At 52.5% G+C, this 62,340-nt stretch overlaps 28 protein-coding genes across 29 annotated transcripts in view; 12 read left to right on the top strand and 16 right to left on the bottom strand.

Moving 5' to 3' along the window:
* The window catches only part of PV05_02412 (uncharacterized protein), a gene marked incomplete at its 5' end in the record, with an annotated part of 3,523 nt that extends 499 nt beyond the window's left edge, over positions 1 to 3,024 (top strand). Inside the window, one exon of the mRNA XM_013462985.1 lies at positions 1 to 3,024. This exon is cut by the window's left edge and continues 170 nt beyond it. Coding sequence (XP_013318439.1) covers positions 1 to 2,929 — 2,929 coding nt within the window. The 3' untranslated portion in view covers positions 2,930 to 3,024.
* Positions 3,025 to 3,060: 36 nt separating this feature from the next.
* PV05_02411 (uncharacterized protein) lies at positions 3,061 to 5,064 on the bottom strand. The gene is made up of 2 exons (XM_013462984.1): positions 4,816 to 5,064; positions 3,061 to 4,729 (listed from the first exon to the last, which is right to left on the bottom strand). The coding sequence occupies exons 1-2, from the start codon at positions 5,004 to 5,006 to the stop codon at positions 3,193 to 3,195; spliced, it is 1,728 nt and encodes a 575-aa protein (XP_013318438.1). The 5' UTR covers positions 5,007 to 5,064; the 3' UTR covers positions 3,061 to 3,192.
* Positions 5,065 to 5,363: 299 nt separating this feature from the next.
* PV05_02410 (uncharacterized protein) lies at positions 5,364 to 6,136 on the bottom strand (the record flags this gene model as incomplete). Its single annotated transcript, XM_013462983.1, has 1 exon — positions 5,364 to 6,136. The coding sequence occupies one exon, from the start codon at positions 6,134 to 6,136 to the stop codon at positions 5,570 to 5,572; it is 567 nt and encodes a 188-aa protein (XP_013318437.1). The 3' UTR covers positions 5,364 to 5,569.
* Positions 6,137 to 6,655: 519 nt separating this feature from the next.
* On the top strand, positions 6,656 to 7,528 carry PV05_02409 (uncharacterized protein; the record flags this gene model as incomplete). Its single annotated transcript, XM_013462982.1, has 3 exons — positions 6,656 to 7,036; positions 7,102 to 7,167; positions 7,223 to 7,528. The coding sequence occupies 3 exons, from the start codon at positions 6,656 to 6,658 to the stop codon at positions 7,526 to 7,528; spliced, it is 753 nt and encodes a 250-aa protein (XP_013318436.1).
* A 134-nt stretch (positions 7,529 to 7,662) lies between these two features.
* Positions 7,663 to 9,390, bottom strand: PV05_02408 (uncharacterized protein; the record flags this gene model as incomplete). The annotated part of the gene is made up of 4 exons (XM_013462981.1): positions 8,807 to 9,390; positions 8,494 to 8,753; positions 8,387 to 8,439; positions 7,663 to 8,338 (listed from the first exon to the last, which is right to left on the bottom strand). Exons 1-4 carry the CDS (start codon positions 9,231 to 9,233, stop codon positions 7,663 to 7,665), a joined length of 1,416 nt encoding a protein of 471 aa, XP_013318435.1. The 5' UTR covers positions 9,234 to 9,390.
* Positions 9,391 to 10,325: 935 nt separating this feature from the next.
* PV05_02407 (uncharacterized protein) lies at positions 10,326 to 11,461 on the top strand. Its single transcript, XM_013462980.1, has 2 exons — positions 10,326 to 10,507; positions 10,578 to 11,461. Exons 1-2 carry the CDS (start codon positions 10,411 to 10,413, stop codon positions 11,447 to 11,449), a joined length of 969 nt encoding a protein of 322 aa, XP_013318434.1. The 5' UTR covers positions 10,326 to 10,410; the 3' UTR covers positions 11,450 to 11,461.
* A 71-nt stretch (positions 11,462 to 11,532) lies between these two features.
* Positions 11,533 to 13,703, bottom strand: PV05_02406 (uncharacterized protein). Its single transcript, XM_013462979.1, has one exon. The coding sequence runs from the start codon at positions 13,318 to 13,320 to the stop codon at positions 11,884 to 11,886; it is 1,437 nt and encodes a 478-aa protein (XP_013318433.1). The 5' UTR covers positions 13,321 to 13,703; the 3' UTR covers positions 11,533 to 11,883.
* A 1,551-nt stretch (positions 13,704 to 15,254) lies between these two features.
* On the bottom strand, positions 15,255 to 18,335 carry PV05_02405 (uncharacterized protein; the record flags this gene model as incomplete). The annotated part of the gene is made up of 1 exon (XM_013462978.1): positions 15,255 to 18,335. The coding sequence occupies one exon, from the start codon at positions 18,333 to 18,335 to the stop codon at positions 15,255 to 15,257; it is 3,081 nt and encodes a 1,026-aa protein (XP_013318432.1).
* Positions 18,336 to 19,001: 666 nt separating this feature from the next.
* PV05_02404 (uncharacterized protein) lies at positions 19,002 to 21,020 on the top strand (the record flags this gene model as incomplete). Its single annotated transcript, XM_013462977.1, has 1 exon — positions 19,002 to 21,020. The coding sequence occupies one exon, from the start codon at positions 19,002 to 19,004 to the stop codon at positions 21,018 to 21,020; it is 2,019 nt and encodes a 672-aa protein (XP_013318431.1).
* An 853-nt stretch (positions 21,021 to 21,873) lies between these two features.
* PV05_02403 (uncharacterized protein) lies at positions 21,874 to 23,374 on the top strand. Its single transcript, XM_013462976.1, has 5 exons — positions 21,874 to 22,104; positions 22,150 to 22,410; positions 22,472 to 22,707; positions 22,783 to 23,033; positions 23,111 to 23,374. The coding sequence occupies exons 1-5, from the start codon at positions 22,011 to 22,013 to the stop codon at positions 23,166 to 23,168; spliced, it is 900 nt and encodes a 299-aa protein (XP_013318430.1). The 5' UTR covers positions 21,874 to 22,010; the 3' UTR covers positions 23,169 to 23,374.
* A 632-nt stretch (positions 23,375 to 24,006) lies between these two features.
* PV05_02402 (uncharacterized protein) lies at positions 24,007 to 25,608 on the bottom strand. The gene has a single exon (XM_013462975.1). It carries the CDS (start codon positions 25,470 to 25,472, stop codon positions 24,363 to 24,365), a length of 1,110 nt encoding a protein of 369 aa, XP_013318429.1. The 5' UTR covers positions 25,473 to 25,608; the 3' UTR covers positions 24,007 to 24,362.
* Positions 25,609 to 25,814: 206 nt separating this feature from the next.
* PV05_02401 (uncharacterized protein) lies at positions 25,815 to 27,767 on the top strand. Its single transcript, XM_013462974.1, has one exon. It carries the CDS (start codon positions 25,960 to 25,962, stop codon positions 27,526 to 27,528), a length of 1,569 nt encoding a protein of 522 aa, XP_013318428.1. The 5' UTR covers positions 25,815 to 25,959; the 3' UTR covers positions 27,529 to 27,767.
* Positions 27,768 to 27,917: 150 nt separating this feature from the next.
* PV05_02400 (uncharacterized protein) lies at positions 27,918 to 29,675 on the bottom strand. The gene has a single exon (XM_013462973.1). The coding sequence runs from the start codon at positions 29,507 to 29,509 to the stop codon at positions 28,091 to 28,093; it is 1,419 nt and encodes a 472-aa protein (XP_013318427.1). The 5' UTR covers positions 29,510 to 29,675; the 3' UTR covers positions 27,918 to 28,090.
* Positions 29,676 to 30,386: 711 nt separating this feature from the next.
* Positions 30,387 to 32,978, top strand: PV05_02399 (uncharacterized protein). Its single transcript, XM_013462972.1, has one exon. The coding sequence runs from the start codon at positions 31,204 to 31,206 to the stop codon at positions 32,773 to 32,775; it is 1,572 nt and encodes a 523-aa protein (XP_013318426.1). The 5' UTR covers positions 30,387 to 31,203; the 3' UTR covers positions 32,776 to 32,978.
* Positions 32,923 to 34,960, bottom strand: PV05_02398 (uncharacterized protein). Its single transcript, XM_013462971.1, has 2 exons — positions 34,550 to 34,960; positions 32,923 to 34,456 (listed from the first exon to the last, which is right to left on the bottom strand). The coding sequence occupies exon 2, from the start codon at positions 34,414 to 34,416 to the stop codon at positions 33,055 to 33,057; it is 1,362 nt and encodes a 453-aa protein (XP_013318425.1). The 5' UTR covers positions 34,417 to 34,456; positions 34,550 to 34,960; the 3' UTR covers positions 32,923 to 33,054.
* Positions 34,961 to 35,134: 174 nt separating this feature from the next.
* Positions 35,135 to 39,385, top strand: PV05_02397 (uncharacterized protein). Its single transcript, XM_013462970.1, has one exon. The coding sequence runs from the start codon at positions 35,524 to 35,526 to the stop codon at positions 39,286 to 39,288; it is 3,765 nt and encodes a 1,254-aa protein (XP_013318424.1). The 5' UTR covers positions 35,135 to 35,523; the 3' UTR covers positions 39,289 to 39,385.
* Positions 39,386 to 39,530: 145 nt separating this feature from the next.
* PV05_02396 (uncharacterized protein) lies at positions 39,531 to 40,835 on the bottom strand. The gene is made up of 2 exons (XM_013462969.1): positions 40,585 to 40,835; positions 39,531 to 40,516 (listed from the first exon to the last, which is right to left on the bottom strand). The coding sequence occupies exons 1-2, from the start codon at positions 40,671 to 40,673 to the stop codon at positions 39,772 to 39,774; spliced, it is 834 nt and encodes a 277-aa protein (XP_013318423.1). The 5' UTR covers positions 40,674 to 40,835; the 3' UTR covers positions 39,531 to 39,771.
* Positions 40,836 to 41,278: 443 nt separating this feature from the next.
* On the bottom strand, positions 41,279 to 43,140 carry PV05_02395 (uncharacterized protein). The gene is made up of 2 exons (XM_013462968.1): positions 42,878 to 43,140; positions 41,279 to 42,833 (listed from the first exon to the last, which is right to left on the bottom strand). Exon 2 carries the CDS (start codon positions 42,789 to 42,791, stop codon positions 41,394 to 41,396), a length of 1,398 nt encoding a protein of 465 aa, XP_013318422.1. The 5' UTR covers positions 42,792 to 42,833; positions 42,878 to 43,140; the 3' UTR covers positions 41,279 to 41,393.
* A 275-nt stretch (positions 43,141 to 43,415) lies between these two features.
* Positions 43,416 to 45,266, top strand: PV05_02394 (uncharacterized protein; the record flags this gene model as incomplete). Its single annotated transcript, XM_013462967.1, has 1 exon — positions 43,416 to 45,266. The coding sequence occupies one exon, from the start codon at positions 43,416 to 43,418 to the stop codon at positions 45,264 to 45,266; it is 1,851 nt and encodes a 616-aa protein (XP_013318421.1).
* A 579-nt stretch (positions 45,267 to 45,845) lies between these two features.
* Positions 45,846 to 46,139, top strand: PV05_02393 (uncharacterized protein; the record flags this gene model as incomplete). The annotated part of the gene is made up of 1 exon (XM_013462966.1): positions 45,846 to 46,139. The coding sequence occupies one exon, from the start codon at positions 45,846 to 45,848 to the stop codon at positions 46,137 to 46,139; it is 294 nt and encodes a 97-aa protein (XP_013318420.1).
* A 518-nt stretch (positions 46,140 to 46,657) lies between these two features.
* Positions 46,658 to 48,248, bottom strand: PV05_02392 (uncharacterized protein). The gene has a single exon (XM_013462965.1). The coding sequence runs from the start codon at positions 48,026 to 48,028 to the stop codon at positions 46,727 to 46,729; it is 1,302 nt and encodes a 433-aa protein (XP_013318419.1). The 5' UTR covers positions 48,029 to 48,248; the 3' UTR covers positions 46,658 to 46,726.
* An 802-nt stretch (positions 48,249 to 49,050) lies between these two features.
* On the bottom strand, positions 49,051 to 49,788 carry PV05_02391 (uncharacterized protein; the record flags this gene model as incomplete). Its single annotated transcript, XM_013462964.1, has 1 exon — positions 49,051 to 49,788. The coding sequence occupies one exon, from the start codon at positions 49,786 to 49,788 to the stop codon at positions 49,051 to 49,053; it is 738 nt and encodes a 245-aa protein (XP_013318418.1).
* Positions 49,789 to 50,164: 376 nt separating this feature from the next.
* Positions 50,165 to 50,815, bottom strand: PV05_02390 (uncharacterized protein; the record flags this gene model as incomplete). The annotated part of the gene is made up of 1 exon (XM_013462963.1): positions 50,165 to 50,815. The coding sequence occupies one exon, from the start codon at positions 50,813 to 50,815 to the stop codon at positions 50,165 to 50,167; it is 651 nt and encodes a 216-aa protein (XP_013318417.1).
* Positions 50,816 to 51,516: 701 nt separating this feature from the next.
* PV05_02389 (uncharacterized protein) lies at positions 51,517 to 53,184 on the top strand (the record flags this gene model as incomplete). Its single annotated transcript, XM_013462962.1, has 1 exon — positions 51,517 to 53,184. One exon carries the CDS (start codon positions 51,517 to 51,519, stop codon positions 53,182 to 53,184), a length of 1,668 nt encoding a protein of 555 aa, XP_013318416.1.
* A 498-nt stretch (positions 53,185 to 53,682) lies between these two features.
* PV05_02388 (uncharacterized protein) lies at positions 53,683 to 54,343 on the bottom strand. The gene has a single exon (XM_013462961.1). The coding sequence runs from the start codon at positions 54,220 to 54,222 to the stop codon at positions 53,701 to 53,703; it is 522 nt and encodes a 173-aa protein (XP_013318415.1). The 5' UTR covers positions 54,223 to 54,343; the 3' UTR covers positions 53,683 to 53,700.
* Positions 54,344 to 54,879: 536 nt separating this feature from the next.
* PV05_02387 (uncharacterized protein) lies at positions 54,880 to 55,660 on the bottom strand. Its single transcript, XM_013462960.1, has one exon. The coding sequence runs from the start codon at positions 55,558 to 55,560 to the stop codon at positions 55,072 to 55,074; it is 489 nt and encodes a 162-aa protein (XP_013318414.1). The 5' UTR covers positions 55,561 to 55,660; the 3' UTR covers positions 54,880 to 55,071.
* A 2,645-nt stretch (positions 55,661 to 58,305) lies between these two features.
* On the top strand, positions 58,306 to 59,262 carry PV05_02386 (uncharacterized protein; the record flags this gene model as incomplete). The annotated part of the gene is made up of 1 exon (XM_013462959.1): positions 58,306 to 59,262. One exon carries the CDS (start codon positions 58,306 to 58,308, stop codon positions 59,260 to 59,262), a length of 957 nt encoding a protein of 318 aa, XP_013318413.1.
* A 34-nt stretch (positions 59,263 to 59,296) lies between these two features.
* PV05_02385 lies at positions 59,297 to 61,969 on the bottom strand. Of its 2 annotated transcripts, XM_013462958.1 has the most exons (3): positions 61,779 to 61,969; positions 61,101 to 61,724; positions 59,297 to 61,040 (listed from the first exon to the last, which is right to left on the bottom strand). In XM_013462958.1, exons 1-3 carry the CDS (start codon positions 61,945 to 61,947, stop codon positions 59,662 to 59,664), a joined length of 2,172 nt encoding a protein of 723 aa, XP_013318412.1. In that variant the 5' UTR covers positions 61,948 to 61,969; the 3' UTR covers positions 59,297 to 59,661. The 2 variants fall into 2 exon arrangements, with proteins under 2 accessions (XP_013318412.1, XP_013318411.1); XM_013462957.1 differs by having other exon boundaries at positions 61,101 to 61,969.
* Between the last annotated feature and the right edge of the window lie 371 nt (positions 61,970 to 62,340).

The raw sequence follows: 62,340 nt of genomic DNA, 5'->3' as shown, positions 1-62,340 counted from the left end.
CATAGTGGCACCCCCCATGTACGAGGCCGTCATTCAGGAAATGCGCTCTGAAATGCAACTGACTTCAACACCACGAATTCATCAGAAGGACTATCAATCGGCGGTCAATGTCCCCAAATTCCTCCGCGGCTGCGACATGGAGAAAGAATCCAAGAAAGTCGCATGGATCATCCATTCATCTGGCTCTACGGGCTTCCCTAAACCAATCTTCATCACAAACTTCGGTTGTCTCGCGAATTTCCAGAAAGGTCTAGGCTTCAGATCTTTCACTGTCTCTCCACTCTTCCACTCCCACGCACTCATGGAGTTCGGACGCGCCATCTACGCGAAACGGCCCATGTTCTTCGGCAACCACCAATTACCCGTGACCAGACAAAGTCTGCTGGCCGCGTTACGAGTCGCCAAACCCGAAATGGTCTGCGCAGTCCCCTACGTCCTCAAACTCCTCGCCGAGAAGGACGAAGGCATCGCGGAACTCGCAAAAGCCAAAGTCGTCATGTACGGCGGCAGTGCATGTCCCGACCCTCTCGGTGACGAGTTGGTCTCCAAGGGTGTCAATCTAGCGGGGAACTACGGCGCCACCGAGACGGGCTTCATCATGAACTCGTTCAGACCGGCAGGCGATACTGAGTGGAACTATCTCCGTCTGCACAAGCCAGTGGCGAACCACGTCCTCATGGACGAGATCACGCCGGGCATCTTCGAATGTGTAGCATTAGACGGGCTACCCTCGAAAGTCGCGACCAACACCGACGACCCGCCCGGCGCGTTCAGGACGAAGGACCTGTTCATGCGCCATCCCGACCCCGGCAAGTCAAATTACTGGAAATACGTCAGCAGGCTGGATGACCGGCTGACGCTAGTCAATGGGGAGAAAGTGCTACCACTGCCGATCGAAGGACACATTCGCAAAAGCGAGCTCATCAAGGAAGTCGCCGTGTTTGGATTCCAAAGATCCGTGCCGGGGGTGATCGTGTTCCGAAGCGAGCAGGCGGCAACACTCGACGACGAGGATTTTCTCGACGCGATATGGCCACGCATCGAAGAGGCGAACAGGCAAGCGGAGACGTTCTCGCGAATCCCAAGGGATCTCGTCATCGTCCGGGCCTTCGATGAAGTCTACCCGCGTACGGACAAGGCCACGATCATCAGAGCGCAACTGTACGAGCAGTACAAAGATGTTATCCAGCAATCATACGACAAATTTGAGACGGGAGCGACGACCGGCGGCGGACAAATGCTTCAACTTGACGTCCCCGCGCTGGAAGAGTTCTTGTTGTCGAAATTCCGCCACGATCTCGACGTGCCTCTGGAATCCGCCGAGTCTGATATCTTCTCCGCAGGCGTCGACAGTCTGCAGACCACACGTGTCTGGAACATGATCAAGAAGGAACTCGACCTGGGCGGCAACCAGGCCAAGCTGTCGCAGAACGTCGTCTTCGAGCGTGGAACGGTCCGGTCGCTGGCACGGCATCTGTACAATCTTCGACTTGGCATTGACGACGGCGATGGTGACTCGGACCGAGCGGACATCCAGATCATGCAGGACCTGATCGAGAAGTACTCGATGTTCACGCCTCATGGCTCCACGGACAAACCCAAAGTATCCACCAAGACGGTCTTGCTGACGGGCGTGACCGGCGGCTTGGGCTCGATCCTGCTAGCCAACCTCCTCAAGCGCGACGATGTGAGCATGATATACTGCCTCGTCCGCGCTGCCAATCCTGCATCAGCGAGATTCCGTGTCCTGAAAGCGCTGAAAGCTCCTCGAGGTCTCGCCCAAGATCTACCGGAGAACTTCAAGGCCAAGATCGTCGCATTGCCGAGCGACCTCAGCCTACCGTCGCTCGGCCTGGACCGGGTCGTCCTTGACGAAATGCTCAGCCATCTTACGCATATCATCCACAGCGCGTGGGCGGTCAACTTCAATCTTCCCCTGCTGTCGTTCGAGCCGCAGCACATCCGAGGCGTGTACAACCTTTTGGAGCACATCGCTCTACGGACCACGCACAACAGACCGGCCCAGTTCTACTTCTGTTCGAGCGTGTCAGCGGCGAGCGGGACGCCGAAAGCGAGTCAATCGAGTCAATCGGCGACCAGCACCAGCACCAGCACTAGCACCATAGTAGCCGAGACGCAGATCGCGGATCTCTCGCACGCGCAGCACACGGGTTATGGACGCAGTAAGCTGGTGGCGGAAAGAATCACGCACGCCGCGATGCAGACCACCGGATCTATGGCGCGAGTCTTGAGGATCGGCCAACTGGCAGGAGACACGAGGCAGGCGGTTTGGAACGACACGGAGGCGATCGCGTTGATGATTCGTTCGGCCTTGCCGTCGAGTGCGGGCTGTCTGCCGCGTCTGGACGAGAGGCCGAGTTGGTTGCCGGTCGATCGCGCCGCCGAGGTCATTGAACAGTTGGCCTTTTTCTGCGACAGTGAGGATGAGCGTGATGTCGACTTGGCCTACCACATCGTCAACCCGTGCACATTCCATTTCGCGAGAGATCTGCTGCCCATGCTGCGGGCTCATCCGGCCATGCCGAGTTTCGAGGTCGTCGAGGTGAGAACGTGGCTTGACCGGCTCGGTGCGAGTGAGGGTGATGTCGCGAGGAATCCAAGTCGGAAGTTGCTCGAGTTCTGGGAGGGCAAGTATGGGGAGAGGCGAGTTGCACTAGGCACACGCACACAGGATGATGGGGAGAAAAGTCAGGATGGTCATGTATTAAGCGCTGGCAATGGCGAGGGCGAAGAGGAGGAAGCAAGGAGCAACAGCCAGGCGAGCCACGGTTTGACGTTCGACACGACAGAGACGGTCAGGCACAGTGGGGTATTGGGCATGGTCAGGGATCCGGTCGGTGATGGGTTGATGTACCGGATTGTGGATGTCTGGATGAGGAAGTGGAAAGGGGGAGCTGGAGGTGCTTGACAATCAGAAGCAGGCGTAATGCTGGTGTTAATAGCAAGCCAGATAGAAGATGTAGCGCGAGCTGCAGATTAGAGAGAACGTCTTGGACAGTGAACTACGAAAGTCCGTCCCTGCAAGAGGTTGAAAAGACTGTTGAAAGATAGTTTGCAAAATCGCCCAATAGCTACTGGCCTTCTTTCACGGCTTCCCCTTCCTTCTCTCACAATGACTCCAATGAAGCATCAAGAAGCCTCTCAGCCTTCAGTCTGGTCACAGTTTGAGGTCTACAGCCGAGATTCTCTAGTCCCGTCACTGGTCGTGGTTCCGGTGGAGCTCTGGCCATTTTCGAGCTGAGAAGATGACGAGAACCTGAACCCCGGAAAGTCATTGTTGATCTCCCTTTCACACTCTTGAACATAAGGACCCACGCCGCCCAGCCACAACAATGGCTCGATAGGCTTGCCCTCCACATTGGCTCCAACAAACCACGAATTGGTATCCTTGGCACCTTGCGGGAGGACGGTCGCATTGAACACGGCGTTGACCTTTTCTCGCCAGGTGTCGGCTGTTTCCTTTTTCGTATCCATCCGGGCATGCCCGTGGTCACGCATGTACAAGATGGTCCTGCCGATCCAGTCCGCCGTTTGATCGACGACAACCGGGATATTGGCGAAAGGAGACTGTGGCCCGGTCATCATGAAGAGGTTGGGAAAGTTTTCAACCATGATGCCATAGGCGGTGGCCATTCTCTCGTGCAGCTGCTTTCCGAGATCCTGGCCTTGGCTTCCGCGAAGGTCGATTTGGGCCAGGGTGCCTGTGATGGCATCGAACCCAAGGGCGTAGATGATCATGTCGAACTCATATTCAGTGGTACCGGTCCGCAAGCCTGTGGGCGTGATCTCCTTGATGGGATTGTTCTTGATGTCCACCAGTTTGACATTGTCCCTGTTGAAGGCTTCGTAGTAGTAGTGACCCAATGGCGGTCGCTTAGCAAGGACAGGATAATACGGACACAACAACTCCGCTGTTTCCTGGTCTTTGACAATGGAACGGATCTTGCTTCGGATGAATTCTGCAGCCAGATCGTTACATTCCTTGTTGGTGAGCATATCTGCGAAGGTTTGGAAAATGAAGCGAAAGCCGCCAGTCTCCCAGCCATACTCGAGAACTCTCTGGGCTTCAGAGTCACTTTTGAGGTCCGTAAAGCGGTATCGAGGGTCTTGGAAGTCCATTCCGAAGACCGACGTTCTGACGCGCTGGAACATGTTGAGACAGTCTCGCTGCAATTCGGCTTGTTGATGGTCTGTGAGAGGATGGTTGCGCGCGGGAAGCACACAACTCGGCGTCCGCTGAAACACCGTAAGGGACTTGGCAGTGTGAGCAATGAGCGGAACCATTTGGACGGAAGTTGCACCGGTCCCAATGACTGCGACCCGCTTGCCAGCGAAATCGACTTTATGCTTGGGCCAGAGCCCCGTCACATACCATTCGCCCTTGAAAGAGTTCAGCCCTGGGAAGGGTGGCTTGAGAGGGGTTGCAAGAGGGCCGGTGGCCGTGATCAAGAATGTACATGTGTATGTGGATCCTTTGGAAGTTGTCACTTTCCAGATATTGTTGGTCTCGTCACGATGGGCCGCCGTAACACGAGTATTGAACTCCATGTCCTTGCGAAGATCGAGATGATCAACGACGCGGTTGAAATATTGTTCCACTTCCGGTTGGGTCGGAAAGCGCTCTTTCCACTTCCAACCCATGTCGATCTCTTCGAGGAATGTCAGGACATAAACCCAGCTCTCGCTGTCAGTTCGTGCACCGGGATATCTGGGGACAGTAAGTACTTGTAAAAATGTCGGGTTGTCGTGTTTCTGTAGGATATGGTTCGGGTGTTCGTATAAGTCAGTACGCACCGATTCCAGTACCACGTTCCCCCAACGTTGGAGCCTGCTTCAAACAATTTGGCGGTGATGCCGCGTTTCTGGAACTCGTACATCATGCGAACTCCACCAAATCCTGCTCCGATGACAATTGCATCAAAGTCAACTGCAGGTCTGCCATGGGCCGCTTCGGGACCGGTGGCTGTGTTGTCTGTCATTGCCATTGCTTGTCGTCAGGGATTCAGCTTGAGAAGCAGGATATCAAAGAGCGCAAGAAGTGACAATAAAAATGCAGATGGAGCGAGACATGCTTTCTCTGTCGCCTGGTTATGTGTAAGAGAACCCCCTAAGAATCGAGTGCAGTCTCGTATTTGGACAAGGGTAATGCGGAGTAAGATCAGACTACCCGGTCAGATTTGTGTCGCGCCTGATGCGCGAGGCCATTGCTGAGTTTCTCTGATCAGTGAGCATTTTTCCATCGAATGGTCTTCAGGAAAAGTTACTGGGTTGCGAGGGCCATGATGCTGGTTTGCTTACGGCTGATAAATGTCCAAAAGATGGTAGACTTCTTGTCATTGGGTCCTGACTGTTTGCTGAAGGAGACCTCGTGCGTAGCTTAGCTCCCAGGTACTAAGCTGATGGCAGCTTGTATCTCGAGTCTTTCCTTAGCGTAGCGGAATCCTTCTCGGTAGGTCTCACGAGATATTTGCGAGATAAATCGGAGCGTAAAGTCGTATCGGAGGTCTGGTCGCGTATTGAAGCCATCAGTCAAGATAGTCTGACCTGCTTACAACTTTGGTTTTACTCTGAGCCACAGACCCTCCGCTGTAGCATGCACGTCTCCAGTGCCATTTTCCACCATACCGGAAAGCCATACTTTTCTCGAAGCATGAACCTTGGTGATCTGAGCACGAATCATGATCGTTCCTGGAGTAGGCACTGGCTTCTTGTACGAAACGTTGAGATTCACCGTGAAGAGTGGTTGCAACTCTGGCATCTGCTGAGCAATAATATTGCCCATGGTGCTGTCGAGAATTGTTGCTATGACACCGCCGTGAAGCAAGTTGGGATGAGCATTCATGCCTCCTCCGAAGGTATAAAATCTCCGGATCTCCCCAGGCTGTCCAGTCGTCGCATTTGGTGGTCTGTACAGTGACAACAATTCCGCAATCGTCCTATCCGTGTTCCAAGTCTCTCCCATGAGGCTGTGACCATCGCCAGGCTGAATGATTGTTCGGGACATGTTCACAATGTAGAAAGTTGGGTCGGAGAGCAGTGCAGCGCACCATGGTATCCTTTGGAAGTGGTCGATGGTCGACTGCGGGACGTTGGAGCCTTTCTGAATTTTGGCCATCTTCATGAACAAGTACTAGTAGAGATGACTCTACCAGACACTCTCAATGTCATACGGAGAACTTGGAAGGGTAGAAAGGACATATGTAGGTACTGAACAGATACTGAACAACGCCAAAGAAAGAACCTCGGCTCACCGTCTTGGCAGGATTGAAATCCTCGAGGCGTTCGATCTCCTTCAGCTTCGTTCATTGAGTTAGACGCATGAATGATGGGATACGGTACTGACGCTGTGTCTACGAGAGGCCAATACCCATACCATACTTGATCATCGGCGAGTGCGTCAAGAGTAGGTAGGGAGTATCATCAGAGCCGATCCCAGAGTCATATCCCCCCTCTACTTCGCAATCTTCCGCCTCACCAAGCGCAGTACTCCGCGTGCCTATCCGTCCAGAGAATGGGGACTTCCATCAGGTAGTGGTTTTATGTCAAGTATCCTTCATCCTCATCTAAATCACATCATTCACAATATATCATCGACCTGGTCCTCGCGCTTTCATACGGCTGTAGCTAGACCATCATGATTGCCAAAAACACATCTCGTCGCCGGGTTGCGATCATCCGGAACTACAAGCTAGACGGCCAATGGGGTCAAGACATGCTCGACTCGTTCAGCAAACTCATCCTCGCCGCCGAGCCCTATGCAGTTGTCCAGCACTTCCAGCCCATCGACGGAGGCCCTCTCCCAGAAGCGTCCAACTACGACCTCGTCATACTGACGGGTGGAACTTACGATCTTACGCAGCCTGAGGTCGATATTTGGGTCGCGGCACTTCTGGACTGGATCAGAAATACGGTTGCGAGCAGCCCGCAGACAAAGCTACTCGGTATCTGCTGGGGTCATCAGGCCATTGCACATGCGCTCGGAGGCAAGATAGCTTATCGAGAAGGCGGGACGTTGGTAAGTTTGACAGCGCGTATTCTATCAAGGAACTGCGAATCCAGGGCCGTTGACGTTCCCAACAGATTGACGTTGTCGACATTCCGCTCAATCAGGATGGCCAAGCGTTCTTCAAAGACTTTAAAGCTCTAGTAAGTGCTGCCTTTGTGCATACTCTCGGTAATTGCGATTGACTTGGGCTCAAAGCGGCTCCATAAATTCCATAAACGAATTGTCATCGAACCGCCTCCAGGCTTTCACTATCTCGCGGACAACTATGAGATATCCATGTCTGATTCCAACCAAGTCATGACGTTCCAAGGTCACCCCGAGATGACGGCGAAGATCGCACAAGGCATCGTTAATGCCAGAGATCCCTCCTATCTAGGAGATCCAAGTCCGGAGGGAATCGCCCGACTCCATAACGATTTAGAGAAGATTGAGGATGGAAAGAAAGCCTTCTCGAAGGTGATGTCCTGGGCTTTCGCTGGAAACACTCTTGTGACTTCATGAGTCATCATTGATCATAGATTTTGGCCTAGACTGTCTCAATATATCGCTTAAACTCCCTGCGAGTACACTTGTCAGTTGGAAAACTTGAAGAGCAAATGCAGTGGCGATATTGAACTTGAAAGTGGGAAATTTTCTTACCAATCAGTCACAGCTTCCTTGTACAGCCGAATCTCATGTTCTCGTGATGCAGAGAATAGGTCGATAAATTCTCCAGAGAAGATTTGCCGTGCAACACTCTCAGGCGCTTTGAACCGGGCGACCGCCACATCCAGGCTGTTCGGCAGGAGTTCTGGTTTGTCCTTTCGCATCAAGGTTGGCGGCACAGGGATCTCGAGCTTCTTCTGGACTCCACGCCATCCAGCTCCGAGCAGAGCAGCAAGAGCATAATGAGGATGCATATCTGCGCCGGGAATCCGCACCTCGAATCTCGTAGCCCCGGGTTTGGACACAGGAGGTGCAATCAGCCTGATTGACGAATTTCGGTCTTCCAAACCCCATCCTAACGTTGTTGGTGCCCAGTAATTCTCGACCAGACGCTTGTAGGAATTGATTGTCGGTGCGAAGAGTGGCATCAGATCAGGGATCGCGGTCAGCAGGCCAGCAAGGAACCACCGTCCGATGTCCGAGAGCTCCTCGAGATCTTTCCACTTGGCGTTTGGATCTGGCGACTTGCGTGCGAACACATTCCTCCCTTTCAGATCAGTAAGCGATATGTGGATGTGCCCTGAGCTGCCGGCTAGTCCGTAAACAGGCTTTGCCATGAAGCACGGAGTGATGTTGTGCTCGACTCCCAACGACTTCACAAGTAGCCTAAACCGTGTTAGGTGCCTCGCGTCTCGTAAGTGGAAGGGTGCCTACTTAAAGAGAGCCACTCTATCTGCCATCTCATCGATCTCGCTCGCCTTCAGGGCCTGTTTGATTTGTTTAGCTAGAGTAATTGGACGCTTTATGGATGTAACACTTACAGCTTCGAAGACCCCTGGACCAAACTCGGTATGCCATCCCTCGATGTTCGTTCTGAATTCGACGCTCCTGTCAAATATTTGGTGGAAATAGACCTTGTTGGCCATTGGTCGTGTTGTGCTGTACGAGAAGATACCGGAAGTCAGGTGCCGGAGACTGCTTGGAGCGTTCTTCGCCAAATACGCTGCAATGTTTCGAGGGTCCCCGTCGTTGCTGTAGCCATTCTCGGTCGGCGTTTGGAAGTTCATAAACTCTAGTTCAACTACAAGCATTTAGCCAGTAGGATTGACTGAGGACACAAGGGCCGTGACTCACCCCCTGCCACGGACTTGAAACCATCCTGAGCAATCTTCCGGCAAAAAGAGCGGAGTATAGTCCGCCCATCTGCAGGCACGGGCGCCTTGTGCACCTCGAATCGAAGCAAGAAGAAAGGGATGTTGTCTTCCCATGGTATTCGTCTGAATGATGCAATGTCGGGTATGGCCACGAAGTCACCGTAGCCTTCTTGTACCGAGGTCGCATTCGGCTCCGTATTGAAGAGCACGTCGTGCATATCCCATCCAAAGAGCACCGAGCTGAATCCAAACCCGTCTTCGATACTGGATAGGAACTTCTCCTTATCCATGATCTTGCCTCGCAGGATGCCATCGCAGTCGACACCAGCGACCTTGACTTTGTGATCATGAGTCAACAGTCGGGCAATGTTGTCCTTTGTCGGGATGTCCATCGCTAGTTCTCCCATTCCGCCGGACAGCGATAATGGAGGCAGACAATTCCAGTGTGGGATGACCGGTCATAGATGTATTGAAGAGTCGGCGTCCAAGTCAAGATGGGATACGTGTAAACTGTCGGTAAGCTGATCTAAGTGAGGCGTCCTAAGCAAATCACCACACATCAAGAAATTGCAAGGTGCTGGCGGCTCGACCAGAAGACATCCTCACCAATGATTTGTTGTGCCTGGCTCTGTTAAATGCTGACTTGAAATGTCGAGCAGAGGATGGTCATCCGGAGATATGCGAAGAGTGCCTATGAGCAAGTGGCATGCAGAGATAAGCAGACATCAAACTCGCCTACCTGTTCGAGACATATTGAGCTACCCCACCAATTCAAGCAGGTTGATCAATCAGTAGATCACGGTCCGCCCAGTCCGTGGCAATCCCACAGAAATCGTTCACTGACTTAACGAGCATATCGCCATGGACGAGTGGACGAGGTAGAAAGCACATCAAGAGTCTCCGGTGGTGGTTACTCTGGAAGGTGGGAGTGTTAGGCCATAAAAGGATGTGGGAAGGTCCTCCGTCTTCTTCGTGTCTGGGTGCCTGTGTTCCTCCATTTAGCCTGCTCCAACCGTCATTCTGGCTGGGTGGCTGGTAAGTACTTTCATCCTCCTACAGAAGTGTACAACCAGGCCAGAATCCGGTCCGAGAACATCGCGATGGGTGGGATAGCTTGGGTCCTCGTGAACTTCTGCCGGCACTCGACAAATCAACAATTCAAGAATTGTCATGGTAGACGACCACTTGCTGGCTTCTGCAACCTTTAGCGACATCAGTGACTAAGCTGCCGCATCCACCGATCCCAGATAGGGATACGACAAACCCAATGACGGCCTAGAAGTGTCCAATGGCTGCAATGCAGGTGGTCGACGGATGAATATCGCGTCCTCTGACTGGGCGTGGCCCCAATGCTTGCTGACTGTTCGTGGTAGAAGTATTTGGCATTCCGAGAATGCTCGTGTAGTGGCGTCTGCTTAGAAACGTCGACATCTTTCGACGTTACAATGAGTACTTAAGCAGCATGAAGTCGCTCTGGAAGCCGGGTCTGATCTCTGCGTCAACCAAGTCAGCATTCCAAGCTCACCGTCCCTTTCAACCACTCTAAGCTAGTGACCGAACTCACCACATATCAAGACAATCATTATGCCTCTGTCGACTAACGAGAAGACAAATGAGACCGCGGCTGCGTTGGTCAAGACGCTCCAAGGCGCTTTCCACACACCAGCAGGCTTCAGACCAGGTTAGTAGCCTCCACCTTTGTCACCCGACCAGTATGAGGCAGATTGACAACTAACTTTGCCTACTTCAAGCCCATGCCAGAGGTATCCTCACCAATGGCAACTTTACACCCACTCCCGAAGCATCCTCCCTGAGCAAGGCGACACACTTCAACCAGAGTTCTACCCCGGTCACTGTGCGATTTTCGAATTCGACCGGTCTCCCCCAGATCCCCGACAATGCCAATGACGCCAATCCACGAGGCATGGCCGTGCGCTTCAATCTTCCCGAAGTCAACGGCCGCCGCCATCACACCGACATCATCGCTCACTCGACGCCCTTCTTTCCCGTCCGCACAGGCGAGATGTTTCTAGAACTTCTCGGAGCCATCGGAGCTTCGTCCGCCCCTGACGCCTCCAACCCCTCGCCCATCGAGGTCTATCTCGGCAAGACGCCCTCGGCCAAGGCGTTCGTCGAAGCACCCAAGCCTACGCCGGCCAGCTTCGCCACCGAGAAGTATTTCGGCGTCAATGCCTTCAAGTTGGTCTCGGCCGAGGGCAAGCAGACATTCGTCCGTTATCGAATTACTCCGGACGCCGGCGAGTTGCACTTGTCCGAAGAGGAAGCCAAATCGAAGGACCCGGCGTTCCTGCACAACGAGATCCAGACCCGGATCATCGATGGTGGTGCATCGTTCTCGATTTGGGCTCAGATCGCCAACGAAGGAGATACCACCGATGACGCGACTGTGAGATGGCCCGAGGACCGCAAGGTGGTCAAGCTCGGCACGATCAAGCTCGATGCTGTGGTGGGCGATAACGACGAGAAACAGCGGACCATGATTTTTGATCCAGTGCCTCGAGTCGAAGGAGTTGAGCCGAGCGATGACCCGCTCATTGATATGAGAGCGACTATTTATTTGATTTCAGGAAGGGAGAGGAGAGCCGCTGGGCCTCACCATTAGAACCGCACGTCAAGGTTTTGTGGTCGTTGTGCAGGGAGAGGGTACTTTTGCAGTTAACGAAATGGCAGTCTCAGCAATGTCAAGCTCAATTTAATACCATATCACATAAGCATACCTACTACGGAGTAGTGGTCTATTGTCTTTGTTCAGCACCATATCCTGACATCCGTAAAGGACTTGCTGACCCGAATAGGAAGAAACAATGTACTGAGTATCCACGTTCGATCCGTGACAACTCATCGCATTCAGCGAGAACATCCCAAACATTCGCTCCACATGTGCAGCATTGTCTCGCCCATTTCGACCGCAAACCCTACCATGATCTCAATGGTACGGAATACTCACTGCTCTGATCTCTGCTGCTTCAACCGTGGATAATATTCCTCTACAGCCTGGCCTTCATAACGGGAAGTGCAGTGCAGCCCACCAGCCTTTCACAACCAATTCTGCCCTCTCGTCCTCCTCGCCTCCTTCTCACCTTTGTACACACCTTTCTTACTCGTCGGGATCCCCATGCCCACCAGACTAGTCATCATCAACAATCCAGCCTCGACGGAGTCAATCACATTCACGGTCCTCCGCCCATCCTCATCGCGCACACCGTCCTTGGCCGCGCGAACCAACTCAGTCATCCCCGCGCATCCAAGAACGATGGTATCAGCGCCCTTTGCCACCAGCGCCCTCGCCGCATGCGCCATACGCTTGGCGACCTCCTCGCGCGGCCTGGCCTCGAGCTCCAAGACGCCCAGATGCGTGGCCTCGCTGCCGACGTAGAAATGTTCCAATCCATATGCGGCGACAGCATCGTCCTGCATGATCTTGGACCGAGCCGCTGTGGCGATGATGCCGAACCGCCCACCGATCATGCGCGCCGTATACAGACTCGCCTCCATGATTCCGATGATGGGCACATCGTAGGACTCCCGCAGGGCGTCGATGAGCGGGTGTTTCGAGAAGCACGCGACGATCATGCCGTCGTAGTTCTGGACCGTCTCGCCATTGCTCGCGGCGTACTTGGCCAGATCGCGCAGCACGGCCTCGGTCGACATGATGGCGTCCGTGGTGCTCTCGATGGCCGTGGGTGCAGGGTACGGAGCCGTGTAGCCCGTCACCTCGACGCCGGGGGGCACCATGGGCCGGAGGGAGTTGAGACACGCGTCTGTCATGGAGCGCGTCGAGTTTGGATTGATCAGCAGGATCTGCTGCGGGCGTTGACGCGGCGGAGAGGTCATGGGCGTGGAGAAGGGCGACTTGGAGCTCGTGGGCCGTGTGCTGGGACCGCTCATGTTGGCGTTGGCGCCGCGCGAGACTGGGCGGGATGACTGGAGCTGGTGCCCGCTGTGCTGGGCGAATAGTGGCTGCACGGTTTGCTGGGGCGGCGACAAGGGCAAGGGCGGTTGTTGGTTGCCGCCGAGGGCAATGGGATAGTTCTGCCCGATCGTGCTGCTGCGTGAGCGGGAGTTTTCTGTGAAGGGATTTCCAGAGGGCGCGCCGGGTTCGTTGGTCGGGGATTGAGGCGGATAGCTTTGGCTGGGGAAGCGAGCGCTGTTGCTGAAGCCTTGTTGCGACGGTGGTGATTGTGATCGCGAGGGGCCGTAGTTACTACCACCAGGTCCTGTTCCGGATGGATTGCGGGGTGGGTAAGAGCCTGGCATGTCGTCCGAGGTTGCGTCGAAATTGGCGAGTACGGTTGCGTTTGCCTGTTGGGATTGCGGTTGGGATTGCGGTTGGGATTGCGGTTGGGATTGCGGTTGGGATTGCGGTTGGGATTGCGGTTGAGGAGAGGAAGATCGTGGAGATGGGCCGCCTGGTCGAAGAGATATGGGATGATACTGTTGCTGTTGCTGTTGCTGTTGCTGGAAGTCGGCCATATCTTTTGGGGCGAGGAGAAAGTGCTACACTGCTAAGCGAGGTTGTTCCTGATTTTCTTTTCCTGGGCTCGAAGCCGGATCGGATGGATTGGCGCTTGGCGGTTGGCGATTGGAAGACAAACCGACAATCCGGGTGTGCCACAAAAAAAGTGGTGATGATATCGACCAAGGAAGAAGCCTGTTTTATTCTCCGACGCCTGCTGAAACCCTGGTGGCTGTTCAAGCGAACGACAGGGATGTCTCGATGTGAATCCGTTTGTTTGGGAGAAGGATTCGAAAAGGATCTTTTTCGTATACGAGAAGGTGTATGGAGTAGATGAAGTCGAGGTAGATAGAAGTTAGATTTAGGTGGTAAGCATCCTTTTGGGAGGACTCATTCCGCCCCATGATGGCTCTCAACGAACGATTCTCGGTGGCTGGTTCCCGGACTTCAGCTATATTTATCACATCCTCGGAGACGTGCACCAAATGTAGTTGCCGCGCTAAAGTTGAATGACGAGGACGTCAAAAGACCATTCATTTTCTTTTCCGTTGCTCCGGACAACGTTCCCCGGAGATATCGGAGCTCGTTCCTCCGTCCCTAACTCTTCCCTAACCTTTATCACTAAGTCGCCTAAAGTATATTATCTTTAGTTAAGACTTTAGTTAAGACTTTAGTTAAGGCTGCCTAGAGCAAGAAAAAAATCTATCGTCAAGTTGTGATCCTTCGTCATTCAATTTTAGCGCGGCAAATACATTTTGTGCACTTCTCCGTTAGGGAATTTAAACTAAAATTAAATCGTTAAACTATCAGCCCTTTCTCAAGGCTCCGACAAAAACACAGTGCGTTTTCTACTTCTGGAATGCAAGAGAGCCATACGAAGTCCGACTCTACAACTTCTCAACAGTGTATAAAACTCGGGATCATGTTGAACTCCATCTCAAACAATTTAAGGAAAATGATGACGTCTCATGCCCGGACCCTCAATGTCAAGCTTCCGCCGTCGTCCTTCATGGGCATATGCACTTCAAGAACCATGAAGCTTGTATGCACAATTACGATATCTTTCGGAAATACGGCTAATCACCAAGCTCTAACAACTCCGATGTGACTGCGTATTCCTAGAGGAACTGTGAGTCGTTGGTCTTCCTGACGGTCTGTACCACCCTCGTTATCCCGAGGGGGTGGATTATGGATGTTTCATTCTTTCCAGAAGGATTTGTAAGTGAGACTCCGAGGAAAGTCTGACGGGGAAGTTTCTATGAGCGGTGACTACAGTGTTGACTAGGTAGACGCCAAAAGTGTGTGGGCAACGAGACAGGAGTGATGATTTTGTTCCTGAAGAAGACTTGTAATCCACTAGAAATGCTATCGTTAGACGACGCTTTCAACTCTCACCTGAGCGTATTCATCTTTGTAACACCCTGCACTCAGCTTTTCCTCGTTAGGCTCTGGAGGATGAGGCTGACGGCCGCCGTTCACACGAGGCCAGTTTCGAGAAGCCCTCCAATCCTGGGAACGGCGCGTACAGCTGGCAACTATCCCGAGACCTAAAGGTCTCCAGGAGCCCGCACTGTGCTTCCGCTGACTAATTAGAGGAATCTCGTACACCTAGGTCGGGAAGCCCAAATCGGCTCAGGGAGCCCGAAAGTGCGAAAACCGGGTTAATATGGGGCGCCTATTAGGTAGGATAGAACGAAAAACCTGCCCTCCATCACGATGGAACCCGTTTGAGATGCTTGAGATATTGCTGTGCGATCCTGAGCTCTCCCTGTCCTGGGAAGCCTTGAGGACTACCTCACACTCTCGCGCCATGCCCTGAGGCAAACATAACATCATGAATACAATCAGTGCCGTATTCATGCCGTCCTTTTTCTAGCAGCTTGGATTTTGTCAATGTACACAACGCTATGAGGAGAGACAGGGTCATGTACCCATTCAGTGGCAGACATTTTTAACATCCCAGGTGGATAAATGGCGCCCACTTCCAAACAGCTGCGCGATTGTCTTGCCTATTCCGGAAATTCATCATGGCATGGTGAAGCGCATGTGACACGCACAATTCTTCTGACTTGCTGTCCTTGAGCAATTCTTCGTAGAACTTGCCTGCAATGGCAACAGCGGCGGCATCATCTGCACCCCACAGTGTCCCTATAACGTGTCGGAATCCGCTGAGCTGAAAAGCGCTGGCGAGATGGATACTCTCGTCAACGAGATCTTCGACTTTCAGCTCAGCGGTCGAACAGGCCGAGAGATCCGCAATTTCGGTGTCATCACGACTGACTGTGTCCAAATCGCCTAGAGTGAGGCGCTCTTGCTTCTCTCTCCCAAGAAGGAGAGCACTTTTCGCGGGCTCTACCGTGTCTGCAACGCCATGACAAGCAAAGTGGGCTATTGTGCAAGTCTCGAACTCGAAGAGGACTTCTTCTTTAGTAAGCCGCTCCAAAACCTTCGTTGACGCCCATGAGCCGACCTGTTTCTTAATAGCCGCGACCTCCTCCGCCACGTTGAGGGAAACGTTGTGGCTTGGTGTGCTAGGCATTGAAACAACAAGGATTTTTGGCTGTACTTCTCTACCCAATCTTCGAGGCTTGTTTCTGGTGAATTGAAGCATTTTCACAGTCGTGGCATATGACGAGACGACGTGACTCAGTGTGTTCTCCGTGGATCCTTTCGAATGATCACCAGCTGCATGAATCGGTACCTGTGCCATTATCCCACCTCCAACCCACCAGACGCGTGGTAACTTTTCGCCGGGGCTTACTGGACTCACAAGCCCCAATTTTGAGAGGACTGGCTTCACTGCGACTTTCCACAAGGCTGACAGTTCAGTTGACACATTTGGAATAAAGGACGTTTGCTTTTGGCCTCCAAGAAAAAGAGATCCATCCCGTCGCGCCAAGTTTCCTCTTGAAGCACAAGTATCAATACATCGTCGAAGGTTTTCTTTCTTCAGGTCAGGGAGACACAAGACCCGAATTTCATCTGTAGTTATCAAGAACGCCTCACTGCTGACATCACTGACATTAAAGGAGACAAGAGGCCCGTCTCGTGACAAATCCATCATCTCCTTCTCAGAGAGAGGTAACAGGAAATTTTCATATGCCGGACAGGCGCGTATATCGTTTTGTATATCAGACAGGCTCTTGAACAGCCGCTCACGCTGAAGATCGTGTGATGTGTAGCCTTTCGCTGAAATATCCCGCAAAGCAGAGATTCGAAATGCATTCGCAGCTGCGATTTCCTGCCTTATTTTGAGATATTGGGACCGCTTGTCATTATCTTCCTCCCTTAGCGAGGGCAAATCGGTTCTAAAGTCCATCATTAGGCTCGAAATTATTCCTCTGCTCCGCTCGAGCGCTTGAAATGCTTGGACCGGGGTCCTTCCAGCTTTCAGAAAGACGGAGCCTGTGAGGGATGCGAGCCCGAAGAGCTGTCGAAGAATGTGTTGCAGATCGTCTCGAGCACTTGATGGCGGTGTGACCTCGGGGAGAATGTTTAATACCTGGTCCAGTAATTGAGCTGCCTTGAGCCAATTCTTCTCCGTGATCCGATGATATACAGCTGATTGTCCAGCAAGTATCCGAGTTAGTGGAAGTCCGCTTGATGTACCAAGGCAAGATTCATACGACGATATCGCCTTCTGCAAGTCTTCTTCTTTTTTTCGACCATTCAACTCGTATTTGTCATCAAATAAGCTCCCCAGATTACTTAGATATGTCGAAAGATCCAGAGTATCGTCGGGCATCTTGCAGATAGCCTCTTGGCAATATTGAATAGCTTTATCGACTTTATCCCGGTCGGCTAACTGTCTGGTGCATCGGTAGGCATCCCCAAAAAGAAGGCCCAAATTGTTCACGCGTCCTGCATAATCCCAATCATCCTCCTCGGTAGCTTTGACCGCGGCAAAGGTGACCCGAATAGCTTCCTCAAGGATAAGTGGTTTGTCTGCCTCCGTTGAAGTTCTCAGAGACTTTTGCCTGAGGAGAACGCCAAGGGTGTTCAAGCGCCTCGAACGGTATGGATGATTATCAGGCGTCATATCCAAAGCCTCGAGTGCGTGCATAATAGCGCATTCTATGTCCTTTGTTTGTGATGAGTCTCTCAGATCCCGCTCGGCCAGTATATTGGCTAAATTGCTCAAATATATCGCACGTTCTGGCTGATTCCGAGGTGTTAAATCAACCGCCTGTTGTGCGAAACTTAGCGCTTGTTCTAGATCCCTCTCTCCTCGCTTTCTCTGGTATCGGTCTCGGAGTAGACCCGCAAGGTTGTTCAAACGGATCGCATAGTTTGAGTCGTGGGTTGAGGTCAATTCCATCACTTTTTGACATTTCTCAATTCCCAAATCGAGGTCAAGCGGCTCACCAGTATGGAGATATCGAGCTCCATATAGTTCTGCTAAATCATCCAAGAATTTTGCTTTATCCGGATCATTGTCAGATGTAACGTTCACCGCATTCTTGGTGTGTTCGATGGCTTCATCAATATCAACATCATTTCCTAGTTTCAAGAATCGATCCCCTAGAACGGTTCCAAGACTGTTGGAAACTCTTGCCGGAATCGGTTGATGTTCTGAATAAGTGTTCACGACTTGCTTGGTGAAATTGATGGCTTCATCAATGTCCGTCGACTCATCAGTGACCCGAAATCTTTCATGGTAATAGATTCCAACGTCATTCAGGAACGTCCGACGGTTGTGAGAGTCTTGGGTAACGTCGGCAGCTGCCTTTGCGTATCTGATTGCAGCCTCGATGTCGGCGATGTCATCAGTCATGAGAAATTTGTCTTTAAATAGACTCCCTAGGAAACTGAAGCGTTTTGGCCTCATCTGATCCCCCTCAGCAGTGATGTCCCTGCTCTTTACTATGGCTTCGATAGCTTCTTGAAGGTCATCCAGGTTATTCGTGCGTTGAAACCGCTCTCTGTATAGCACTCCCCGTTGATCCAGAAGCCTCAAGTAGTCCGAGTCATTTGCTGAAGCCGCATCAATATTCCGTTGTATGGCTTTAAGATCCTCTTCCGGTTTCTCCATCCTTTCAAGGCAATTTCAGATCTATATGACAGATAGAGCTGCTTCAAATGCCAGAAAGACAGAGTGCACGACTTTGGAAATTAGGTCAGAACCTAGGGTCAGAAACGATCATATTCGGTTTTGAGCTAATTGATCAAACCTCATCAACGCAGACGACACTTCAAAGGAGAGTGTACTGCCGACGTGGCTCCAGTTACTAAGTGGCATGTTTGCAGTCGTTTCATGCAGCTGCACGAATTCGGCACGACTCCAGCGGGCCATGGCTTGACCCCAACTCGCGGCTGAATCAAGGGTTTCACACTACTTGTTGATGTGTGCAAGGATCTCCGCTCCCGTGTCACCCGTCACCTACTAAGGAGTGCTCTGGCAAACGAGTGGGAGATGGTTATGAGCCTGGAAGCTGATGGCTGCCTAGTAATACGATCTCGGGAATAGCCCAATGACAACTAGGGTCGTAACGGCAAGAGTTCATTTCAATTCCAATGATGTCCTGGATCACCTTCATTGGGCAGGGGCTGGCGGCGCCCAGCTGGGCCTGTGACCGTCTGGAGACCTATTTGCTATGCAATAAATCCAGTGGACGAGTTCTCAAAGTGCCTCCCACTGCCGCTCGAACAGACAACCCCTTCACTTTCGCTAACAGACTCTCTCAAATTGTGTCCAAAAATGGCGGATACTGAGCCTAAGGCCTGGGCTGTACTGATTGGGATTAATTTCTACCCTGGAAACAAGTCCTTGAAGGGATGCGTTCAGGACGTCACCTCCATCAGGGAGTTTCTGACCGAAAGCGCCCCGCGTATGGACATCAAAGTCCTCACAGCGAGCCAGCCTTCCGACCCTTCTGCCAACGGTCCACCCGAGAAATCCGCCCTGCTACCAACATACGATAACATCACACGAGAACTCGAGAGCATAAATGATCAAGCAACAGCCGGAGATGCAGTTTACATTCATTACTCTGGTCATGGTGCAAATCATCAGTCTCCCCAACTAGCTGGCCAAGATCCACATATCGACACGGAGGAGTTTGCCTTAGTCCTGTATGATCGGACACATGGGATGAGGAAACTACCGGGAAGCGAACTAGCAAGACTGCTAAAGGAAATGGTGGACAAAAAATTGGCCGTCACTGTGGTCCTTGACTGTTGCTTTTCTGGAAGCGTTACGCGACATGGCACCAAACGTATCCCAACTATACGAAGCATAGATGTCGATTCTACCGTTGATGATGCTTGTTCCTCACTTCCTCACAGGAGTCGAGGGCCTCTTCGTGACGGCCGAATCGTCCCTCGCTGGTTGGTAAATCCGGACGGCTATACTATTCTTTGTGCCTGTGGACTCTACGAAATTGCTGAAGAACTCGAGTTCGACAAAGGCAAGTTCCACGGCGCACTATCGTACTTCTTACTCCGGGCGCTGAAGTCACTGAGAAGCTCCGGCATGAAGATGAATTCTAAAGCTCTGCATCAGCATATGTGTGCTAGATTTCATGCTACGCTACCCCGACAGAATCCCAGACACTATGGGAATGGGGTTCTCTCATGCTTTGGAAATTGTTTGAATGAAGCTGAAGATCGATTTACTACTGTTTTCTTCCCACAGAAGAGCGATCGATTATGCCTAAGAGCTGGGTATGCGCATGGTGTCCACCAAGGCGACGAGTACGAGGTTTTCCCCTTCACCGCAGCCGGTAACGAAGCAGACACCGCGCAGCATACTTCGATCCGGGTCAACGCCAGCGTTATTCGCGGCCTTACTTCCGATGTGGTATCATCCGACCCAACTATTTCCCTTGACAATGTTAAGTCAGGCTGGATGGCTAAGCCTCGCACTCGACTGCGCCTTCAGAATACCACTATACAACTTATGTTCAAAGATGGCGATATCAGCAAGTGGCAACAAGGGTCGGTTTCTCGAAAGTTTCTCAGATTTTGCAAAGACGACCTAGAGGGTCCGCCTTGCTTATTCAAAATCCATGTGAACAATGGCCATGAATATGAAGTTATCGACCAATGGAGTCAACCAGTGGCATCTCTCCCAACCGTCCCCCGTGACAGGAAGGATGCAACGGATCTTGTTATCAATATGCTCGAGCATGTGGCCATTTATAAGTCCATCGAAGCGATCGAGAACCGCTTTCCCTCGGTGCCATTCTCTGAATCATTTGATATCCAACTTGTGGACGCCAAAGGGGTCTGTTTTTTGAATTCTGGCGTTCTGGAAGTGGAAAACCATGGCAAGTTGAGATTCAAAGTCCGAAACTGTGGCAAAGCGTCGATATACGTCCATCTGCTTGATTTGCGTCCTTCATGGGAGATTGTGGATATGATCCAGATGGACGGCGCGGACTTTATAGAGGTCCCCGGCAAAACCGAATTCTCAGAAGGAGAACTTCGAATGGAAGTACCCGACTACCTTGTGAGGAGGGGACGTAGTCACTGCGAAGACGTCTTCAAATTCTTTGTTACAAGTCGGGCAACCTCGATCGATGGATTGCGCTTGAAGGAGCTTCCTAGCTCTGCAGATAGTTTGGGTACGGGTTTTCGTGGGGATCAGGACAAAGTCTCTAATTTCCTTCTACTACTGTCCTCTCCAATGAGAGGGAGTAGCGCCGATCCTCTGTCAGAAGACTGGGCGGCCCTTAACTTCGTCGTACGGACGATGCTACCACCTCGACCTCGATAGTCTCTCAATATCGGTCTCTTTTTCCAATGATGGTCAACCGGAAAGTATGGATCTCTCTCCAACATATCAGGAAGAAGGTCCCACGTCCCTGCCTCCTAGGCCAAAAAATGGAGAAAAGAAAAACGATTAGCATGGCAACTCGAGCGATATTTAGGGACCTCTAATAGATATGCTGTCATAACCGCCGTTCATGACACGAGGCTTCTATTAGGCGGCTTCCAGGTCCCTCTCCTTGATTTCCTGGCCTTCTTTCACCTGCTTATCGTTTTTGTCGAACAGAGTATATTTTCCAGCCTCAGGGCCTGGCCCGACTGTGAATGGGCCTTCCCGGGTATCCGAACCAGGGGCACGGAAGTACACCTTGTCTCCCGCTCGGAATTTGCTGACCTGAGCCAAAGGATTTGCCCATCAGATTTCGGTGTGTCAAAAGGGAACTCTGTGAATCTGAATGAACACTCACTAGGCTGTAAGGCTTGATCAATGGACGGCCGCCATGGTCAGCGACGCGAAATTTGGGGCTTTCGTCACTGAACAAAGTATCAGAAATTGTGGATTCCTTGGTCAGTGCAATGCAACTTGCCCAGCTTGAGCACTCATAGTTTTCGCCGCGTGGACTCCTTTCTGGTCGTGTTCGAATCAATCAATAGCTTCAATGTCCTGGTGTCCTCAGATATGGTCTGTAATGTTTGAGGCCGATGTCAAGGCGTGAGGCTGCGAAGGTCCACTGCTGCCTGAGCTCGACTAATTTTATCTCGCCAATCACGGAGTCGGGAGTGGCTTCATAGCCTCACTTTTCCTCGCCAATCAGCCAGCTAAGAAGTTTTGCCCAACTAGATAGATTCTCAACGTCGGCCTCATGTTTATAACATCGACAAACAGATCAAATCGAAAAGACTTTAGGTTCAAGTGTTGGCAAGGAGAAAGCAAGGGTCCACCTTGTAACGGACGGGAAAGCGGGGGCACCTTCTATTATCAAGGCATTGTTCCGCAATGACTGGAGTAACGACAACTTTCACCATCTGGAAACAAAGGTTTTTACGATCTTTGTCCAGGGACGATGGCCAAGGCCTGCGAAACCTGCAAGGTAGGGAAAAGGGGGGTCTTGTGTGACTATGCTAACCGCCTCCAGTCGAAGACTACCCTCAGGGCTATCCGCGATTCTCGAGACTGGTTGCGTCGCATAGTGCATTCTATGTGTGTCGTCGTTTCTCAGCACTGCGTGCTCGTCTTCTCCTCCTGAAGCAGGATAAGTTGTCCTCGCTTGAGAAGCAACTTGAGATGGTTGACCAACAAGAAACCAATCCGCTCTTTCTCGCCAGCAGCAGGCGCGACAGAAATCCTGAACGAGAATCCATCCTGTCAAATATCGATACCGCTCTGGCAGATTATGGCAGGCTCATTTCCTCGCGAAAACTCATCTTTTTTGTTTGGATTGCTGAGTGGTGGTTTAGATTCATTGGTTGAGAGAAATCGCCAAATACTTGCCCTAGAGAGCGCAAAGAACCGGGACATCTCCAGTCTGAAACATTGGATAGATGGAAACGCTTGTATCACCAGGGAAGAGACAGCGTACCTACTGCAGCCCAAAGATTTGCTGAGCACTGCACCATTGTCAGACGATGCTGTTGCCCAAGTTGAGGCTTGGCTGGAGGACAGGGTCATTCAGTGTTGGAAAGACTTTCGAGAGGTGAGAAGAGAAGACCCGAACAAAAACTTGCACAATGAAGATTTTTGAATCGTTGCTTACAAGAAACTGCCCCAGCTTCCGTTTCGCAATGTCTCAAGAGATCCAAACGTGTACATCTCATCAGGCTCTGGGCTGAGACGAGCGACTCGGTTCCTCATAGCCCTTCTCTTGGTCATACTCCTCTTTATCCCTATCGTCATCTGCAGTGCCCAAGACAGCATGACTGCCCGGATGGCCGTTGTCGCTATCGCTGCGAGCTTATTTATAGGGATCGTATCTATCATCATCAAGGCTAAATCAATTGAGATATTCATGGCTGGAGCGACGTATGTGCGATCTATTATTTCACAACAACCCCATTAACCAGGCACAAGTCCTTCATGCTGACGCTCACTGTGCAAAGATACGCTACCATTCTGGTCGTTTTTGTTGCTGGCACAAGCCCAAGTCGCAATTCGTGACTTGAAAGCACCTACCATGGGATACCTCGACTGTTAACCGTTTGGACAGTCCCACGATGTTTAAGAAATGTTGACGACAACCTTGTCACGACCGCTTTTTTAGCCGATCTGCATCGCAGGCCTTACCTACCTACCGGCGACTCATGGCGGCTTTGATCAAGACTGAAGAAGCTGGAGGCAATTCGTTCGGATGAAACGGATCGGGCCACCGAACAGAGAATCAAATTTGGTGTTCATCGTTCTCGGCTGAATTTCTTGCCCCTTCTTTAAGACTCTGGATATCTCCTTATAGCATTCTTGACACCTCAGAGTCGCCAGTCCTATGTTCTCATGTTTTGTACGTAAGATATCGCGTTTGAGCCTTTTAGGACTCGCGTCTTCCTCATCTTCAACGTAAGGAGTAAATGGCCTTCTGGTGACATACCTACTTGTGCCTGCATTCCAAGGGGGACCTTAGGCGTCTCGGCGCCGCCAGGCCAAGGTTACTCGGAAATTTGGGCAGCACCGCAAGGAGGGTCTAAAACGGAAGCCTAGTCGAGAGGCAGGTTTAGCCAAACTGCTACGCGGGCCTAATGAGGCCCTTTGGTGTTGTGCTCAGGGACTGCTCACTGATGCTCAGGCCAAACGCTCAGTTAAACCTCAGGTTAAAGCGGCCTTCACTCACCCTCTAGGATCAAGGGGTAAAGGGCAACCAGAATAATCGTTCTCGAGTAATCTCGGGAGTCTTGTGGCATTCTCAGCAGTTTGTATCCAGATAGGGTGAGGTCTGGTTCTCAGGGTGACCTGGGTAGTCAAGACCTTTTGCGGATACTGGAGACTGCGCTCGCCTGCAGTAAAATACTGTTACTACGGAGTGTTCGCGTACGAGGCGCACCTCAACGCTCCAAGGTCCAGCCACACTCGAGAGCACCGCCATCCTCTTATTACTCCGTCCATGGACGTGCATGGACTAACTAGGAGTACCAAGCCCGTCACGCCTGTTTAGCCCACATCTTGCCCGGATAGCCCCCATCAGCCCAGACTCCAAGCCTCTGATGCTTTCTCGTGCTCCTCCTGGTCACCGAACTCTACCACAGTACGAGGATAAGTTCTGAACCAGGCCGGGGGAAAGGGTTCAAGTTTGGATGTCCATGTCTAGTCGATGGAGGGTACGACTCGCTACCATCAAAAGTACTGTGCCTGTACGACGTCCATCTACAAGAACTCAGGCTCCCGCACGCCCGTCTGCTCAGAGATCCGACCATAATGCTCAATCCGTCGGTGCTTCTCAAATGCAAACACTTTTTCTTTCCCACGGCGACACATACCAAGATCAATTTCGGCCACGATCAACTCATCTTCCTCTGTGGACGCTTCGGCCACCACCTCTCCGTCGCAGTCAACAATGCAACTACCGCCAATCAACGGGTATTTGCCATCTTCCATCCCGCATTTGGCTACGTTGATGCTGAAGCACGAGTTCGCATAACTGTTGTAGGTGACGCAGAGCTTGTTGTGGAATAATGCTTCTGTTTTGGTTTTCTCTTTGGTGGGGACTTTACTGTTCACTCCAAGCAACTCTGGCGCCCATGCTGTTGTGTTGTATCCGCAGAGCATCAGCTCGACGCCTTGCAGCCCATATGCCCGCCATGCTTCTGGCCAGCGTCGGTCGTTGCAGATGATCATTCCCACAATGGGGTCTCCTTTTCCCAGAGTGTCAGGTTCATTTAGCTTTGCGCCGGATTTCTTGGTCAAAGCGTCGGGGACCAGATTGGGAGCTCGAAATGCCTCGAACCCCAGATCCCCAGGTTTGAAGTACCTTTTTTCCAGCTGGTTAGTGGCGTCTTTGCGCTCATATGGCTCAAATGTTCCCGGTAAGTGCACCTTGCGGTACTTCGAGACCACTTTGTCAATTTGCCCAGAGTAATATACGCAAGTGTTGTAATGGACATGTTCGTCGCCTGTGCATTCAGCATAGCCAAGATACATGTCCATCTTATACTCCCGAGCCTTGTCAAAAAGAGGCTTCAAGTTGGTTGACTGGGTCGGGTCTCCGTCGACCTCTCGCTCAAAATATTGCTCGAGTTCCTCTCCCTCCAGTATATGCCGCGGAAAGAAAGTGACGGGCGCTATCTCGGGGTAAACAATGAGTTTGGCCTTTTGCGAATGGGCATCGTCCATGAGCTTCAGCATCCGCTGAATGCCTTCCGATCGAGGTGTATCAACATTGATGGCCCCCAACTGAGCGCCCGCCACAATGACTTTGCGGGTTGAATCAGCCGTTAGACCGGCACTGGCACCATCGTTCGTCTGGACGGATCCCATCGTTTCGTAGATTTGCCGCTTATCTGGGTTGAGTCTTGGTCCTGGGCGGGTGGTGAGCAAGGTAAGACCCGGAAATCGTCGCTCAACTGGCCCGTCGAAAAGTAGCCTGGCCAGGAATGAAGTCGCTGGTCAAGATGTCAGTGCACGAAGCCTAAAGACAAATCCTACATCTCCACGATCTCTTTCGAACAGTCGGCCGAGTTTGGCCTTTATCAGCGGCGAACGTGTATTGCGGCTTTGTCCGTTGACCGTGTCGACCGTGTGGATGCGCCTGGACATCCGCGACGCTCGATCGGCGCACGAGTCCAGGCAGTACTCGTACCTTTTGCACTCTTTGGCATTCTGAGGAGTCATCGCCAATGGTAGACTATTGATAAAGAGATGCAGCGTCTCACAAACATGCATCCAGTCACTCCTTGCTCTTTTTTACACTTCTTTCGATAGCCCCTGGGGCCTCTACTTCTTCGCCCGGTGAGCCCTTCGCGTCATGGCCATCCACAACCTCCTCCTCTCTTCATTACTCTCACAGCCGATTCTCTCCTTGCTGGTTCTCCCAGTCGTCCTCCTAGCCATCCATCCCCTATACCGAATCTCTCCGTTTCACCCGCTGTCCCATGTCCCAGGACCTCTGATAGCTCGATTGACCTCCCTATGGCTGACGTGGCATGCATGGGTGGGGGATGAAGCTACTGTCACCGATATCTTGCACAAGAAATATGGTCCCATCGTCCGCACCGGCCCTAACAGCGTGGATATAGCCGATGGCGCCGCATTAGCAACCATATACACCGACAAGGGTGGTTTCGGAAAGACCGATTTCTACGCCAACTTCGACATCGACGGGCACAAATCGATCTTCTCGGAAACGGACCCCGCCAGACGGGCACCTCGCGCGAAAGCCGTTGTCGCATTGTTCTCGACTACGAACCTGAGGCAGGGGCAAGATATAATATACCAATGCGTGGACCGATTCGTTGACAGACTCAAGGAAGGCAAGAAAGCGGACAATTTGGGCAAGCCGGTCAATGTGCTGAATTTTACACGAGGCTTGGCCGTCGATGCAGTGTCATCCTACCTGCTGGGCAACAGTTATGGGGCACTCGATGAATTTGGAGCCCGCGAGGAGAAGAGAGCGGTTCGAAAGGAAGTCAAGGGAACCCCAGATCCCAGGAACCACGAACAGCATATGAGTGCCAGCGGAATGGTCGACTGCTTTGTGGCTGTGGGTCGATTCTGGTATCTCCCGACGTGGGCCTTTAAGTGGGTTGAATCGTTCGACGCATGGTGGAACGCTGAGGAGGAAGTGTCCAAGAGTCTTTCCCTTGTCGACGAATACGTCAACGGCGTGGTGGCCGAGGCCGAAGCCGCAATTGCTGCAGCAGACAAGTCGAACGAGAAGACATCATCTCACCCGCTAAACTCCTACCCGGCCCGGCTTCTTCAAGCAGGCTTCACCGCCTCCGAGACACGGGCACAGTGCAAAGACCTGATCTTCGCCGGCACCGACAGCACCGGCATGAACATGGGCAACATCCTGTTCCATTTGGCTCGACGACCGGAGTGCTACAAGAAACTCCGACAGGAGATCTTGTCGGCAGACCCCAGCTTCGACGACTTGCAATCTCTGCCGTACCTGCGCGGCGTGGTCAAAGAAGCCCTTCGTCTCTCCATGGCCAACCCCTCCCGGCTTCCTCGAGTCGTGCCGGCTTCGGGCTGGACTTTCAACGATACATACTTCCCTCCTGGCACGACTGTAAGCTGCCAGCCGTATAGCCTTCATTTCAATCCCGACGTCTTCCCTGATCCTCACGAGTTCAAGCCCGAACGGTGGGCCGAGCCGACGGGAGAAATGCTGCGTGACGCCATCCCATTCGGTCTGGGTAGTCGCCAATGTATAGCCAGGAACCTAGCCACGGTGGAGCTTTTCTGTGCTACGGAGAGATTGACCAGAGCGGACGCCCTGAACGGTGCAAGGGCATTAAAGGATAAGATTGAGATTCTGGAGTGGTTCAATAGTAAAGTCGTTGGAGAACGGATAGACCTGGTTTGGGATTAGAACGAGACTCTGAGGGGTTCTATGATGGGTGTTGGGTATACGCTCATTGCTCAGGTCAGCAATTTGGATACACCGGGCAAGACAAGCCCTATGAAATCTAGGACGGCTCCTATCAGAATTCAAGTTGCGTCTGCTATGAAATCTAGGACGACGCCTGGCAGAACTCAAAGTCGCGTCTATCATAAAGTCGAGGACGACACCTAGGAGAATCGATAGTTACGTCTATTATAAAATCTAAGACGATGTCTAGCAGAATTCACAGTCATGTCTGTTATGAAATCCAGGCGAACACCTGGTAGAAGTCAACGTTGTATCTATCGTGAAATCCAGGACGACACCTGGTAGAATCCAGTTACACTAGTAGAATCCAAAGTTGCGTCTTAATAGAATCTAGGATGACACCTAGTAGAAGTCAAAGTTGTATCTATTGTGAAATCTAGGACGACACCCAGCAGAAGTCAAAGTTGTATCTATTGTGAAACCTAGGACGACACCTTGCAGAATTCAAAGTTGCGTCTGCCAGCGAGACTGGAGATCTCCAGCTCCGTTCCTGTGACCACATCTAGATAGATACATTGGAACAACTGAAAGCCGGCGTTGTGCTTCCCGAGTAGTCGGCAATGATGGCCTCAACAGCAGCGTAGAGGCCAGGGCCAAGCAAGAACAGACCGACCATCATTACGAAGATGTGGATGACGGTCATGATCGACCTGCCAACGCCGGCGAACAACTTTCCCCTATACAGATGCCAGTACGCCACGGCAAAGAAGATGAAACCGAAGAACGAGTCGAAGGCGGCACCTAGCAGGGACAAGAAGTCGCCCATGCTAGGGATGACCTCGGCGAAGATGAAAGCGATGAACCAGATAGCAGCCATAACGAGACCCCAGACCCCCCAGCCGATAATGGTGTTGCTGTGCGCATGTCTCGAGTTGCCCATGATGCGGAAGTAGATGAACTTCGCGCTAACGTTGGCGTATATTACCCCTATAATCAGAGTTGTAACTATTACAGGCCCGAAGCTGCCCTTCTTGTACGCCGTGGGGCCGAGACTGCCGAACGCTGGGGCGGTCGAGTACTGGCCCAGGTAGTGGAAGCCGATCGCGGGAGGGCAGATGAAGAGGAAGGCGGAGATTCCGGTGAGCACGGCGAGGGCCTTGGGGAAGTCTTGAGGCCGTTCCATCTCGGCGATGAAGGTCGGGAAGAGGATCTGGGGGACCCACAAGAATGTGATATTGAGCACGGCGTTCATGCACCCGACCCAAGTCGTACCGGGGAGAGGGAAGGCATAGGTTCTAACGGGCCCGTCGGTGGGGTAGTCGCCGTAGTAGCCGTACAGCGGGGCGTCCTCGATGCCGGCGAAGATGAGGAAGAGGAGAATGGCGAGGGCCATGCAGGCGGCGGAGAACATGGACATGTAGGAGACGTGGCGGAGAGTTCGGGGTAGCGACATGACGATGCCCATCAGCATGACAATGATCGAGAACACGACCGTGCATTGCGAGTGGTCGGACAGAGTGTTGAGGATTTTGGCTCCGGTGAGAATGTGGAAGCCGATAAGCATGATGTTGTTGGCTAGCAACATGAAGCCGGTCCATTCGTAGGCGATTCGGGACTTGCCAAAGGCGTAGTAGCCAAAGTCGCAGATGTCCCTGATCTGAGGGTACTTCATGATGAACTTGTGCATGGTGATGGAGGTAATCCAGAAGAGAATGCCTGCACCGACCATGGTGATGATACCTGGGACCCAGCCGAGGACGGAGAGCGACCATGTCTGGGCCATGATGGCGAGACAGACCTGGTCGCCGCAGAGGAGCCAAGCTGCCTTCTGCCACGACATGGTTCGGAGCTTGATCTCATGCGCGTGGTCTTCGACGACCAGGGCATGGATGACATCGATGGAGCTCCGACGTCCGGCTCTGAAGTCTGTGACATCATTGACGACCTTCTTCTCGTCCTCTTGATAGATTGGTGCAGACATGGTGCGAGGATGGTATTGACAATAAGTTGGTCTAGGGACGGAAGGCTGAAAGATCGATCTGAGTATCGGTGATCGGTTCGGTGGACCTGTGTACAGGTATATATTCCAAACACGGCCAGATGCCTAGGCAAGCTTTATGTAAGCTCTGCGCAAGCTCTATCAAGCATGCGTGGCATGCTGGGCTACAGGGTTGTGGTAGCTCTTATAATGGCAAGGCTCTTGTATGGCGTGATAAGCTCAAATATGTTGCCATATCTTAAGTGGAGATGCATTCTGGACGGTGAGTGGCTCTAGCGCTATCGCAGCTTTGCTTCTGGCCGCTAGCAGGCGTCGAGGACGTCCGTGAGCGGGCGCGCCGGGGGGATACTGAGGCTAGATCCGGTTCGAAAGGTGTTGCAAGAACTTTGATACGCGAGCAAGGCTTCAGCTGACAGCTAGCAGCCACATGCACGAGACGAGGCGGTTCGCCATTCGAATCACAGTAACATTTTCCTGCCTCGTGGGCGGCTCAAAGCAGCATGCGGACCCGGTGTGTTGGATCCATCCCTCGCCCAAGAATATGAATCGTGTTCCCCAGGTGGCACCATGATCCGTAGACATGATGTTTCTGGAGCGCCACAAGGAGTGAAGTGGAAGGAGACGAAAAGCTGAGGTGGAACCTGATACCAGAGCTTCGAGCTAGTCGAGAGACTGGACCTCCAGGCGCTTCTTTGGATTCCCATTTCCCAGCCTTGCGCGAAAAGAGGTATCAAGGCCCGCGGTTTCAAGCTGTGGACGGAGTAAGGCCACCCAGACCATGCGGGCTCCATGTGGCTTGATGGAAATGGCGTATATATGCCCATCATTCTCGTTCATGGGGGGAGTCGAGCCCTTTGCCATCCGATATTGTCCGCCGTTCATCGATGTGTTCGCAGCTCATGGGCTCTCTCAATTGCCATGTCCTGTTGTACGGGCAGAGGACATTTTGCATTCATACAGTCATGCTCCCTCGACATTGTCTGCATTGCAAACTCGCATTGCCAATACAGAGTCAAGAACCGGGCGTCAAGGTGAAATTGTCGTCTGACAATTACACAGACATGAAGGGCTGCGCACGCCACGCAAGCACCATGATTGCGAAGACAACATCTGATGGTCAGACTGCGTAGGTCGTGGTAGGTGAGCACCGTCGCAATTGCCACCCAGACAGCAATGACGAGGAAGTGCAAAGACGATTGTCCAAGATTTCGCTAAGCTTGATCATCGCCAGACAAGCAGTTTGCTTGTCGACGGAGCAGGTCCAATTAAAGCCTAGCAAATCCCTGCAAGGCCCATGGTGGCCCGGGAAAGTTGCGCCCAGGCCAGTGCCAGGCCTCACTAACATCCGCCGGGACGGGACCCGAATGATACCTCGTACTCCTCCATCAATTTCGGGCCAATGATGGAGATGAAAAATCTTCTACGCTGGAGCTGTTCTGTAGGTCGAGAAGCGTTGATGTGCACCGACTATTGACCATTATCGGGAGTCCCAGGCGACGGACATGTAGTATTACCACCTGCCTATGTGGGCGCTGTCCATCGAGCGAATTTCTTCTTTGCCGCTCCCATGTCACACGACAGCAGTGTCTTACCTCGCTGCTCGTAACTAAAAGGGTCGATACAGCTTAACTGCTTCGATAGCCAGTGTCGGTGTCACTGCCTACAGACACTTCAAGATGGCCATCGACGAGGAAAAGGGCCAGGTCAACGAGGTGCCGCCAAAGGCCTTTGACGACACAGACGCCGAACTCGCCACTGGTGCCCGGACAGAGCTCTACAACAATACAGTTGTCCATCAAGACAATGGCATTCTCTCCAAGCTGCGTCGTCTTGAAGCGCGCATGGACGCAAAACTGGGCATCGAATCCGAAGCAATTGACCGCAAACGAGCAGAGGACAAAAGGCCAGTCCCATGGCACGAGCAACTTACTATGGCTCTTCTTTGGGCGAGTGGCACCATGAACACCTCATGCTTTGCTACCGGTTTTCTAGGCTGGGAATTTGGCTTGAGCCTCAAACAGGCCCTGCTCATCACCATCTTTGCCAGCTTGCTTGGAGGCGCAGTCACTGGGTATTGTGCCACCTTTGGTGCTGCCACCGGTTTACGCCAGATCTCGGTCAGCCGCTACAGTTTCGGCTGGTGGCCGAACAAGCTTGTCGCAGCCCTGAACTCGATCCAACAACTCGGCTGGGCTGCTGTGGGCTGCATCACAGGCGGCTTGGCCCTTACTGCCGTCGCCGACGGCCACGTCAGTCTCGCTGTGGGGATCATCATCATCGCCGTTGTCGCGCTGGCCATTTCTTTCCTCGGCTTGAACGCGATTCTGGTGTACGAACGCTATGCCTGGCTGATCTACTTCATCATCTTCATGATCATATTCGGCGAGACGGGCAAATATGCGGATAACACGACACCCTCATCCCTCAAAGGCGCCACACTCTCCGGCACCGTGCTCTCATTGCTGGCCATCGTCTACGGCTCCAGCGCGTCCTGGTGCACCATGGCCAGCGACTACTACGTGCACTATCCCGCCAACGTGTCCCGGCTCAAGGTCTTCCTCATGACGACATTCGGCATCGCGATCCCAACGTCCATCGGTATGACGGCAGGTTGTGTGGTCGCGAGCGCGCTGAACAACAAACCCGACTGGGCCGACGCCTACGAGAACCAGGGGCTGGGCTTCCTGATCCAAGACATGCTCTACCCTCGTGGCTTTGCGAAGTTCCTGCTCACGCTCCTGGTCTTGTCGGGCATCAACACGAACGTGATCAGCATCTACAGCGCGGCCATCTCATGCCAGCAGTTCTCGCGACCCTTCGCGCGCTTGCCACGCTTCGTGTGGACATTCATCTGTTTTGCAGCCATCATCGCCCTCGCGCTGGGTGGCCGCGAGCAGTTGAATACCTACTTGAGCAACTTCTTGAGCCTGCTCGGGTACTGGTGCACCAGCTACTTCGTCATCCTGTTCGAGGAGCATGTCATCTTTCGCAAGGGCAAGTTCGCCAATTACGATCTCGACGGATGGAATGATCCAAGGAGATTACCCCATGGGATTGCAGCGGCTGTGGCGTTCGGTTTGGGCGTCGTGGCTTGGGTCATGGGCATGGATGAGACGTGGTTCATTGGCCCTCTGGCGAAAATCATAGGAGACTATGGAGGAGATGTTGCGAATGAGTTTGCGTTTGTGGTTACTGCCCTGACTTATGCCCCGGCCAGATATTCGGAGTTGAGGTATTTTGGAAAATGACCGAGTCCTCCGCGATAGGCGCGCGAAAGGGGGGGGATTAAGTATATAAATGCTCAAAAGAGGCGAGTCGTTATCATGAATCATGTAGAACCACTTTGCCGAAGGAGATGCAATGCAATCCGTGATACTACATGAATGATGATCGATGGGCTTCAGCACTTGAACGTGCAGCGTTGTGAACTATCTTCCTGAGGTTTCTCAATACATACACCAGGTCGTGATCCTTCATATTCTGGTACAGTTACTCGTCCTGGCAAGCAGCCTGCACCTCATTTCTTTTTACGAAGTGCCAAATTTAGTCAGCTTCGGTGCACCGGGGCACGGAGGGGCGCTGAACTTGGTCTGCACAAAGACCTTCTGGATTCCCTTTTCGCGAGCATCGAAGCGCTTGTACAACTCTTCCATCTCAGAAAGATCGATACGGTGAGTGACCATATGCAATGGTTCAAGAGAACCATCTTGGATCTTCTTGAGCAGATCTTCCCAGTAGAGATGGACAGGAGCTTGACCGTTACCGATGAGTCGGATACCTCGCTCCATCAAAGAACCAATGTTGAAATGATTGGTGAAGCCGGCGTAGACACCTGTGACACCGCAGCGGCCAAAGTTCTTGACACTGGTGATCATCTCGTTTATAATTTCTGAGGTATCTGTCTCCATGCCGAGCGCCAACTCAAAATAGTGAGCCCAACCTTTGGCATACTCACCAGCGACGCATTCGATAGCAACATCGGGACCACCATGTTCCATCTTCTTCAGCGTGGAAGTGACGGTCTCGCCCTTTGGCAAGTTGGTGAAATCGATGGTTTCAACCTTTGGAAGTTTGGACTTGACGAAGTCGAGGCGCCATGCTCCCGGGCCGCCGTCAATGATGATGACGCGTCGGGCGCCGTTCATGAAAGACATCTCAGCGCACATCTGACCGATAGGTCCCGCACCCCAAATGGCGACGACGTCACCCTCCTTAACGCCCGTGTCGACGACCGCATTCCACGAAGTGCTAAGGACGTCGGAGAGATACAGGCCTTTTTCGTCGGGGACGTCGTCCGGGAGCTTGAGAAGGTTGACATCGCCGTATGCGACTCTGACATACTCGGCCTGGCCACCTGCGTAACCGCCTGTGAAGTGCGAGTATCCAAGCATACCTGCAGTGCGCCCACCGTACATGATGTTCTCGATTGTGTTGTCGTTTGTCTTTTCACACTGACTGCTTAGCTTCCTCTTGCAATACATACAGCTGCCGCAAGCGATCTGGAAACTGCACACAACGCGATCGCCCGGCTTGACCTTTGAGATGTTGGGGCCGACGCTGTCGACCACGCCGCAGAACTCATGACCTAGAATGTCCCCCTTTTGCATCTCGACGATTGCACCGTGCAGTAGATGTAGGTCTGAGCCGCAGATGGTTGAGCCGGTGACTTTGACGATGACGTCCGTGGCTTCGATCTTTGCGGGCTTGAAGGTCTCGACGAGTTTGACGCTGTTCTTGCCGTTCCATACAAGGGCTTTCATCTTCTCACCTGACGGGTCGGCGTATTTGGCGGCATCTTTGGCAGGGTTGGACAGGTTCTGTTCGGTTGTGGCTTCGCCACCGTGGCCGATAAGGCTCTCGACGGCGGCTGCTGCTTGTGAGAGCGCCATAGTGGAGGATGTTCAGGTAATGTATGTGGTTGCGTGTGGTCTGTTTAGACTTAGGGCAGAAACACTGGGAAAATAGCTCTCGGGTGTTCAAAGGACAATAGCACAAGGGATATTCTGCTTGATATATCCTTACCGTGGACACTGTAGAAGGTAGTGTTTCGCATCTGCCGGGAGATACAATCCTTTTGTGGTGTTTTCATCATGACATCATGCGGATATATGATGTGGTCGTTGCTTCGATCTAACTCGTCTTTGTCTGAATTGAGAAGCGTTGCATGAGGTCACTCCTGGATTTGATGTCCGACCTTTACGGGCCTCGGAGACTTTTCGTGGTCAGTCGAATGAAGGAGTGGTTTTTCCCAAGAGTTTGATAAAGCCGTACGAAGCAGCCCTGTCTCTGAAGCAGATCAAGCCATCAGTGATGGTCCTGTGCACGGGTTTCTGCAAGAAGTAAAAGGAATTTGTTCACAGCAAATCACTGATACGGATTTTGCCAGCCGAGCCGGACCAGCAGTGCTACGAGGTGGCTGCTCGTATTGGGAGGTTTGGAAAAGGCACTTCTACCTGCGCGACTTAGGTACGAGTCCAGAGTTGAGTGACATCGTGGGTGACGACGGCGCAGCTGGTGCACGTGATTGCTGACTAAGATACTTGTCCCGCACCATTCGGAGAGTCGCTCGACGGGCTGCGCGTCTCTCCGCAGTCAACAACACTTTCTGCTTTGACCTGCATACGTAGACATTGATATTGAATTCCTGCCATATTCTTTCAATACGTTTGTTAGTCACTGATTCCCTTCGCTAGGTTCGACATTCTGCTGGTAGCCAGACGAACGCCGATTTCCCTTAGTTATACCCTCCTTCCATGACCACCGAATCCCGACTCCTCGTCCTACCCAAGGCATCGGGCAACCTTTCACCATCGTCAGCCGCCACCTCGCAACTGTGAACACCGCCTGTTTCTGTGCATCTCAGATAAGAACGAAGAGCGGCTTAGAGGCAATCATCTCCGGAATGTCACGCTGGCAGTGATAGGAGGATTCCGGTCGAGTTTGCAAGGTCCCCATCTTGCGTCGCATCTTGCGCTTTTGAACAATGACACACAATCATGGCCGAAAAATCGGAGAAAGGCACTGATGCTGCCCCTATCAGGCCGGTGTCATCGCTGAGATCTCACTTCGAGGGTCTCAAGATCACTCAGCCGCAAGTCGATGAACGTGGCAGTATACCGTCATCCCCACAACCCTTACGACCCGTCGATGGACCATCACCACTCCCTGCGATTAGAAAATCGTTTGACTTGGTCCGACCGACTTCTCCGTGGGCAGGAGGGGGAAACGTCAACAATGGCGGCTCACTTACTCCGCTGAGAGGCGATGAGTCTCCCACGAGGTCGAACCACAAACGACCGATGTCTATGTTAATTCAGTCCTCTCCTCAATTGACGCCCTCAGTCAAGGTTGACTCGCCGCGATCACCTCCTCGTACCTTCTTCGAAAGGAGCGTCTCACGATCTCCTGAACGTTTTGACAACACGCCATTTGGCAAAGTCCGAGAACTCGTCTCTCAACATTCCAGTCGAGCTTCCTCCAGACCGCCATCCCCTCGTGCCACGAGTCCTGAACACCACGTCACATTAGACGCAGGCGGAAATGAACAAAATAGGAGGGATCCGTCGACGCCGAGATCGCCGGCAAGGCCTCCACCGGTTAATCGGGCCGAGAAACCAAAAATTCCAGCAAAGCCAACTGCGATTGCTTTGCCCGTGGGAATCACTGTTGGTAATGTCCTCAATCCAGAGCCGCGCCGACCTTCTTTCGATGCTAGGGTGTCACCATTCAGTACGCCTCCTAGTAGCGACGAGAGTTCCCCTTCGAGAAGTCCTGAGGCCATAGTCCCCTTCCCGACCATTAGGCCGGTCGCACCCGCACCGCTACCTGGAAAGCCAACTGGGGCAGCTATCCCTGACCCAGCCGACCGGCCAAAAGATCCTCGCTCCATGGGCTTCTCCTCCAAGCCAAGCGTGATCGAGAAGAAAGATCCACGTGCGCTGGGCTTTGCGACCAGCGAATCGCAACCTCGACCTCCCGTACAACCGGCAGCCCTACCTTCTAGAGCGAATACAGTTTCAGACAAGCCCTCAAGGGATCCGCGCGAGGTTGGCCTTACTCCCGCAAAGCCCACGCCTCGTCATGTTTCGGAGACAATAAGACATACACCTCCTCCAATCGGCCATTTACAACCGTCTCGAGCGCCCCCTGTCCGAGATGCTAGACAATTCGGGTTTTCTAGCCATCATTACCCTGAAGTTGGTGTTATTGAGGAAGAACCACGTCCTGGGCTCCCGCCTAGACGGAATATAGAACCTCCGCCACGCCCCCCAAATGAGTCCAAAAATTCAACGAGGTCTATGGAGCCACCAAGTCAAGTGGCAAACCCTGACAGGTCTAAGAAACCCATGTCAACGCAGCAGGTGTCACGAACCCCAACGATGCCTCTAGATACTCGGTTCCCTCCACCACCCAAGCGTGGCAGTGTTGACAGCATTGAACCGCCCATACCAGCAAGGCCGCAAGCATTTAATGGAACATCAGCCACCCGACCCGTTGCTAAACCGTACGGAAGCGATTCTGACGAGGAAGAAGAGCCTGTCGAGGAGCCTTCCACGCTGAAATCTGAATATCCTGACGCTACTCATACCAACCGTCGCCCGCCTTTCTGCAAAGGGGCCATATGGGAGATTGCCACCAAGTCCGACTCAAGAACGATGGGAGTCTGCGGCAAATTTCTGTGCACGGCCGGCTATACCACCAGAGTCTTTGACATGACTTCTGGGGAACAGATAATGAGTATCAATCATGGCGAGACTGTCAAAGTGACAGCAATGGCTTTCAAACCTGCCCCGGACTTGACTGGCGAGGGCGCCAAGATGTGGTTAGGCACAAATGCTGGTGACTTGATGGAGGTAGAAGTGGCTACTTATACTGTCAAGACAACGAATTCTTCGCATAATCGACGAGAGATTGTTCGCATATTGCGGAGCAGGAAGGACTTGTGGACAATAGACGACGACGGCAAGCTCTTTGTATGGAAAGCAGACGAAACAGGGGTGCCGAATATGAAGTACAGCCATGTCTCTCACAAAGTCCAGAAAGGTCATTCCTTTTCAATGGCCATTGACGGAATGCTTTGGCTTGCAACAGGCAAGGAGATACGGATATACAAACCGGGCGACGAGATGTCCTTTACAGCCTTAACGAAGCCTTTGTCACAACATGGGACTGGAGATATCACTTGTGGTACCCAGTCGACTGAAGGTGGAGGTAGGGCATACTTTGGCCATAATGACGGACGAGTTACCATCTACTCTACCAAAGACTTTTCTCTGATTGGAAACCTCAAAGCCAGCGACTACAAGATCAACAGCATGTCATTCGTCGGCGACAAGCTTTGGGCAGCTTTCAAGACGGGAATGGTCTATGTATACGACACGTCCACATCCCCTTGGAAAGTGAAGAAAGACTGGCGAGCTCATAACGGTCCAGCTACAGAAATCCTACTTGACCCTAGCAGTGTATGGACCCTGCAGCGACTGCAGGTCGTAACAATCGGTCACGACAGCTTTGTCCGGTTATGGGATGCCGCTCTTGAAGAAGACTGGATAGAATCCCAGATGCAAGAACGAGATGTCGAGTACTGCACATTCCGAGAGATCCGTGCTGCAGTGGTCACCTGGAATTGCGGCGCTTCTTCACCCTACAACTTGCGCAAGGACTTTATTGCCGATGCGATACATGCTGATGATCCACCAGAGATCCTGGCATTCGGATTCCAGGAAGTGGTCGACCTGGAAGACCGTGCCGTCACCGCAAAGAGCCTTCTCGGCTTCGGCAAGAAGAAAGATACAGTCAAGGCCGAACAGCATCAAAGTCGTGTCTACCGCGAGTGGCGAGATCATCTGACTTCGGTCATCAGCCGGTACACCAGCGCCCACTACTCATACTCGGAATTACAGACCTCCAGCTTGATTGGCTTGTTCCAATGTGTCTTTGTCAGACAAAAAGAGCGGCCCAACATTAGCAATTTGCAAGCTGCGAGTGTCAAGCTCGGCTTGAAGGGACACTATGGCAACAAAGGTGCACTAATCACCCGGTTCGTCTTGGACGATAGCTCCGTATGCTTCGTCAACTGCCATCTAGCAGCAGGCCAGACGCACACAGCGCACCGCAACAACGACGTCGCAAGCATCCTGGAAGCTGAGTCGTTGGACGCCGAACCAGACCCTGACAAGCGAAGCTCACTCTACGTTGGCGGCGGCGATGGCACGCAGATTCTTGACCATGAAATCTGCATACTGAACGGCGATCTGAATTATCGCATCGACGCGATCCCACGCGACTCGGTCATCAACATGATCAAGCGGAATGAGCTCGCAAAACTGCTGGAACGCGATCAGATCATGGTCTCCCGTCGGCGCGTGTCTGGGTTCCGATTGTCGCAGTTCAATGAACTTCCAATCACATTCGCGCCGACGTACAAGTACGACGTGGGCACAGATAATTACGACTCGTCAGAGAAGAAGCGTGCCCCGGCCTGGTGTGACAGGCTGTTGTATCGTGGCCCAGGACGCGTGAAGCAGCTCGAGTACAGACGGCATGAGGTGCAGACGAGCGATCACCGGCCCGTCAGTGGGATCTTCAAGTTGCGGGTCAAGACGATTGATCCGCGCAAACGGGCGCGAGTGAAGGAAGACTGCTTCGCAAAGTTCGCCGAGGTCAGGAGACGCATGGCCGAGAAGGCCAGTATTGAGTACCTCGTGTCTACGTTGAGCGTCGCTGAGGCGGAAGCAAAACGGCTGATTACGGGGAAGTAAACTTGAACATACCTAGGTAGGATTCAGACCTGTCGTGTCGTGTCTTAGATAGCTGTCCACCAAATCTCGAACAAGTGCTATCAGATAGCCATTCTGGTACCTGTGTTTTGCTGGCTAGCTCTCCTTTGCTTTTCCTTTTTCGCCATAATTGTACGAGTAGCATCCTCCGTTATTGAGTGATTTGCTCGCTACATGCCACTGATCTCTCAATAACACAAACTGGGAAATCAATCTGGCTGGATCCGAAAGCAATGATTGAGCATATTGTTCACGAGAACGTCTGATGTATCTTCATTCTACCCATAATCATAAACAATGTTGACGAGAAAGACCTCGGTCGTCCCCTTCTCAGAACAGCAACGGCCATAAAAGTTGGTGCTAAGTCTTCCCGGATTGCGTCTCTGTGCCATTTCGTCGCCATTGTCTTCAAGAGCTTCAACTCACCACCACACCAGTCTCATGAATGCGCGCACCGCAGTGATTTTAGCCGTCGCCGCCACCATCACCACCACCATCACCACCATCACCACCATAGTCGCCACCTCCGTCACCTCCATCCATGGCTTCTCCCAACATCATACCGCCTAGAAGACCGCCACCAAGACCCAGAGCTGCAGCGCCACCGGCACCAAGACCACCACCCTGTCTCCTAGCGGGTGCCTGCTGCATGTACTGTGGTTGCCCGTAGCCATAGCCGGCTGGGGGTCCGTATCCGCCACCATATCCTGGTCCAGCTCCGTAGCCCCCGTAGCCCCCGTAGCCAGGTCCTTGAGGTGGGTATCCTTGTTGATAGCCAGCGGATTGCTGGGGATATCCTCCACCGCTGCCGCCGTGTTGCTTGCCCATCAACTTGGAGAAGAAGCCTCTGTTCTTACCAGCGCTCCCGCTGGGACTTGTAGACGAGGGTGCACCCGGATAGCCGCCCTGGAGACCTGCTGGGTTTGGAGTACCACCACCACCTTGATAGTAGCCCTCAGCTTCACCGCGGTCCCGTCTGGAGTTTTCTTCGGCTTGCAGGCGGCGGGCCAGCTCTTCGTCCGTCTCGTTTCCTTGTTTGTATGGATTGTTGGATTCGAAGGAGCGGCGCTTCGCATCTGAAACATTGTGGCCGCCTGGGCCCGAGTAGAGTGGAGGAGGACCGCCGGGAGGTGCGTCTTCGTCGGGACGAAGAGCGGGAACGGTGGGTTTCTCCCATGTTGATTGTTTGGTGTAGAGGTTGACGTAGAACCTAAGGGGGAGTTAGTATGTGTATTGACAAGCAGATTATAGAGAGATGAGAAAGAGAGAGAGGTGTACCATTCTTTGTACTGGTCGTTGAAGACTGCTTTCCAACCTTCTGGGACGCGCGGGGGAGGAGGCCCCGTGGGAGGGGCGTAATCGGCCATCAAATCGAGGTCGTGCTGACAACAAAGTCGGCGCAGAAGGATGAGGTTACCTTAAGAATGAATGAAGAAGAAGAAGTAAGCAACGCTGTGTATTATGCAGGTGCAAGGTGGAAGTGAAGCAATGGTTATGGTCATAATAATCATGGCCAAGGTGATGGTGATGCGAGCCGTGGCGGGGGATCATGAAACGTCACCGGTTGGTTATCGTGAGCACCTGTGGCTGGGCAATTGTGGCTGAGCAGCTGTGGCGAGCGTGGCTTCCAAAGCACCATCACAAAATCAAGAATTCACCAGCGAAGCTTTGCTTCTTTGCAGCCAACCATTCCGTCTCGCTTAGAATTGGCGGTGACCAGTCTTCTGCGGCGGCTTCAGTAGACGAAGCGCATATGTAGACGCCCTCTCGGGTGACGGACCCAGCTGAGTGCGGATTTCAACATGCAAAACCCTTGAGAGATTGACAAGCAGTGAGGGGCCAGCGATAGTATGTGAAGCACCAACCCTTCCACGTCTCAGCCTTGTCGGATGTAGGTGCTGTCGAATTGTTTGGAGCACTGTCGATGACTTGCAACATGGAGGTGCACAAGCAGTTCGTTATGAAACATGTTCGGTCATCACCTCCTTATCAGTCACATGCAGCATCCACCTATGTACAGAGTTCTATTCTACCTTCGTGCATCACCTAGCCTACTACTCAACACTCAGCCAAACCCAGCACTGAAATCAGTACAACGGCATTGTGCCGTCAGTGAGTTGGAAGGCGCGCTCCATAATCTCCAAACCCTGATCCAACTGCTCTTTGGTGATCACAATGGGCGGCGCTATTCGGAACACGCCACTGAAGCTGGAGTGACTGCTCAAATTCGCCCACAGCCCCAGCTCATACATCTTACTGGCTACCCTCCGCGCGAGGTCGATGGCTGGCTCCTTGGTCTCGCGGTCTCCCACAATCTCCAACCCAGCCATCAAACCGCGACCCCGCACGTCGCCAATACACCCGTAACGCTCCTTGAGCTTCTGCAGACCGGCCTGCAGATGTAAACCCATGCTGCGCGAGTTCTCCACGAGATTGTCCCGCAGTACGATCTCGAGGACCTTGTCTCCCACGGATGCAGGCAAAGGATCGTTCACATGGGTTGTGTAAAAGCAAAAGTCTCGTTCTGTACAGGCACGCTCGATCTCCGAGCTCGTGATCACGGCACTCAAAGGTAGGCCATTACCCAAGGTCTTACTGAGAGTGAGTATATCTGGAACAACTCCTTCATGATTGATGGCGAAAAGATCACCACAGCGGCCGACACCGGTCTGTGCTTCGTCCACAATAAGCAGCATGCCACGCTTTTCGCAGTGCTTTTTCAGCGCTTTCAGATATCCTGGCGGGAGAACGTGCATGCCGGCAGAGGACTGGATGCATTCAACAATGCAGGCTGCAAGGGACCCGCAAGACGCGCGGTCAATCAGATCCCAGCCATAATCGAGCTCGGTCTCCCAGTCGTACGAACCGTCAGGCTTGCGGAAGATGGATCGATAAGCGTTGGGTGGTGGGAGCATATGCATTCCAGGCATTAGCGGGCCCTGGCCTTTACGACCAAAGTGGTATTGTGTGCCTAGAGCTTGGGCTGTGACACCGTGCCAGCTTGCTCCTAGTCCGACAACTTCGAAGTTTCCGGTGTACATTTTGGCCATCTTGATGGCTGCTTCATTTGACTCGCCTCCTGTGGAGAGGAAGAAAGCTTTGTCGAGCCCCTCAGGCAAGACAGAGGTGAGGCGCTTGGCCAGGTTGATGACAGGCGGCGAGAGCATGCCTGAGAAGAGGTGGTCCAGGTTTTCAGCATGATCGTGGATTGTACGCACGATTTCTGGGTGACCGTGTCCGATCAAGCATGACATCTGGCCGGATGTCCAATCCAGAACTCTGTGGCCATTGGCTGTGTAAACATGCAAGCCCTTGCTACCTGTTACAATATCCTTCTCGAACTTAGTGCCATAGTTTGCCAGGTATTTCGATGCCGCTGCCTGAAGTTCCTCCTCGTTCACATTGTTGTAAAGGGCAGGCTTGCGTGGGGTCTTGCCTGTAATAACGGCGCCGTCTGCGGCCCTGTCTTCGATCATTGGTGCCATGGTGGGCTATACAAGCAGAAATCCGACCAGGTCACGTTTCGGCTGTTGAAATATTAGCAAGACTTGTATCAAGAGTTGTCGCTCACCAGCCAGAGAGTGACATATATACACCACGAAGTTCTGCCTCGCCGTCGGGAAAGTCTTGGGTTTATAGGCTGGAATTATTGTCAGTCTATCCATTCTGGCTGATTCTGAGGGAAGGGCATGTCTTCATTGGGCTGCAGATCGTCTGTTGTCGCGAAATTAGTTCTGTGATTCGAGAACAGTAGCTAGCGATAACAATGCGAATGCAGTCTCTCGGTCAATACGATAGCATCTGCCTTACGTCGGATCGTGAATGCAAGGCGAGCATACGGCCTGTGGGCCTTTCTCGCTGCGTAAAGGGTGAAGTATTGAGGTTTTAATGCGAATATACGGTGGAGTATCACAGTACTAGGAGAGAGCGTGAAAGAGTTAACGCCTCGGATCAGGCACTATTAGGCATGCACCACGTGACCGACCTCAGGCACCGCCACCAACCTCGACTTCTCAGATAAACAACCCCCCCTGCACCGGTCTCCAGTCCTTCGGCAACTATCGACGTGCTCAACCTGTCCGCCCAGGACAAGAACAAGCACATTCGCAATGAAAGCCGCTCGTCCCTATCGGTCGCATAAATATCCAGCCTGCGCTCGTTGCCATAAACGCCGATCACGATGTACCATTGAAATTCCCGGTCAGGCTTGCTTACTCTGTCGCATGCATGGTGTACCTTGCTCTTCTGCCACCGCCAAAAAGGACGACCGAGTGACCCCCAAAGTTGGTTTCGTCCACAGATCACTTCTTGCCGACGAAAAGTCTCTGGAAGGTGTGTCGCATATTGTAGGACCAGTCGTCGCTCGCGACACCCAGATCTTAGACCAATATCTGCCCCAAGTCAACGGCGTTCCTAGCCATGTTCCGATACGACCCAACATTGGCCGTCGAGAGTCGACCAAACCAATATACCACATCCCGATCCCTCCGCACAGACCGAGTCCCACGGACTGCAATTGTACCAGAAATCTGCCAGCGGAGCTCATCGAGCAGGTCGAGCCTTTCATTGATCAGTTGATGGTCAGTTATTTTGAGAATATTCACCCTTGCTACCCCCTCGTCGACGAGGAGTGCGTCATGTCCAAAATCAAGGAACGAAATGCCTTTCCTCAGACCTTCTACGTCAATCTTGCCGCCTATGCTCTTTTCTATTGGGACTTGTCGCCCTCTCTTGCGCCCTACGCGAGGCCTGACCAGGATGTTGCCTGGCAAACTGCTGTTGCTGCCATTATCGGGGATATGCAAAAGGGTGATCTGGCGACGGTCATCTCGCTGTGCATAAACGTTGCAGGGCGACCTTCACGATGCCTCGTCCACAATGTGAGCAATGTTGCTCGTGCGGTTGCCTTGTCACACGCCATGGGTCTGAACCATGATAGTAGCGAATGGAAACTGGCAGATACAGAGAAACGGCTTCGTTGGAAGGCCTGGTGGGGAGTTGTCATCCAGGATCGCTGGTTCAATTTCGCTCAAGGAACACCACCGTACATTTCAAAGGGCCACTATGACGTGCCTCTTCCGACGATGGATTTGCTTACACACGGGAGGACAGGATCATCAAGACATGCCCGCGCAGCAGAAGTTTTCATACAGTTGTGTCGCCTGACGGAGATTGTGGGGGATGTCTTACCGCTCATTTACCACATCCGCTCAGGCAATGATAGCATAGCAGCGGAACAGACCTCGAGGTCGGAGATCGAACTCAACCGATGGGTGGAAAGTCGGCCACCTTGGCTGAATCTGAACGATTTTCAGACCAGGTCGCCAGTCCCGGGTCTTCTCAATCTTCAGCTGTGCTATCTTGCCGTTCGGATGCTGCTGCGTCGAATAGCTTGGCACGAAATCAGCCAGCGAGAGAGCGACCCTGCATCATCGTGGCTACTAGGATGTCAAACGGCCGCCGAGGATATCGTTCGTTTCGTCACCTCATTACACAAGCAGGACTTGATGGGATTTTGGTTGCCATACAATGCTCATCACTTCACCTCGGCTGTGACTCTCCTACTACGCTGTGCACTACAGACGAGCTATTCCAATGTCCGAGCACAGTGTATGGCAAGTGCTAGAACACTCGTCGACTGTTTGAAAAGATATCATGAAGAGTACAGGTGGGATCTTGCTGAAGCTGGCTTGTCACAGAGTGAGTCTGTTCTGAAGAGAATCGAGGACGCTCTCCCCAGAACACCTATGGCAAACACCCCAATCATGCCTTCACCCATACACCATGATTCTATGGACACCCGACTTTATATCGACGATGACATGCTCGGCGATCCTCTTCCGGAGGAAGCATTTGTCATGCAGGGAGGTCAGGGCTCTATTGAAGAATTGTTCCCCGAGATCTTTTCAGATTTCACCGACACTGCCTTGTTTCCTGGTCCGGTCCTCAACGAGCTTTGAGAGGCGAATGATGGTCCATATCAAGCTTCTCAGTGCTGGCGGGCGACTGTCACAGAGGGACAGCAGATGCAATAAATTATCGGAGATTAACATCAAGTAGGCTATGGTTATCTTCCTTCATGCTATCCGGATTCCATGGGTTCTAATCGGGTCACGGGTGTTCTCACACCATATACGGCACTTTCCGATCTTTAGGAGACGACCAATCTTCCAGAGGTCGCGCCTTCGTGTTCAAAAGAATGAACTCCGATTCTAGCTTTGAAATACCACATTGACGAACCTCAAGCATTCACCAACGGCTGTTTGGTTGGAGATTTGGCGAGTGGCCCCGAGAAAAGCCAGTTACGAAAAGGTCCTCACGCGCGCAGGTCCTCACAACCAGACCTGCTGCATCTTATGCGTGCCACACTCAAACTTTTTCTTTTTCTCACGGCATTACATTTCCCTCGGCTTTTCCCCAACTACTATCCTGATCGAATCGCCCATTATTACACGACTGCGTCTCCGCACTCCATTTCGCCGACAACTCTGGCCTAGGTCCCTTGTCATCAACTTGCAGGACCTCCTCGTGCCGACAACATGGACGCTCAGTTCTTCGCCACGTTCTTCAAAGTCGCCTTCCACATTTCCATCTTCACCAATCCAACGAGCGTCGTAACGCCCGCCAAGCACTCATCCATCGACTGGGCTCTCGAACCGGTCGATGAGAACATGCTGAACGACCAAACCGCGCAAGGCTACGCGCGCCAAGCCGAACTTGTTACGGTTTATCACGTCGCATTTGTGCTCCTTGTACAAGCAATAATCATTGCCTTTATAGGAGATGCTTATTATCGCGGCCGACCTCCACGCTATTTCACGGCCGCGGATTGAAGGTGTTCCAACGATAGTGGACAGGCGGGTCCAGATCGTTCCTGCTCCTAATCGAGGACCAGACTTGACCTTTGCATCATTCAATCACTCGGTCCCGCAGCCACGTTCATTCAGTGGCCCTGCGTCGGAGTCTGTACATTTGTGGCTGGCATGGGACGCAGCTAAATATCAGCTAGCACAGCACCAACCGATCAGGCTGAGACGACCTATCTACGACACCGGCAGGCTTCTGCCAGCCTCACCATGCATCCCATCTTCAACGACAACTTGGAGCTCGCAGACCAATGGGTCAAGTCACAGCGACTACATGTGTCATTCTCATCGGCGTATTGGCACGAATGAGGGTGCAGGTCAAGACATTTGGAGGCGGTTTTCGAGATGCAACAAAGCAACTGGAATGTGTCACAGCTACAGCCCAGCTTTTAGTTAGGAAAGGACTAGCCAAAGTCGAACAGCTTCAGTGACAAATGCTATTTAATGCACCGAACGGTCGTCCTCACTGCTCAAGAGGACGATGTCAATGATATTCCCAGCTACGGCCTACAGCCTCTAGCATCTGGTAACAATAACTACTATAAAACTCTGCATTATATTTTCGCTTTACCAGTAGTCGATTCCGCAGGTGGCCCCCCTACTCTGTGGTTCATCATTCCCTTCTCCTTCTCATCCGTCCCCGGACCCGCAGGCTCATGCCCATACGCCACACGCTCCACCTGATCGAACAACCTTAGGACATCCTTATTGAAGAAGGGCAGGATACCCGTACACACCATGCCCGCAATATCACTCGACGGATCGATCCAGTAATACAAATTCCCCAGCCCCGCCCAGCCCCCACTGCCTTTTTTCCGACCATACGCCAGATCCTCGTGGTTCAGCAGCAGCCCGCACGACCAGCCGCGCGAACGATGCGGCAAACTGGGCAGGAAGCAACCCTGCGACGAGGCCAGAGGGATCGCGTCGCCGCTTTCACCGAGTAAGCTGCGATCGATGTCCGGCGACAGGTGGTCCGTAAAGAGGAAATTCTGGACCGTGTCCGGCTTGAGAATGGATTTGCCAGTCCGCGGGCTTGTCCCCTTGTTGAGGAGCGTGGCCAGCAATTTGGCGTAGTCGTTCATCGTGGAATACAGGTATGCTCCGCCGCCGAAGAGTTCGGGGTCTTCGTTGGTCTTGGAGCTTGGGACGGCGACCAGTTTGCCCTCGATGGTGAAGTGCATGACGAGTTTCGGCTTGTTGGGGTCCAGAAAGGCGCCCGTGTCGTTCATGCCCAGCGGCTTCAGGATGTGCTGGTCAATGTAATCGGGCAGTTTGAGGCCGGAGATCTGTTGCACGACGGCGCCCAGCCAGTCCGTGTTCACGCCGTAGACGTACTTTGTCCCCGGGTCGGCGATGTAGGGCGTTTCAAAGTCCGCCCAGGCTGATGGGTCCGAGTATCCTCCCGCTCTGCGCCCCGTGTGTTGCCGGTACTGAGCGGTCAGGGGGTCGAAGAAGTCGTACGAAAAGCCCGTCGTGTGCGTGAGGAGTTGGAGGATCGTGGGTTTGGACTTTGGCGCGCGAAGGACTGGTTCGGATGTTGCTGGGGGTAGTGATTCGAGGACTTGGATCTTGGAGATCCGGGGCACGTATTGCTCCACGGGATCCGAGAGCGATAGTTTGCCTTGCTCCATGAGTTGCAGGGCGGCGATCGATGTGATGATTTTCGTGCACGAGAAGATTTGCATCGTGGTGTCAGCGTCGAAGGGCGCCGCGTTGGGGTCGTCGAGGTTGATCGTTCCATACGTCTGTTTGAGTAGGAAGTCGCCTTTCGAAGTGACTAGCATGGCACCGATGCCGGGGGTTTTCTGCTGCTTAACCACATCCTCGAAGAGGGGAGTTAGTTTGGATTCCATGCTTGCGACGGAGGGTCTGTGATTTGGTGGGGAAGTTGGGATTGATCGCTGCTGGAGGTGGTAGAGGTCGGGAAGACTTGGTTAGACTTGGGTTACACGAGTCGCTAGACACAGTGGTGACGCCCGAGGCTGATTCTTGACATCTGTGTATATGTCGAGGTGGATAGGAGTGGTGTTACTGTGGTACTATATCATACGGACATCGTTAGGTGGGGAAGACCTCCCCCGTACGGAGTAAGTTAGAATGAGGAGAAGTCGTATTCAAGAGAAGGAATTGATGGATTGATAAGCAACTGCTTACCTCCAGTAGTCCCAAAGCCTAGTTAAACGAGGGCGGCATGGTGTCTTAGAACCACGAAATTGTTGATCCCACAGTACAGTGAACATAGAGAGATACAGGTGATCGCTACTTTGAAAGCTATATGATTGGGATGGCTGCCGGACATCCTGCAGGATCGCCATTGCATATCAAGGACGGTCAACTATTCACATCGGATAATCAAGTCAGAGCTCGGGATCAGGTAGCGAACGTCAACTACTCCCAGCGACGCCCCGTCACTAGAAATGTCCCATGTTCACCCTTACTTGCCAGAAGATCATATTTCACGACCACAGACTTGTACCCTGGGTTGCTGTGACACAGGAAGTCCAAGTGCTTGCCAGGTATTCGGGCCACAAGAAGAAGCCATGGGAAGTCGATGCAGATCCAACCCTGTCTGTCCTTTGGCGAGATGGAATACTGGCTGTCGCATTGCCTGTCGATGAGGCATCGGTAAGCAGCAAATCGTGACGGTCAAGCCGGTGGCTTGATTCTAAAAGATCCATCTTCAGACGGAAAGCTGTCTCGCAGCCGAACCGGACAGAATATCGACATACTTGACTTGCGCTTGTCCGTGATTCTGGCGACGACCATGGAGCAGCGAAATTCGGATGCCAACCGGCAGTGTCCTGGTCGATGACGATCTTTCTTTCCATTCGCGGCTGGGATGTTGATGGGGGTAGTTGTCGAATTGATATTTAATTTATCGCTTTCTCTCCCGAATACCTTCAGACCCCCTATCATTGCCAGTACTCTGGCTACTTCCCGCCAAATAGCTGGCGAGATCGAAATTGCTCGCTGGACCGCCAGATCCTCCACCTTGCATTGCTGATGTGAGTCCAGACATAGGACCTTTGCGTTGTATATCTTCGTACTCGGCACGCATCTCTGGATCCATGTTCTCCATCAACTTCGGCATTCCAAATGTGAAGGCGAGAGCCACTACGCCCATCAGAATCATGGGGTTCTTGAGCAAGCTCAAAGGATTGAATCCCTGACGTTCTTCGTAGAAATTCTTCTTGGACAGCACTTTGGCCGACATGTCCAAACGTTCTGTGGGTGCGGGTACAAGAGCAACTCCACGATCATCCCATTTTGTCCCTCGAAATGTTTCCCAAGCTCCTGTAATCACGGTGGACGAGGAATCGGAGGATGGAGCAACATCAATGCGGTAGGGTGCAAAGACATAGTCTCGGCTGTATATATCAAGTAGATGTGATCCGACCGTGCTGATGTCAGGAAACTCGAAGTAATTGCCTTTGCGAAGAACCGCCCGCAGAGGTTCTCCCGTGCCGGATGTTAGAGTGGCATGGGTGGAAGCTGGGAGAGTGTTCGGGTTCGGAAGGAGATTCGAAGCTGGGATTTGGACTCGGAGTGTCGCTGCAGCTGCACTGGTGAGTAGTTGCAACAGGGCAGTGAGGATCAGAATCGTGCGCGCCATCTTGTCGGAGTCTGGGTAGAGAGATAATCTAAGATGTTGGAAATCGAGATGCTGTACAGAAAGCGCACAGCAGCCTTGGATTGAGACCAAGGACCACGGCAAAGTGCAAAGGCTACATTGCGCAAGTATACTTCACCCTACAATCGAGCCTCCATGTGATGCAGGACTGTCACCTAGTATCTTGTACTTCATCTTCGAATGTTAGGTAAGTACGATACATGTTCCACCGCTGATTCACACCCCAGGCTTGTACCTCAATTGCCCACATTGTCGACCCATGATAAACATACCCACGAAAGGACCCTCCCCGTCTTCCCAGCTCCTCCTCCATCCATATTCCTCCGGGCTCCAGCACCAAAGCTGATAATGATTTCACCTATCCTGCTCGACTGTGCAGGTCAATCTCTTCGTCGCCAGGCCTACGAGCGTTCGTAGAGTCTGTGTTCGGCATATCTGACCTTGCGGACTTCCTATCTTTCCAATATCTCTGACCTCGCCAATCCCAAAGCAACACACCAATATAAGCGGCACATACCAACCCAAGAACCGCATAGTACGATGCCGTCTCCCCATCGCGGGCCAACTTGAACCCTCTTGCACCATTGACCAAACCAAGGATCAAGATTAAGCGCCCAAGGAGCAAATGGATCCAGCCGAAGATTCCACGTCGCTCAGCCTTGCGGAAGTACAAGTGCTGCAGGATACCCAGGACCGGCTGCACCGCGACAAGGAGACCGACAATCACATAGCCCAGCAAGATGTGGGGCGTCGAGCCTTTGGGGATGTGGCGAGTCGTGGCGACCGAAGAGCCCAAGCCCATGCCAACCACGGCGAGAACGACGTTCGCAATTTGAACTGGTGCGTGAAGTCTGGTCACTCGAATTTTGTTGAGAGGCGCACGCACGGTAAGTGCCGCGATCGGTATGAAGAGGACGAAGACCAGGCACATGATTGACGCATGAGCGATGAGGGTATTTTGGCCTGGGATCTCGAAACCTGGCGGGAGCTGAGATGGGTCGGATGCCATGACTTGAGGCCTTCTCACTTTGGGTGGTTAGAGGTAGGATCGATACAAGGTTCTTTGACTTCAGAGTATTACCTGTGATTTAATTGATCTGTTCACGAAGATTTGATGAATTTTTTGTAAAATGCAAGCCCTTTTATATTGCCTTACCATTCACCTAGGTGCCATTCACTTTCTCCATCCTGCTCTGGCGAAGTAAGTTTGATCGGCGCTGGTCTGCCCATCGCTTGTCACGGCGATCCGAGAGCAACATGCTGCCCAACGTATTGAATACGCTTCTTGGGAAAATTGCGAGTTCACCGTAACTCAACCAACCCTAAAGAAATGCTTCATCGACTGACCCGCAAGCCAAGGCCTCGCAGCGTATTTTCTTCCCAAAACAGATACGAAAGATGTGGAACTTCCCCACCCAATCATACAATCCTTCAGGCCTTCCTCCATAGTACGCTTGTGGATGTGGTACAGTAGATACCGAGTGGCCTGAATGGCTGCCTTGGAAAGGTGCTTGCTATTATTTTGGCACCATCGGTGTTGAGTGTGTGATTCGAATTCTCTTTCCCTCCCGGGATAGGTAATGGCGCGCAACTTTGGCGGCATCATCTCAATCCTCGAGCGCCGTTTGATCCGTGGACTTCACGTATTCGGATGCCATCGAATGAATACGGTAGGAGCAGGGGGGACTACCCAAAAAAAAGAAATCAGAAATGGAACTCCTAGTACAGGACGAAAGCGTTCGCCCAGGCCAACCGATTCACACCATAGCAACAACGGCCGACCGGCACCGGAGCGTCGAACAACCACAGCCACAATCAACAACCAAAACCCGCCGCTCACACACGAAATCTCGCGGCGGCTGCCTTTTCTGCAAAGCACGACGGATCAAATGCGGCGAAGAGAAACCCGCCTGTCAGAACTGCACGACGAGATCGCGGGCGAAGACCTGCGAATATCCATCGCCAATAATCAACCTCCACCACCGCGGTCCCCCTCGGACCCCTGTCCCTGACTCTCTTCATGTCCCTGGGACTCCTACTCCTCCTCTACGCGCCTCGATTTCCGCCGTGACAGACACTTTCACGCTTCGCGACTTACGTCTCTTCCACCACTTCCTTAGCTGCGCATATCCGTCACTACCCTTGGGCAACCAATCAATATGGACCCACGATATTCCCCAGCTAATCTTCTCGCACGACTACCTCATGTACGCTCTACTAGCGCTGGGCGCTTCGCACCTACACACTTTAACCGCACCTACACAAGCACATGACCAGCATAACCAAACCGATACGCACAAAGCACTGGCACATAGAGGCCATGCCATCTCAGGACTGAAGAGGGCGTTCGAAAAGCAAGCCACGCAAGCTCAGCAGTCCCATTCAAACGCGGAATACGATGCCATGCTAGCGACCTGCTATGTCCTGGCATTTGAATCCGCTCTCGTACCCAATGGAAGGCTCGACTTCGCCACTTTTGTGCGAGGCTGCGCCATCGTTACCGAAAAGATCCAGGACCGGGGACGCGAGTCGATATTCAAGCTACCCCGAGACCTCTGCCAATGTCCGGCGAAGACTGACGAATCCACGGACATCCTGACTACCTTCAACATAGACCCTCGATCGAGCCTCAACCAACTCCTAGAGGACGGAATGACTGCCCTTGCCCCCCTCCAGGCTGATATAGCCCCCTACGAAGCGGAGAGAAACTTCTATCTCGCAATCTATTCAACCTTCACGGCGCTGCAAAACTCCCCAAGTGCAGGCTATACCCGATTTCTCAGTTTCTATGCCGTCTGGTTCAAACTTGCCGATGACACATTGTGTTTCACGCAAGAGCTGATCAGTAGTGTCACTGCGCAGTTACTGTGGGCATTCTTTCTCGGTTTACAACTCTTCATTACACTGATGGTCGAGGAGTCAGCTACTAGTATTACAAAAGATAACCCTGGGACGATGCGGAAAGACGGAACGGTTGAGGAGTCAACCACAAAAGATTACCTTGGGACAAAGAGGCGGCAAGACGAAGAAGTCATGATTAGGAGGCTGACAAAAATGATCGAATGGCTAGACGCCCTCTCCCAAAACATGCCTCCTGCCATGTGTTATCATCTGCAGTGGTCAAAACGTATGGCGAAGGCTTGCGAACGTCGATTCAAGTTGGTCAGTCCATCTCCGGCCAAAGTCCATCAGAAGCTGGTGACCCTCGAACACCTCGACGTTCGTGGACATATCGTGATCGGCAGCATTCTCGACCTCTCAGCAAGCTTGTCGAATTGGACCGAAGGATTACTTGCACCTGACGGGACTCTCCGCGGAATGCACGAGCGAGTGATCCAAACTGCAAATCCCAGCTCCGCAGTAGAACACGTAGAATAGCTAAATGAACCATTTTATTTTTGATAGACGACATGAAGCCTTGAGCGAACATTGTAGCTAGCTGTCTTAACTATCCTAGTTGATCAAAATGCTGAACTTCCCAAAACATCATAACATTCCTTGGTCGACAATCCATCCCTTGCATTGCGACTTGTAGGCCACCCGGCCGCACGCCGTGGGACGCCTGTCAGGCCTGCTAGGCCCTCAGGCCCACGAGAAACACGAGCAAGCCCCCAAATAGGGCCCAGCCCAGAAACGCCCACTAGGGGGGACACCGGACAACGGCACTGAGTCGGGCCTGTCGCATACTGGTTAGAAGTTGTCAAGGACAGCCATTGTACCGGGCACGTACTCTTCTGCCATATCGATACTAGTCGACATCAACACGACAGTCCCAGTATCGCTCGAATTCCCGAGAATTCATGCCGACTAATAAGTGAGTGGCGTCAGCACGAGAGTCCAACCAACCTAGTAATAAACGGAGGCAGGTGCTCTTACCTCGTCACCCAATTCGCTTCAGCCTGTGAAGCTACAGCGTGGCGCTTCTTGGATACGTCCCTTCCACGTTGCCATATCCGGCGGATTTGGACAATCGGGCTTTGGTGTCGCGAAGTCGGCTTCACAACACTTCCATTTTTGCCAATCCTGTCCGGACAGATACCTGCTGGGCGCGGTTGCAAGGAAATGATAGCATTCCCACGTAAAACGACAACATTGCGCATCTCGGCGTTGTGGATCATTTCCAGGGGTGTCGACAAGGTCTCGTTCGTTGGGTGCAGTCTGATTCACAACATCTCCATGACCGACATTGCGAAGAACTTGCATCCCACCATTCTGGTGGACGACGGCGAATGTTACTGACTCGTTTGCGGGACGCTCTGCCACATCGGAGCGAACAATGCGACTTGCAGTTGGCGGTCCCTTGTAGTTACCGGTTTCAGATGGCCAGTCGTCGAAGCAGATAAGACTACCTTGCACTGTAGGGAGGCAAAGGAAAGTCCAGGCAATAATGCAGATAGTCAACCAAGTAACCCTCATATTGGAACGTGGACGTAGGCGTTGCTTGACCTGTGGCAGCTCTCTTTGCAGGATGCAGAGGGGATCTTGTATGTTGGAACGTGGGTGTAGGCGTTGCTTGCTCTGTGTCAGCTCTCTTCACAAGGATGCAGAGGGAATTATATACCCTCAGAACCCTTGGCCAGTCTCAGAAAAGTTTTCAACTGTTTGCGACTGTTGGGCCGATCCAGATAGCAGAGTTTGGTTGGGTTCTTGGCACAAGACTGCGACAGCGATTTTGTCTCTGCACTGGTTTGGTAGGACTCTTGGATTCGGGATGCAGCCCAAGACTCCACGGGAATGTGAAACAGTGTCCACTGGGTAGGATGCCGAAACCTTTCGAGTGGTGGTTGGACAGAGAAAACTTCTTCCAGTATGAGATTGGAACCGGATTGGAAGCATGTTCCACGAAGGTCTTCAGTAACAGTGAGATATGCCCAGTCCTCGTGGGCAAGTGAGAGCCTTAGGTGGTGGATGATGTTTAGGAAAAGTGAATCTGGCTCTGGCGACTAAGGTCCACTTGTCATCGTTGCTATGGGCAGTACAAGCCAGTAGGGGAGATGATGAAGGCAGCGTGAACATGGGGCTAGGCTTGCCAGACTATCGAGCACCCTAAAATCCTTTTTCAATCTTGATCGACCTGCCTGGTGCCCAGCTTGAGGAAAGGCGGCTTGACTGCAATGTCAAATCGCTGCCTTCTCCAACAAGTTGTGGCGAAGCCAGAGTGCTGGCGAAGCGGGCAATTCAACCACAATAGGCTCAGGCGGTCGGACAGTTGTTCGACCCGAAAATGTACTGACAGGGACGATGTGGAGAAGTTGTGAATGTCCATCATTGGTGATAGTCAGCCCTGGCTCCGGCATGCCAACAAGCTCTGAAGAGTGGAAGCAGGGCTGCCAGCAGAAGAACATCGGAGAGAAGGTGCGCTGATGTGAGTGTTGAACAATCTTCCTGACTCTGATGTTGCGGGCCCAAAACCCTTAGCAGGGGAAAAGAGCCCTTGCCGCGATGACTGTGTTGCAGAGGTGTGGGGTGTAGAGATTGTAGATCCACCATCTTCTTCTGGTATGACATGCCCCAGATCCACTGCAAGGAAAAAGGGAGCCATCTGGAACGCACAATCTGATCGTCGAGGGTGGAGGAAGGTTGGACTTGGAGGCACTGGAAGACCGAAGTCGAAGTCTGTGGGAGATGAAGTAGGCGGGCTTCAATCTGACATTGCAGTGCCATCGATATGGTGTATTTCTGGAGTCCGAGCGAAATGGTGAGGCGGGCGTGCTTCAATAGTTGTTTCGTCATCGCAGGTGATGAGGCAGGCATGCTTCAGATGAGAGACCGCTGTGACTTTGATTGATCCCATCGGAGGGCTGTCGACTGCCATCGCCCTTCCTCGTTCCGACACCACGGGGTATAGGATTTGGGGTGTTTGGTTTTTTTTTCTTTTCTGGTTAAGGATAATGGCGCTTTTCCTTAATTATTTTCATTGGCTAAGAAAAGCGCCCAAAAGAAACCAAGGCGCAGCCACAGCCCCAGGCGCGAGGCCCAAAAGGGCTCCTAGGCCTTGTAGGCCCCGAAAGCCGCGAGACCAACAGCCTCCGTGCCCAAAAGGGCCACCAAAACCCACGCCCACCAGGGTGCGACCGCGACCGGACACGGGCAGAGAGCGCTGTCGCACACCAGTCAGAAATTGTAAAGGACAGCCATTGTAGCGGGCACGTACCAATCCATATTGATACTAGTGGACGTTAGTACTGGCACGCCTCTGAGCAAGAATGGATAGACGTACTTACAAAAAGCCAAAAAAAACAAGAAAAAAAAGCAAGAGAAAGGAGCGTTGGTTGATAAGAATGTGCTGGACAGAGTTAGCCTTCTGATACCACAGGCGTCCGTCAGGGCCACAATACTGAAAAGAGCGTTGGGATTGTTGCTCTATAAAGGGTCAGCATGTCTGCGCAGGTGTGAGAGCAACGGGGAGACTTACGGCCAAAAAAGAAAAGAGCATGAATTGTGTGGTGATCTAGACTAAATATCAGCATCAGGTAGTATGCAAAGTCAGGCCAGTGTATACGTACGTGGTGCTAACAGCTGTGATCCGAGAAAAGAGAAAGGAAGAAGATCAGGACGGGAGAAGCAGACAGAAATACCCTCGACGCAGGGGGAGCGCAGGCGCGCAGGCCAAACAACGCTAGACCATAACAAGGAACGTGTCGACGTAGGCAGCGACGACGTGAACCCTATGACGTGCATCGACAACTTCCAATGGCAATGGATCACGCCGAGGAGCAAGTAGTGGCCAGGGACTCGGAGAAGGAGCGATCTGACAGGAGAGAGATCATAAACCTAGCTTGTCAACCTCGGTGTGGACGTGGGTGGTATTGAAATCGATGGACGTTTGGTGGCCGTGAAGTCTCAGATCGAAGAGGGCACCTGCAACTCTCTGGGCGTCCAAGCCGAACGCATGCTCTCGCTAGCAACTCAATGCCGCGGGCGGAAAGCAGGAACTTACCACGTCAAGCCGAGGACGATATGACAAAACCCTCCTTACCGTATCAGAGCTGGATACCATTTGGAGAGTACAGCAGCAACGGCACGCATCATGTGCTACGGCCAGGTGCCGTAGATCAGAAAAGCAACCAACAGCCTTGAGCTTCCGCCGCGGGAGGCGCATAGCAGGGTCGAGAAGGCCACCAGTTGGGCGCTCGCAAAGGCCCAACCAAAGGATGCCCTGGCATTGAGCCATCTTGTTGAGAAGAAGGAAAAATGAAAAGAGCCTTGCCTGACATGTTGCATAAATATATATACCTGGCTGGGCCAGTGATGGTAGTCCACGTGAAAGGATCAGCCAGGCTTGGGGTCGAGAATTGAACAGCGACGGTCGGAAGCACTCCCACGGAACAGCTGGGCCTGTGCACGGAAGCCTGGATGACACATGTTGTATCACAGTGTCCGAATTCGAACCATCATGGCGTGATATGCACCAGCAGAGTTGGGTGGATTGGTGAGCAATCGAAATCTGGCCCATCAAGCTTGGAGGCCAGTCAAGTTGAGAAGGCAACACGGGTTCTTGATGATGGCTGCAAAAAGAGATGGAACGAGGATGGTGATGGCTTATTATCAACAACAAACAGGAGGCCATCCAGGAATCAAAGCCTTGCTGGAAAGACAGGAAGGAAAGCGGAAGGAACTCCAGAGGATGAGAGGAGATACAAGTGACCCTCGGAGGCAGAAACAACCCCAGCAAAATGATTCGAAGGGATGGTCTCGAAGAGAAAAGGCGAGCGAGATTGAGATGAATAAAAGAATGAATCAAAGATGTCAGAATAAGAGATGAAAATGTGAAAAGAATTGTTGAAAAGGTCTTCATCATTTCATCACTTCAAGCTCTTGACTGATGCCAGTCGTTGAATTTGACGCACAGTCTTGCTGCATTCTGACTAGTCCAGTACGGAATTGTACCTCTCATCCAGCCTGTCAAGCCTGGGGGAGTCTCTCGCGTACAGCAATGTGGGTGTGGCACGCTCCGTAAACAGCTCTCCGACAGCATACATCAAATCACTCTTATGCGAGAGTCACAGAGAAACGGACACTCAACATCCACCACGTTGACCACCCTTACTCGTGTCACGGACAGAACCAGCGGCACCCTACTTACAACGACGATGTTGTTCTCAGAACCGAACCTCCTCGGGATGAGGATGGACGATCTCGATGGGGGCAACGGACTCCTCATGGCGATCACGTTAGTCTCTCCAGGAAGGCGTATTGTTCTCCCCAGGAAACGACAGCCGTGCTTTGAGAAGGTTCTTCAATCAGAGATGAAGATTTGAGGATCTCGCCACCAGGAATCGAGTCATTCTCCAAAGACTTTGTTTCACACGCGGTGCCCACGAATACCTTTTCCCACGGCGCGACTTCCAGCATTGAACCAATCAAGCCGAGTCAAGGTCCTCATCCAGTCCGCACTCGACTTGATAAATCGTGCAGGTTTTGTCATCTTCTTGCTTCGTAAAGGTCCCTCCTACCACGTTGCCATCTGAAAATGACAGAGGATGACGAGCAGCAGCCATGGATTTGCTCGCAGAACTTGAAACCATGGCCGTCAATGTCACAGAGGAAGAAGAGATGATCTCTGATGCAGACGTGCGGAGGTGGCAAAACCTATTCGGCCTCACTCGACTAGAGAGCTCCAAAGCCATCGAGACATACCATGGAGACTACTCACGAGCGAGGATCGCCGATGAGCACTGGGACGCAGTCAAATCAGAGCAGGAGGCCAAGGGCCACAACAGAGAGTCGTACGAGTATTCTCTCACCCAGACGCGCAAAGGCACCAAGTTGTTCTCAACACCCGTTGAACGAGGAAGCTTTATAGTCCAACTAGCCGGACCTCTCGACACCGCTGAAAGAATCCAAGAAGCTGCCGCACTCAGCCAAGTTCCGCCACTAGCCACTGGGTCTGGAGAAGACGGAGAGGCACAATTCTGCGAGATCGATGGCGCCGCAAAATTTCGACTCCTCGCTTGGCTAGCAAAGCACCACGGCGACTTCCATCCGACCATCGTCCGGCTCTCGAAGGCCAAGAAGGACCTTTGCTCGCATACTCAAGCACCAATGCTGGCAATGGAGCTCACCCTCCCACAACACCGACCATACCACGCCTCTTTCGAGCCAACGCCCCTGCCGGACCAATATCCCGTGTGGTATTTCTTCTACGGCACGTTGGCTGACCCCGCTGTTCTTTCTCAGCACTCAAATCTGGACACATCACCATCGTACATCCCAGCACACGTTGTCGGAGGCCGGGTACGAACTTGGGCGGGTAAATACAGGGCATTGACTGATGCGCCTGGGGAGAAAGTGGATGGAAGTGCTTTTCTCGTCGAGTCCCGGGACCAGGAGGACGCGTTGAGATTCTACGAGACTGACAAGTATGAAGTCGTGCGGTGCCACATTACAATGCAGACGGGAGTGGTGTGTGGACTTACTTTCCGCTTCAACGGCGCGGAACATGAGTTGGATTAGATGAAGAGCGCTCTTTTGAGATGTCTTTCGAGGCTGTTTTGAGGCTTCATTATACACTACCTAGGTATATTAGCAGGCGCAAAGCAGGCCTCCGCAAACACTTATGGAAGTATCCTGTACTTCGTGATCGAAAATCAAATCCATCAATCATTGTACCCACGGTGGCACGTAGTAATTCTATAATTCATCGACTCATAAAAAGGTTCGGCCGTAAGAAGTCGTACTGCATGCTTCCAACATCACCATCCACTTGCGGCAGCCGCATCGGTATAGCAATACCCGCGGACGAACCCATACTGTACCATCTCAAGAAACCCCAACCGCTCTCCAACAATTAACCCTACCTCCCACCAACCCGTCTTAGATTCCTTCATCTGCTCTCTCCCCGCCGAGGTACGCTCAGAACGAAGGCACGTTCCAAAAGTGTCTGCTGTGCACATGTCGTCGTTGCGCCGTCGACGCGCTCGTCGCGTTCGTCGTGCTCTTCAACTTGTACACGTTCAGTCTGCTCGAACCACCACAATACTCGGTCAGATCTCCGGCGCACAGCATCGAGCAGTCCGCACTATTCGCGGCAAGAGCGCCTCCGTTCGTGATGCCGATGTTATTGCAGTAGCACTCCCTGGAGTACTCAACACCTGCATAGCTGTAGCCCTTGGCATAGCATGCCGTCGCGCACATCTCGACGGTCATGTTGCTGCTTGAGGTGGAGTAGCTGCTCGAGCCACCCAGCGTGCGACCTGATGTGCCCTCGGTGTAACACCCGGAAAACATGTACTTGGCTGTGCCGCCGGTGACGGTCACCGAGATGGGACTGCCAGGCTCGACGTACAGGTCGTTCTTGAACAAGGATAAGGCATCTGGTCCTCCGCACATCTCGGTGGCGTTGCCGGAACAGCTCATGCTGCATTTACCTTCGGCTAGAGTCGTAGCGGACGTTGCGAGCGTGTTGCCGGTCCAGCATTCCGACGCGTATTCAATGCCGAAGTACTGATAGTTGCCTTTCAGCGCGGTCTGCGCACATAGCTCGAGCGTCATTTGCGAGCTGGTCGTTCTCGTCGAGAGTGTTCGTGAGTTGCCATTGTCCGAGTAGCAACTTATGTACGTCGCGCCACTGATTGAAGGTCCAGAAGAAGTCGACGTCTCTGTTGCGTTGCCAGTGATACTCCACACACTCAAGCGATCAGGGCCACCGCAGTACTCGGTCATATTTCCGGAGCAAACCATTGCGCAGTCGCTTTGGTTGGTTGTTGCTGCAGAAATCGAGTTGCCACAATAACATTCACTGGAATATTCGGTGCCAAATACCGAGTAACCCTGGTACTGGCAGTATGCGGCGCAGGTCGCTGTGCTCATTCCAGTCGAGTTCTTGGTGCTTGCACCCGAAAGGGCTCTCGCTCCGGTGCCGTCGATGTAGCATCCTTGGTAGGTTGCAGTCTTGCCAGACGCAAGGGAGACTGTGGTGGTGTTGGCGACTGGCTCAACTTTCTTCTGTCCATCGGTGTTGGGAAGATCGTTCAAGCTGGGCTGAGTAGAGCAGACACCTTGGGGAGCCGCTGCAGGGCCATAGGTCACTTCGTTGCATCCTGGAAGCTTGGGCAGGACTCCCCGGACTTGTTCGTCGACCAGCGAGGCCCGCTCCGGGCAGTTGACGCCGAAGTACTCATCCTGAGAAGCATTCAGGGGTGCACACTCTTCGATGACACCGCTCGGGTTGCCATTGATGCATTCAGCAACAGCCTCGGTGAGGACATCATTATCCCAGGCGTTCAAGAAGTCTAAGGTTAAAGCACGTTAGTCTTAGATTTCCTCAGTCTGGTCTTATACGGAATACTTACCGCCATGGAACCCGTAGCCAGTTGTATCACCGTTGGAAAATACAAATTGCCCACCATCGGAAGTGTCAAGCTCGTTCGGAAAGTAGTAAATCTCGAAGAAGAGATGCGGCAGGGGTTTCGGGTGGGTTGGTGGGCAAACACCGTTGTCGATCTGGGACATGTAGGCAACGTGTGACTGATCGGACTTGTAGAGGTTGATGCCGTCCCAGCAGCTTTGGAATTGGATCTGGGCTCGAAGGCCATCCGGGCAGTTTGTATTGTTCAAGTAAGGGGTTTCCTGCTGTGGGTTGTTGTAGTCAATGCACACGAAGCTGACTCTGTCCGAAACAGGTCTTGAACTATATGTCTTGTTGCCATAAGTCATGGTACTGTTGTCATATGACCGAGCCGTCGAGTCGCCAGAGACCATTTTGAAGCCATAGGGAAACGGGATAATGTTTGCACGGTCTTCACCTCTGCCAAGGTAGTAGACCACGGTTCCCTGGTTCGGAACGTCGATGAAAGAGCCATTTTTGTACTGGTAGTAGAGCAATGGAGTCCAGTAAGCACTCATGTCTTTTTGGATGGAACACGTGGTACAAGATGCTGCGGACAAACTATCGAAGTTGGAGGTAGTGTTGACATCTAGTCTGGGTCAGCATCGTATGGTCAGGGCCACAACAGCGTCAAGGTTCGTACTGATGGCTCCCGACAACAAGTGGGTGTGGCCTGAAATGGCGTTTGGGCTCAGAATGGGATCGATTCTGCCAACTTGAGAGATACCACAGTTCATGCGCCAGAAGGCATCGGCTGAGGCAAACCATGATGCAAGGCTGAGAGCCAAGGAGGAGGATATGCTGATCTTCATGGTGAATGATTGGTAGAAGGTGAAATTCGGTAGTGATTTCCGTCACATCGTCGTGGCGTAAGTAGAATTATATAGGCAATACGAGGTGTGCACATGGTTGAGCTATAGGGGTTGGGTGTGGTAGGTTCGGTTGCTGCCTGACAGCTCTTTGACAGCATAGGGCAATTACACTGACCTTCAACGGTGCAACTTTGCAAGCTTTGACAGGAAACATCCTGCGCTTGTTATAGCAAGCCGTTTTCAAAAGGAGGCGAATCAAGGTGAACAAGCACTGGAGCGTGGAAGCAGGAGGAACTCAGGACACCCGCACGCCGGTGTGCTCGAATATCTTTCAACGGGCTGGAGTGGTCCGGACGGCAGATTCGAAGAATATTTGGGTATTGCTATTGGCTG

Source organism: Exophiala xenobiotica, assembly GCF_000835505.1.
Source record: "Exophiala xenobiotica strain CBS 118157 unplaced genomic scaffold supercont1.2, whole genome shotgun sequence".
Lineage (NCBI taxonomy): Eukaryota > Fungi > Ascomycota > Eurotiomycetes > Chaetothyriales > Herpotrichiellaceae > Exophiala > Exophiala xenobiotica.
The sequence above is the reverse complement of the archived record's forward strand: the minus strand, read 5'-3'. Positions and strand labels throughout refer to the sequence as shown.

Excerpts from the sequence above, each read along its gene's own strand:
- PV05_02403 (XM_013462976.1), top strand. The coding sequence starts at position 22,011 with ATGACTGGAGTAACGACAACTTTCACCATCTGGAAACAAAGGTTTTTA. Across the intron at positions 22,105-22,149 it reads AGGCCTGCGAAACCTGCAAG|TCGAAGACTACCCTCAGGGC; the intron begins GTAGGGAAAAGG and ends AACCGCCTCCAG. Across the intron at positions 22,708-22,782 it reads GTTGGAAAGACTTTCGAGAG|CTTCCGTTTCGCAATGTCTC; the intron begins GTGAGAAGAGAA and ends AAACTGCCCCAG.
- PV05_02395 (XM_013462968.1), bottom strand. The coding sequence starts at position 42,791 with ATGGCACCAATGATCGAAGACAGGGCCGCAGACGGCGCCGTTATTACA.
- PV05_02411 (XM_013462984.1), bottom strand. The coding sequence starts at position 5,006 with ATGGCAATGACAGACAACACAGCCACCGGTCCCGAAGCGGCCCATGGC. Across the intron at positions 4,730-4,815 it reads GGAACGTGGTACTGGAATCG|ATATCCCGGTGCACGAACTG; the intron begins GTGCGTACTGAC and ends TACTGTCCCCAG.
- PV05_02396 (XM_013462969.1), bottom strand. The coding sequence starts at position 40,673 with ATGGCCGATTACGCCCCTCCCACGGGGCCTCCTCCCCCGCGCGTCCCA. Across the intron at positions 40,517-40,584 it reads AACGACCAGTACAAAGAATG|GTTCTACGTCAACCTCTACA; the intron begins GTACACCTCTCT and ends ACTCCCCCTTAG.
- PV05_02406 (XM_013462979.1), bottom strand. The coding sequence starts at position 13,320 with ATGGCCGACTTCCAGCAACAGCAACAGCAACAGCAACAGTATCATCCC.
- PV05_02401 (XM_013462974.1), top strand. The coding sequence starts at position 25,960 with ATGGCCATCCACAACCTCCTCCTCTCTTCATTACTCTCACAGCCGATT.
- PV05_02388 (XM_013462961.1), bottom strand. The coding sequence starts at position 54,222 with ATGAGGGTTACTTGGTTGACTATCTGCATTATTGCCTGGACTTTCCTT.
- PV05_02399 (XM_013462972.1), top strand. The coding sequence starts at position 31,204 with ATGGCCATCGACGAGGAAAAGGGCCAGGTCAACGAGGTGCCGCCAAAG.
- PV05_02387 (XM_013462960.1), bottom strand. The coding sequence starts at position 55,560 with ATGCCTGCCTCATCACCTGCGATGACGAAACAACTATTGAAGCACGCC.
- PV05_02407 (XM_013462980.1), top strand. The coding sequence starts at position 10,411 with ATGCCTCTGTCGACTAACGAGAAGACAAATGAGACCGCGGCTGCGTTG. Across the intron at positions 10,508-10,577 it reads ACCAGCAGGCTTCAGACCAG|CCCATGCCAGAGGTATCCTC; the intron begins GTTAGTAGCCTC and ends GCCTACTTCAAG.
- PV05_02400 (XM_013462973.1), bottom strand. The coding sequence starts at position 29,509 with ATGTCTGCACCAATCTATCAAGAGGACGAGAAGAAGGTCGTCAATGAT.
- PV05_02402 (XM_013462975.1), bottom strand. The coding sequence starts at position 25,472 with ATGGGATCCGTCCAGACGAACGATGGTGCCAGTGCCGGTCTAACGGCT.
- PV05_02397 (XM_013462970.1), top strand. The coding sequence starts at position 35,524 with ATGGCCGAAAAATCGGAGAAAGGCACTGATGCTGCCCCTATCAGGCCG.
- PV05_02392 (XM_013462965.1), bottom strand. The coding sequence starts at position 48,028 with ATGGAATCCAAACTAACTCCCCTCTTCGAGGATGTGGTTAAGCAGCAG.
- PV05_02398 (XM_013462971.1), bottom strand. The coding sequence starts at position 34,416 with ATGGCGCTCTCACAAGCAGCAGCCGCCGTCGAGAGCCTTATCGGCCAC.
- PV05_02385 (XM_013462958.1), bottom strand. The coding sequence starts at position 61,947 with ATGAAGATCAGCATATCCTCCTCCTTGGCTCTCAGCCTTGCATCATGG. Across the intron at positions 61,725-61,778 it reads CTTGTTGTCGGGAGCCATCA|ATGTCAACACTACCTCCAAC; the intron begins GTACGAACCTTG and ends GACCCAGACTAG. Across the intron at positions 61,041-61,100 it reads TGGCTACGGGTTCCATGGCG|ACTTCTTGAACGCCTGGGAT; the intron begins GTAAGTATTCCG and ends CTTTAACCTTAG.